We start from the raw sequence: 72,089 nt of genomic DNA, 5'->3' as shown, positions 1-72,089 counted from the left end.
CTGTATATATTAGTATATACTATGTATTATTTTTTTTGGGAATCATGTGAAAACTACGGAAAGTATTTGATTCTATGATCAATCGACGCGGAATCGTCAGTACTTGGTTATTGTATTTAATTTTTGAGGTCCGTTTAGTGTTCCCCTTATTTTTGCCCAGCGAAGCGGGCGAGTAACAGTATTAAATATAATTTGGTAAGTTATACTGGTTTATATAAAATCTTTTGTTATTTACTCTGAGATTTTTTTAAGTGTTTCTAGTATGTATTCAGGAGATCTGTATGTGTGGGTTAATTTTAAAAAGAGCACAAGTAACGTTTTCTTTTAAAAGTTTTACGAACGTAGGTTTCTTCTACGTTGGTAAAACTTTGACATCGCTAGACTTTATAAACATTCTAAAAAGGTAACATTTGTAGGGATTTTTAATGGTAAAAAGTATCATTATTCACGAATTCACTAGGGTATAAATTATATTTATATCATATAATTTTCTTTATTAATAAATACTATATATTATATATTCTACTATTACTATAGTTCTGGGTCCGTATTAAAATTTGGCACTGGAAATGAATTTAATGTTTTTTAAATCAAGCAAATCCTTAATTTCCTCAAAAAGTAGAGACAGGCTTATTACACCCAGATCATTAGAAAAGAATAAGCTATTATAAAAAAATGTTCTTTATTTATATTTAGATGAAGTTCTTTGTAGTGAATCTTGTCACATTAAAAAAAAAACCACCCATAGATGTGATATCAGTCGAGAGTGTACTGACAATTCTTTGTAGCAAAAAAAAACATCATCCAAAGACGTTATATCAGACGAGAGTATATAGTTTTTAAAATATATTAGAAAATGCAGAAACGAAAACCCACGAGCTAATTTTTAAATAAACAATCACATTCGAAAAATATGCCCGAACGGCAACAAATGGAAATGTATCATTTCTAATCGACCATCGACTTTAACTGTCAGAATGAAATACTTACTACGATCGCGAACGTTTTCAATAATCCTCTTTACATTCCCGAATTAAGGAATCCAATTAGTGTAGTTTAAGAAACGCTAATAATATTTACAGTTTTATTTAGAGTACCAGATCAGTGTATGAGATATCAACGAGGTGTTACTTGATTTATTTTTAACATAACTTAAAGGATCGAACACATCTGCGCGATTTCGATATCTTTGTAATTATGGACGCGCAGGTGACGCTGTAGCTTTACAGAGGAATCCAAGAGATTGCTTCCACTTCGCTCGGTCGCGCGGGTGTTTTCAATCCTTAAGAATTCCGCGCAAAGATACCCTTAATGCTTCGAATTAATATGATAAATATTTAATTCATTGTACTTGTTTATGTTCAAAGTTTTCGGAATCAAGACAAGATATTAGACGATAAGAAATATTTATTTAGAGATCGTAGTTTTGAGTGTAAAATAGAATAGTAATACCTTCTATACATATAATAAAATTGGAGTGTCGGTTTATTATATTAAAATAACTATACATACGGTACATTGACTAAAAAAATATTTTTTACAATTTTTGTCCGTCTGTCTGTTTGTTCTGGCTAATCTCTGGAACGGCTTGACCGATTTTGACGGGACTTTCACTGATGTAATAACTTAGAATTTTATTTTAGAATTATATGTAAAATAATAATAAAGTCACGCTGTAATGTCAAAATACCGTCCAGTACTGCGAGCAGCTCTCGTGCATGCGACCAGCCGTCACGTCGGGTGCCTCTCACGTTGGTGAGCTGACTTAATATCACAAAATCTATCTAATACAGAAAAGGAAGGATATCTTTCTTGTTAAATTCAAACGCGCACGAAGTCACGGGAAAGTTTAATATAGAACGAGCCCGGCGCGTCTGTCAGTCTGTCTGAACGCGATGAACTCAAAAACTATCGATCGGAAATTTATATGGTTTTCATCAGCGGTCACAATGATTGACGTGATGTTTACTTGTATAATTAATTATGGTTTTGAGTAAACTAGCTTTGTATGCTGATGATCGTTGAAAATGTTGCAAAAAATGCTGACTACATACTTACTGGCCTTAAGGTTATATGTATAAGAAATAGGTAGCAGTTCTTTGTGTTTGCGTCAAAGAAATGAAAATACCAATGTAAACTCAACGTACGTATTACATGTTGCGTTTTATTACCAAAATAACATTTATTTTTTAATTTAAATTAAATGTCACTTCTACGACATTCCTAGCTCTGTGGCGTCACAATTTGCATCGGCTGATTTTAATATTAATTGTTGGAACCTTTTTATGCAGAGCGTTTTACTTATAAAAGATTTTACGAAAGATTAACTTCAATGCTAAATTCATTGTATTTTTTTATGGTAATACTTTTTTTCGCTAGATATACGAGCACTGAGGCAAAAGATCGTTTTAAACTGAGATATGTTAAACAGATAGATAAAATCGTTTATTTTATTCAATTGAAGCGTTATTGTACTCCCTCGTTGGTATTGTGGTTAGCTTAAAATGCAGATCCGGAGGGTCTGGGTTCAAATCCCGTGTCGAGATAAAATTAACTCTTACTAATAAATATTGTAGCGGTTGTGTGGTTGCGTAATGCTTTGTCTTCTTCTTGTATATGTTAATTTACTGATGACAGAGAGAGAGACTGGTTGTGTAGTTCTTTACTCGCTATAAAAAGTGTAATGCTAGCGTTGTAACACTATGAAATATTTATAGTAACAGTACAGTGACAGCCTGTAAAGTTCCCACTGCTGGGCTAAGGCCTCTTTCATATTGAGGAGAAGGTAAGGAAGGCTCATTCCAACACGCTGCTCCAATGCGGATTGGTGGATATACGTGTTTTCCTTCACAGACGAGTACGAGATGAATAAACACAAATTAAGCACATGAACATTTAGTGGTGTTTGCCTGGGTTGAAACCCGCAATAATCGGTTAAGATGCACGCGTTTTAGCCACTGGGCCATCTCGGCACTTGTATGTTTTATTTATATTTGACCAATGGCCTAGTTGTAAGTGGTCACCACCGCCCATAAACAATGGCGCTGTAAGAAATATTAAACATTCCTTACATCGCCAATGCGCCACCAACCTTAGGAACTAAGATGTTATGTCCCTTGTGCCTGTAGTTACACTGGTACAATGATACTGAGTACTGTTGTTTGGCGGTGGTGGTACCCACCCAGACGGGCTTGCACAAAGCACCAAGTAAACTGACTAACTTACTTCCCCCGTAAATTGTAATTAGTATTTGAATGGGTGGTATCTACCACGCGTTTGCACAAAGCCCTATCAAATATAAACCTCGCTTCGTCTTCGTTCTCCCAGTCGTTAGAAATCTTAAATTTTAACCGATGATCGCTTGTTCAAGCCCCGGAACACCACTGAATTTTCTTGTGGTTAAATTAGGCTTTAATTAGGTAATCTCGCAAGTAAGTTCTAAGCCCTTAAGCCCAGTAGTAGGTCATTTAGAGACTTAATTTAATTTGTTTACGTTGAAACTGTGCAGTTTTTGTTAGAAATCTTGACGAAATTATCAACAAACGTGCAAGTGACGCGTGAGTTGTATCAAATAATCGTTTATAAAATATTTTGTAAGCAATAAGCAGAAAGTTTGTCTGGAATTCGTTAATTTTATATAGAAATATAATAACTTGTAATAGCGAAACTAAATCAAATCATTTCTAAAACTAAGTGCTCATATAAATACGGAACGATGAATGAGAAACGCCGGCGTGGCGGCGCGTGCGCAAAGAAACAGATGTCCCGGGTTCGATGCCCGGTTTTGGCAGCGTGTACGCGTCTTTATCGAGGGCCCCGACGTTATACACAGTATGTTTTAAAATCTATTTTAATTCATTTTTAATATTTGTAATTATTAAATAAATCTTACTAGGATTTATTAGGATTTAATAATTACAAATAGTTTATTATTAAATATTATTATAAATGTAGTTTTTTTAATTATGCTATTTAAATGTTAATATGTAACACATATATATATATAATATGTGGTACTATAATGATAACCTTAAAATATATTTAAAAACGATGTTCATTGTAGAAAAGTCTTTCCTTATAATAATTCGTCTTGTATTAACTTTAAAGTTCTTAAAATCTTGTAACTAATAAATCAACAAGGTACATGATATTACGAACTTACATAAGCTGAAACAATAACTTATTTAAAAAAAAAAATTATTAACTTAAAAGTCTTTGTTTAAAAAAAAAACTTAGCATTACCTATCCGTGTAAACGTTTATAAACAAAAAAAATATGGCCGAACATAAAAAAGTCGCCGTCAGATGGCATCGAAATCATTAGTTATTAAAAGAATTTAAATAAATAAATATAGATTAAAATAAAAAAAAATAAGACATAGATATTCCTTAATTAAACAAATATAATATTTTGTGTTTGTGCGTGCGATTCACACAAAGAAGTAGCACAAAGAACGAAGATAGTCACGCCATTTATCGTCACGGCATACGAATCGTTCAACCCCCAAAACGCTGTTTAACGTACAAAAGATGATATCCAAAATATATACGGACAAAATGATAACCAACTCCTTTATTAAAGTCAGTTAAAAATAAAGAAAAAGAAGTGAATAAATAATCGTTAATTAAATTAAATATAAAATTGTATAGTTTTGAATCACGCTGTATAACGAAGTTTTATTTTTACCTTGTCCATAAAATTGGTTCTTTTGTTCTTTGATGTAAGACCGTTTAAACGCCACATGGCCCACGCGTGGCTAAAATAACATATGGTCAAGCGTGAGTCGTATTTCAAGAAGATTCCGGTACAAGGCCATTACGACTAACTGACAAGTTTCTGGTAATTTATTTATATGCGATATACAACTAATATTTTAATTTGCTAATCCGTCATTGGTGTTTCTAGATCACACAGTCAAGATATATATATATATATTTATTAAAATTGAGATCTAAACATATATAATAAAATGGAGTGTCTGTTTGCAATATAAAAATAACCGCTTTTTACTACATATGTAATATATATACACGATACATATAACAAAATAACATTTTTTCAATTTTTGTTTGTCTGTCGGTTTGTTCCGACTAATCTCTGGAATGGCTAGACACTGATATTGACGGGACTTTCACTGGCAGACAGCAGATCTCATAAGGAGTACCTTATATAATAACAATAACTTATTTGTTAAATTCGAACGCAGACGAAGTCGCGGGCACTGCTAGTTATAATAATAAAATTTAAATATATAAGAATATATTTCTGACCTATTTTTAAAAGAATAAATACAAGAAATAATTTAAAAATAATCTTTATTCAAATATTAAGGAGCACTTTCGAGACGACAATTTGCAATTCTATTCCGTCTGTTAAATAGGGATGTCTGTATTAAACGTCCAACCGATAATTTTATATTTAAAACAATGATATAAGTACGTAGTAATAAGATTATTTGTATAATCTTAATAAATGGATTCTAAGTGAAAACTTTTTGTTTATAATTAATCTCGTGCTCGGCGGTGAAGGAAAACATCGTGAGGAAACCTGCATGTGTCTAATTTCAACGAAATTCAGCCACATGTGTATTCCGCCAACCCGCATTGGAGCAGCGTGGTGGAATATGCTTCAAACCTTCTCCTCAAAGGGAGAGGAGGCCTTTAGCCCAGCAGTGGGACAATTACGGGCTGCTAACGTAAAAAAAAAAAATGTAAAAGTGAAAACTTAAAGAATTAATGAAAATTTTACGTCAAGCCATTGAAGCGAATTTGAAGAAATTTTATATGAGCTTGATCTTCATGGAATCTTTTATATCTAACACCAGACGACTAACAAATAAAACGCGAGCGAAACCGCGGTCAGCAACTATTATGAAATATTTTACTGTATTTGTGTGCTTTAAGATATTTTAAATTCCAATCAACTTTGAATGTGAAGTGTCTCAAACAAACATATTGATCAACTAGACATTTGAGGGGAGGGCGAGGAGTTAGATAGACTCACTATCCAATACTCTGTACTCCTGAGGACGTGTAAATTTCATGATGATTAATTGAGTAACATGTAAAAGCGTAACAAACAGACTTACTTTCGCATCTATGCTATGAGATATGCTGTCGCAGAACCCTGCTAACTTTTATATGGAATTACACTCTTTGTTACTTCTTGGACCACGACGGTCTTCTAGAAAACGATATGGAGTTTATTAAGTATTAGTAGACTAAGTTTTAGGTCTGACTCGATATATTTGGCTACTAGTGATGCATGTACTAGTGATGTACATGAACATCTAAATATCAAATGATCATAAAATTGACCCCCCTTTTTATTATATAGATGCCACACGAGCAGGGGGCTCACTTGATGAAAACTGACAATCACAGCCCATGGACATCCGCAACAACGGGGGCCTAGCAGATCTGTTCCCGGTTAAAAATGTGTACGCTGTGTATCGGTTACCCGTGAAAACTGGTTCTAATTCCACTTGGATTTTCGGACATAAAACCTCGGATTTTGACGCGATGTCCGAAGGATATTGAATTAAAACTATGACTTAAGGTGATACAAGCTCCGACCTTTGCCTATACTTATAGAAGAAAAAAAAAGAATTGACAGCCCTAATGCGACTGACCCTGTCCATACACGAGTAGATTAAGAACTTGAAATAGAGAAGAAATGAAAAATATTTCAATAATATTTGAATGTTTTAAAAAGTTTTAACTATCTAAAGAGAAAAAGTAAAGTAATATCTTCTAAACTTGTTACTGCTGGGACAAGGTCTCCATTTGAGACGAAGCTTTGGAGTTTATTCCACCACGCTTATCCAATGTGGGTTGGTGTATGCACCATTTTCTTCACCGCAATCGACAACGATGTAAAATATAAAATAAATTAGGCATGTACCTAACAAATAGAATAATTCTGTGGTGTGTTCTCGGAATTGAACCTGCACTCTTCACTTCAGATTCCCGTATTCTAGGCACTACGCCGCTACGGCTTTTAAAGGTATATGAACGATACATTAAATCCTTCATTATCAAAATGAGTAAAAGCTGGAATTTTAATAGCGAAATTCCCACGTCCATTTTAAGCTTTCCGAGATCTTTAATATGTTGCAGAGAATTAAACTTTATTTTTAAATGTTTCAATACTATTTTTTCTAGTATTTTTTATATATATGTGACATACTAAATTAATAATTTAAAATTTTACAGAAATGTCTTAAATGATATGTAATGAAAAAAGAACTAAATGAAATAAAGCGATGGTGACTTATAAATTATAAAAAAAATACCTTATAAATTATAAATTGTACCTTTTATGTGGCACTGTTTATTATGGTTATGAAGTTATGGTTTATTTTCTCCTTTTAATTGTTTTTTAAATGGCTAATTCTTTACCCATAATAATATTATATAATATGCAGCTGAAGCGCCACTATGCTTCGTGCAAGTCCGTTTGGGTAAACTTATTGTGTTCCGGTAAGTGAGAATCTAGTTCCCAAAGTTGGTAGCACATATTTCTTATGGCGCCAATCTCTGTGCAGTGGCACTTAGCATTTTAATAACCGATTTGAACGTCCAGATATTTGTTTGCTTGTTTGTTTGTCTGTCTGTCTGTCTGTCTGTCTGTCTGTCTGTCTGTCTGTCTGTCTGTCTGTCTGTCTGTCTGTCTGTCTGTCTGTCTGTCTGTCTGTCTGTCTGTCTGTCCGTCCGTCCGTCCGTCCGTCCGTCCGTCCGTCCGTCCGTCCGTCCGTCCGTCCGTCCGTCCGTCCGTCCGTCCGTCCGTCCGTCTGTTGTTTGTTTGTTTGTTTGTTTGAACTCGGTTATCTCAGGTTCTACGAGGGGGATTTGTAAGTTATAGTTAAACAAAACCTACTATTGTAAAATAAATTACGCAGACTTAAGACGAACGAGCGTAAGATTTTCAGTTATTTTGTTGATCGATATAATCGTTATATAATAAATTGGGGTTACTTACAAAGTGATATTTTTATAAATTGAAATAAAAATGTTCCTTTACAGTTTTTGTTACCTTAATTGATCTAAGAAAATATTTTTAGTGCCTTAAATAAGTTCCTCAATCTTGCTATAAGATATGTAACCTCTGTATATCCTCACGATGGATTTTCGTCACCCCGGCCAGACCCAAGGAAACAAGTTTCACAGAACATATTGCACTATGAATTCTCATGATAAACGACACTACCGGAAATTTTGGCAATGGAAGAATTTAAGCCAGGTCTGTTTAACGTGCTTTCCGAGGCACGTGGTACACAGGCAACGTCTCATCTTCGAGGTGCTCTTGAGAATAACTGAACAAAAAACTTCAATAACTTCTTTTTTTCGATCTGAAATTTGAATCTAGCATCTCGGATGCTGAATATTTGTTATATTTTATATCACTGATGAATGTAATTATTATATGTATGAAATATATATTTATTCAATACGATCGTTTTCGTCTTCAATTCGAAATGGTTTCAAATATAAATTGAATCAACGCTTTCCTAAAAATACTTTTAAATTAACCTTGAAATGAAACAAAATTGATACAAATATCTTCCAATAATAATTTTAAATATTCACAGAAACCTCTAAATATATAACTGACGCGCTTCTGATAAAACGATCAGACGGACAGGCGAATATTTTAAATTGATTTCAAGTGAATCATATTGTGTTTACATCAGCTATGATTTTGGTATGCGGAGAATAGGGTAGCAATGTTTAACGTGAAATTTCAGTATTATTCCTTTTTTTTTAAATGCTAATAAAGCTATTAAAGCTATAAATACTTTTTTTTAATGTATTTCATTTGATGAATAATTTGTTTTAATTTTAAAATTTATTTTATTTTTTGTGATACATTTATTTAGACGATAGCTATTATTATTATTAGCTGTAAGAAATATTAACCATTCCTTACATCACCTATGTGCCACCAACCTTGGGAACTAAGATGTTATGTCACTTGTGCCTGTGATTACACTGGCTCACTCACCCTCCTAACCGGAACATAACAAGACAGAGTACTGTTATTTGGAGGTAGAATATCTAATGAGTGGGTGGTACCTACCCAGACCGCCTTGCACAAAGCCCTACCACCAAGTACTATGTAAGTAGTTATTTAAATAACTTTACATATATAAATCAAACAAACAATTTAAATATATTTAAATTAATTAGGCTCTTAAAAATACTTTTAATTTGTTATTTAAGATTATTGGAACGTAGGGCTACCATTAATTCGGAATGTAGATTATATCTAAGAGTGGTAATACTTGGTGGTAGATCTTTGTACAAGCCCGTCTGGGTAGGTACCATCCACTCATATATATTCTACCGCCAAGCAGCAATAATTATATTATTGTTATGTTCCAGCTAGAAGGGTGAGAGAGCCAGTGTAACTACTGGTATAAGTTACATAACATCTCAATTCCCAATGTTCCTTTATTTAACGCCACCAGTGTTAATGGCAGTGGTGACCACGTACCATCAGGTGGCCTATTTGTCCGTCCAATGCGGTCGTGCAAATGGGCCTGTAATATAAAAAAAATACGAACTAGATACACTTACAAAGTTCACTTCAAACAGTGATAGAAAAATTACGGTTAAAATTTGTTTGTCTTGACGATATTCCTCATCATCAAAACATTGTATGTAATAAATAAATAAATAAATAATCAGTAAATATTCCACAGCTGGGCAATGATCTCCACAAACAGCGGGTAGTACATACATATGTTTCAGAATTTCATCACAGGCAGGTTTCCTCACAATGTTTACCTTCATCAAACATGAGATAAATTATACTCAAACTAAACTTGTGCTTGTTTGGGCATGAACCCGCAATCTTTAGTTGAGATCTATGCGTTATAGCCATCGAACCATTTCCTCTATATTATATTACAGAATTGAATAACTGTATGGACTTTTAAAACTAGTCAGTTTATTTCATTTCAATTTGACAATTTAAATAAAAAAAAATAATACATTTTTTTCTTATCTTAAAACATTAGTCAGAATTATGGCTACAGTAGCGCAGATATAACTCACTTAAATTGCGATGTTAGGTTTAATAATACTTAGAGACGAGATAATGAACGTATTGAATTACTGTTGCGAGATAACGAAGAGACGGCTTCAGTTTTAAGTGTAATTTAATAAAACTTAACTCCCGAAAGGTTCAAATTCGAAACAGAATTTTGAATAAATAGCATTGGGTACTTTATTATAATTAAAAAAAAGATCGCTCAGTTGATAGAACACATGGATTTTAGATCCGGGAACGAATTGGGAGTTCGAATGGGGCCAATGTACTGAGTGTATTTTTTCTTTTTAATATGTGCTTGTAATTAACTTATTAGTGGTTAAGAACTTGCCAACCTGATAGTGTTATGAGGAAAATAGATAGATTACTGCTTATGTTCTATTATCTATCTTTGTGTAAAGTAGATGGAAGATTTATGGTAACTATACAATTCTGTCTTGAATTGTAATTTAAGAAGACTTGCGTCTCGAAGAATAAAGTCTCTCTTCTAATTCCATTCTATTTTATAAATTACGTGTTTTATTCAGAAGCGCAGAAAACATTTGTATCAGTAAAGAATTCAAAGTTTGTAATAAAATAATTATTAAATAACATAAATCAGTTTCGTTTGTTGGTTCTCCATAAATTTGAGTTTGTTTTTGTGAAAGATTTTTGACAATCAATCAGCGATCATATTGCTTTTATTATAAATAAGGATTACGACTGTGATGTTCCTCAACAGACAGACAAAATAACAAACGAAAATATAACTCAAAATACGTGAGAGGATTGTAACGTTATCAAAAATCAAAACTCACATTTTAAAACTAATTTTCACTTTCTGAAGCAGTTTGATCGCTTCACCAATTATCTGTAGTGTATCTCCAACGTAACACATTTTTTTTAATAGTCAAGCAAATGGGTCACCTGATGGTAAGTGGTTACCACCATGATATTCTAACCATTTATTACACCGCCAATGCAATTCAAATTTAGATACTAAGCTAAACTAAACAAGGGACATGACATGTCAGTACCTTTTGCGAATAAATGGTAAAAAAAATACGGCGCCAATGTGTAGTGGTGGTTACCATCAGTGGCATTTACAGATCCATCTAATACTGCTATAAAAAATAACTCATAGTAAAATTAATTAGTAATTTGGTCTCGTCCCTGCGCTATCTTAGAGAGTGTACCGTAACAAACAAATCAACATAAAACAAGACATTGTAAGTCGTTTTGGTTTTCACGTTTTTTTTTATTATAATCTCTAGACACCTTTTCGCAAAATTAATGATAATATCGAGCAAGAACAAAGGCTTGGTGAATTTTTCTTTTATTCATAACGTCCGTGCCAAATGTTTTCCTTACACATATTATGTAAATGTTTATGTGTAATGTATGTAAAGTGGGAGTTCTTTGACTCCTGGACATTTTGGGTTACCTATTTTTATTGCATACGATTTTTATATCGTCTGCAGTCATACTTACTTAATTTGTTTTTTATTTTTAGGTCTGGACTACACCAATTGTTTTGAGTGTACGACAATGCTTTTATATTTAGGCGGACCGGCAAATGGGCCACCTGATGTTTAGTGGTCACTATCGCCCGTACACATTGACGTTGTTAGAAATATTAACCATCCCTTACTTCGCCTATGCGCCACCAACCGATACACAACAATAACAAGTATTGTTGCTTGGTGGCCGAATATCTGATGAGTGGGTGGTACCTATCCAGACGGGTTTGCAAAAAGCCCTACCACCAAGTACGCTTTGTTAAAGCGTTATAGTGTTAGGCCACAAGGTGCACTTTTTTAAGGCCACCATTTCTTTTAGAATGCTGAATAAAATGATAATGGTTCTTTTCGGTAGAATCTAGGTCGCCTGCTTAGCACTGGTTAAGTATAAATGTGGCAGTACGTTTAATTAAGACCTTGAAACAGCCTACTCGAATTATGATAATTTTGATTGTTCTTTCACCAGCAATTAGTATATCCTTTGCGAAGAGTGGAATACTTTCCTAATTTCACGTATAGTAAATCTTTTTATTGGCTCGTGGGGTGAAACAGGATTATGTAGGATTTTTACTCACTATAACCTTTGCATTGGCTATGCTCGATATGGATCTATGAGAGTGCGCGATCGTTTTGACATATACGTTCGCGACCTCTTACGTGCTGATAAATCAATTCACTGGCAATTTTTTCTTTTCGTGTAAGTCAAACAATGCAACGACAGCACATAAAGGTCAATTCCTTATTTTAAATCATGTGTTACCAGAACATTACATTAACAGCTGGGCTAAGGCCTCCTCTCCTTTTGAGGAGAAGGTTTGAAGCATATTCCACCACGCTGCTCCAATGCGGGTTCGTAGAAAACACATGTGGCACAATTTCTTTGAAATTAGACACATGCAGGCTTCCTCACGATGTTTTCCTTCACCGCCGAACACCGAACATTAATAAATAAAGCATATTACTCAACACAATGTTATATATATGATAAAAAAGCGTGACTTTGTATTTTAAACGTTGGAAAAGAGTAACTACTGAGTTTCTTGTCGATTCTTCTTGGTAAAATATACTCTTCGAACCAATAATAAAATTTTGTAAAATGAATCAAAAGGGCTAGTAAAAGTCTACTTAAATAAAATTTATTTAGATTTTTGTCTAATTATAAAAAATAAAAATCAAAAATACTTTTATTCAAGTACTCTTTTAAGAGAACTTTTGTTTATCTTGATATGCAACTTAATACATCATGCTGAACAACGACCAAAATTATCGAACATCTTAAAATTCAACATAAAGATCGTATCGTGAAGATAAACCTCATCACGTAGAATCCTTAGCATAAAATTTCAAATACATTTATGGTCCAATAATCGTAGCTGGGGGAATGTGCTATTGACCGTGTTTCATAATACAATATTATATGTTTTCACAGAAAGAAATACGGGCAAATTAAGAAGACTATTGAAGAGTATTGATTTATGTCAATTTTCTATTATTCTCTATTTTGTTGGTTTGGTTTGGTTCCCTTTTGAAAGAAAAGCTGGGATTTTTTCTGGACATACTCCTAAGTTTACTTACTGGTAGGGCCTTGTGTAAGCTTCTCTGGGTAGGTACCACCCACTCATCAGATATTCTGCCGCCAAGCAGCAATACTTGGTATTTTTGTGTTTCGGTTTGAAGGGTGAGTGAGCCAGTTTAACTACAGGCATAAGGGACATAACATCTTAGTTCCTAAGGTTGGTGGCGCATTGGCGAAGTAAGGGATGGTTAATACTCGTATATTTAACAGCGCCAATGTCTATGGGCGGTGGTGACCACTTAACATCAGGTGGCTATTTTGTCGGCCTGCATTCATAAAAAAAATTGATGACAAACATTATTTTACATTATTTAAAATTTAAGATCAGTAAGGCTATCTTTTCTTATTTATAAATAAAAAATAATTGTTTGAACTGGTAATAAAAAATGCAGGCACAAAAAATTAAAAAAATAAATAAAAATTTACAAATTAAAGACAGAAACACCTAAGGCCTTAAGGACCCCATTTCTGTGGAAAAATATATTTTTTTTTATATATATTATAGAAAAAATACTATAGTCTTATTTTTTTTTAGAGATTTTCGATATATTGATAGATTTGGAAATAGTTTTTTGTGTTTGTATTTTTGTATTGTATTAGGATAAATATATTTTTTTAAATATGTAGGCGGACGAGCATGTGGGCAATCTGCTGGTATGGGGTCACCATCGCTTATAGACATTGTGGCCGTTGGAAATATTAACAATTGCTTACATTGCCCATGTACCAATTTCAGGAGCGAAAATGTTATCTACCTTGTATATGTAGTTACACTGGCTAACTCATCCTTCAACTTCACCAAAACACAATCATAGCTGCACAAAACACCACCAAGTAAAGTTGATATAATTTTTTTATATGCCCTATATTCTTGCTGATTTGTATGGGAAATCGAAATCTATGAATGCCAATGGAAATCTTTTATAAATTTATAGAAGTATTTTAAGACTGTTTTATCGTAGCTATAACCGTTAAACTAGCCTTGCTGTCGCATTTCAGATTTCCACTCCGTATAATTATATTATAGACAGTATAACTAGATTAAGTCCAATCGACGTTCCAAAATTTACAACATATTTCATATAACCTGCACCATTTTGAAAGTAATTTACGCTATACTGATTTACATATCACGAGAATTAACTTTTAACTCCGTTACTTGGTAGGGCTTTGAGCAAGCACCACCTACTGATAGGTACCACCCACTCATCAGATATTCTACCGCCAAACTGCAATACTGTGGTGTGGTGTAATAACTGTGGTGTTCCTGTTTGAAGGGTAAGTAAGCGAGTGTAATTATAGACGCAAGGGACTTAATATTCTCAACTTTGTGGTGACCACTAACCACCAGGTGGCCTACCTACCTACACGATAAAAAAGGTAACTGAATATCGTGATTAGGTCTTTAATAGTGTAAGTTTCAAATCTTTGGAAATACTTTTGGATTAAGTCTTTTTCATCTCCTGATATTATAACATTAGGACGTTGTACCTGTTAATGAGGGGTTGTTTTAAATATTTAATTTCTAATATAGCCATGAACATACGAAGTCCTTCTAACCGTAATTTCGTGGCAATAAAAATCAGACAAACTCGGGTCAAATAGGCAATTCAGACCCGAAATAAACATTTAAAGGGTTAAGGGTCTTTTAGCAAATAAAATATGCCAGCGATGCCAGACCATAACGCTTTGTTAAAATCTGATGTCCTAGAGACAATCTATTCAGAAGAAATCATTATTATCAGAATTCGAGAATATAATTTTTTTTTTTGGTTAATGATTAATGAAAACATAAATATTATTTATGTTATTATTTTATCATTAAAAATTTGATAGTCGTTCTACTTATTTAAAGGAGTTATTTTCGAAACAGGAAGATATTTATTTACTAACTTAACACTTAATTACACGAACCAGAAATAAAACTTACTTACATCTGTCTAAAGAAAACTAAATATGAAAGGATTGCTCATTCTTTTTTTTTCAGAGCTTTCAGAACACAGAATTAGAAAAAAGTAGACAAATAGATAAGGTAGAGGTACAATTTCAAAAATTCTAAATTTAAAAAAAATTGAGGATATATGTAAAATATACATATAATAGAGTTGATGACGCTGTATCGATTAAAAATATATATATATATATTTATATAAGATAAGAAAAAGACACTTAGCTGAAGATTTGAGAGAATTATTTGAGAATAAAAGCTTTATTTAATTCCGTGTTATTTGTACCGGAAGTTGACAAAACCGAATTAAAATGACGGCCCAAAATTTTTTTCAGAAAGTTCATAAAATTTATAAAATAAAAATAATCTCTTTTCTCGATGTCGTTATGGAGATATGTGAACTGCTATTCAACTCAGTTCGTCCACCATATTGGACACGCAAATGCCCTTGACAATATATATGATGCCGATGATAGAGGCATACACATTTTCATCGAAGTTCTACTCTGAACAGAAATAAAATTAATTAATTTCAACTTGTACTCGGCTGCTAATATCAAATCGTAATGGCATAATTTTTTCATTACAAATTATAAAATGTAAACAGAAGTAATTCGGCGATGATATTTCGACATAAAATTACCCTTAAAAAATAAATAGATGTACTGCGTATTCGACCTTATATAAATTTTTAACATGTCCATAGTTCACAAACGAATACAAAAGCTCATTATATTATAATAGAATAAAAAATGCATAAAAATCACAGTGCTGATGAATGAAATTAATTTATAAAACTGTTAGAATAAAATAAAAAAGAAACTAATGTAATATTAAATGTCAAAAATATTATTTAATATCTATTGTAACATAGACGCTGTTCGACATTTAATCAGAGCCCAAGGGTCCAATCAAAGCATTCAAAATGGCGTCGAAAATGTCAAAATATAAATGGTACGTCGCGACATTTCACTCGCAAATCCTTCCACGGTCGGGTGACCACCCTCGATGGTCCGCACTCAATTGTTTCGCATAATAGAGAAATTTCGTTAACGCTTGCAACCTTTTTGTTTTTTGGAATAAATGAGGTCGCTTTCCTTTGTGAGTAATACATTGTTTATTAAACAAGAAAAGGTGGAACTGGAAAGATTATGCTGATAGCGTCTTGTTTACGTAATTAAGTTTCGTTTCTTATAAATACCGTTTAAAAATCAAAACTTTGTTTTATTACAATTTGTTTTGACCAATTATTAAGCAAAGTAAACACATACATTAGTCACGTACAAGAAAGATGCACAAGAGGCGGCCTTATCGCTAAAACAGCGATCTCTTCCAGGCAACCTTAACGTAGAGGAAAGAAACAGAGATAAAAAGAGGTAGGGGTGTACATAGCAGAGAGGAACATAATATTTAAATACATTACAGTGATATAATAATATATTTAAAATAAAATAATGTACAGTACTCGATATATATACATGCGAACACATGTATGTATATGATTAGATATAATTTATATGTATATTAAATAAAATAAAATGCTCGCGAAATATACAGCATTAAAATGCAAGATATTATAGTTTCAAGATGGTTTTAACAGAAGCAAATGATTGTGCACGTCTACACGATTAAGGAGTGATGATGATGTTGATGGTGTCATCCTCCTGACCATTTGCGGCCACGACGGCTAATCTCAAGGGTAACCTTAGGGTAAGGATAACTAGTCAATTATGCGTGACGTATTACGGTGGACTAGTGTGTCTTCTAGAAACAGGGATGCTACTGAGAATATTTCGACGAAAAATCCCGGAATTAAAAAAAAAAACTTTTATCTGTCTAATCTGAATTTTTAACCCAGGATCTTGGGTTCTGCGGCCTTATATCTATTGAGTAGACCGACACAGATAAAATTATTAAACATGCAAAATAATTATTTAAATCATGAATTTTAAGTCTCATTAATTATAAAACAAAAATTAAAATTTATTGACACCTGACTAAAAAACATATACGTCAATCTTCTTCAATTCACATCAGAACACATCGTGAAATGTCAAAGGAGATGCGACATTGACTTTAATAATTATAAAGTTTTCTAACCGCGCTTCCAAAGCCACGAGATATCCGTGCCGTGTTTGGTTTGGGAGAATTAAAATAAAAATTTTACTTCATTTTCTTTTTTAAAAAATCATTTTTTTTTCGTTTTCCTGCTATCCGTGGGAGTGATTTCGTGAAAAGGGACGGAAGTGTGTAACGGGAAGCGAGTTATTTGATTTGACCAATGCACGTGTGGTTCTAGTGTTGGTCGACAAATAATACTAATCCAATTTCCACGAGGCTCATATATTAATATATTGTATTACCAAGTGGAATGGTGGCAGGAATGCTAGCATTTCTTCTTTCTTGCTAGAACCAGCTCTTCTTTCGGTGGAGGCAATAAGGGGAGATGTTATACTTTTGTTGAAGCTTCTTGCACTACTACTAAAAGGACCAAGTATTTCAACAGCAAAAGGCAATTAAAATAAAGCATTAGTTATATAATTATAGTATATCAGTGTACAGCTTTACAGGAAAAAGTTTGTAGCAGACATACAACTGGGAAACATTTGAGGTACAATACAAGACTGAACAATGAACATGCAGTAGTTACATTTTAACGAGGAAGGACTAAGTGTACGATTCCTCAGTGTATACATGGGAACACTTATGTTATATTAGATTAGGATTGCTGGTTCAACTCACTTAAAATGTTACACCTTTGCCAGATTACATTACATACATTAGCGGCCTCGCGCATCCGTAAATTTCCAAATGCTGGGCTAAGGCCTCCCTTTGAGGAGAAGGTTTTGGAGCATATTCCACCACGCTGCTCCAATGCGGGTTGGTGAAATACACATGTGGCAGAATTTCGTTGAAATTAGACACATGCAGGTTTCCTCATGAAGTTTTCCTGCACCGCCGAGCACGAGATGAATTATAAACACAAATTGCTTGCCAGGGTTTGAATTCGAAATCATCGGTGAGGATGCACGCGTTCTAAAAACTGGACCATCTCGGCTCTCACTCTCCTTTTACCAGATTATTAATTACAAATCTACCTATAGATATATTTAATATTCATATATCAATACAAAATTTTAACAATTGTTTTTTTTATAATTTTATTTCTACAAGCATCATTGATTTTTCATGGGCTTAATTTATGTTAATAACCCATCTTGTGTTCAACGGTTAAAATATTCGCAGAAAGCTTGCGTTTGTCGATTGAATTTCTACGATGTGCCATCGACAACCTGTACTGGAAAAGCGTTGTGGCTGAAGCTTCAATTATCCCACTAAATATACTGGGTTTCAGCAGTGGGACAGTTATGGGTATTTATAATATAATTAAATAAAATATAAGCTAGGAATAAAGCGATAAAAAAATTGCTATAAAATCGGAAATAAATCGTTAAACAGTGACAGTAAGTTTATTTTATGTCTCCTTCTAATATATGTCTCCCTTCATGATCTAGGACCAAGACTAGAAAAGACATACGTAGGAAAAACCTTTAATTATTAAAGGAAATTTTAAACTCATAACCACTGACCTAATATTGAAAATAGACAGTCAGTATATGAAATAAAATGTGGTCTTACCAATAAATTCAACTATAGATAAATATTCCATCGCTATGCTTGATGAAATTAATTCCAGATGTATTGCTGAGATAATAACATTTACTGGAAGGCTATTGTTAGAATCCCAGCATAATTCCGGTCGCATTTCTCATCCGCATGTATAAATACTCCAGGTATTAAATCTCGGCAGCGCGGTTGAATCTCTAAACAAACATTTAATGTATCGGCTGAGCTTTTCATGTGGCGATCTTTAATGGCGCATTTAAAGATTCGGTGTTCTGAACTTGGTATTTAATAGCTCTTGATTACGAATAAATATAAAAGTGCTCGCTGTGGTCATTACGTTTTTGATTTATTTACTCGTTTTTAATTCGTTTTTTTTTTCATTGTTATTCTATTTTTAAAGTATAAAATGACGAGAATTTTCACGCAAAGGTTCTTCTGTGCGTGTTTTAATTTCTCCTCTTCGATCTTCCTTTTTCGAATATAGCTGACATTCTTTGAATTCTTCATATGTGCTATGATTTGACTGTAGAATGATTGAATGAATGATAAAATGAATCCCTAATTCCCTTGGTCACGCCCAAACTTGAAAACGACTTTACCAATTTTATTCATCTTTTTTTAAAGTCTTTTTAATACTTTGTTTTTATGGACATAAAAATTAATTAAAATTGGAGATTTTCAGAAAACTTTAGATCCATTATGTCGTATTAGCAGTTTAAATGGATTACTGTAAGACAAATATTTATCAATAACTAAAAAAATATAATATAAAAGGAAACTTTTATGCTGCTAAAGAATGAACCATAATTTTCAAAACCATCAAGATACAAGAACGTAATTAAAAATGCCAAAAATATAATTTATTATTTGTTCTAACAAAGCCCAAAGGACCGAAGGACCGTTCATTAATATTCTAATTATGAATGAAATAATCACAAAAATAAATGAATTCGAAATATACTAGGGTCGAAATCGCAGAAAATGTCTATTTTAGAATACTTAGTCAGAAAACTATATAACATTAGGTTCGTTAAATACAAAATAACGGCCAGTGTAATATTTCGCGCCCTTTTCGTCATTAACCGCGGCCATCTTGCGTCGTCGTCGCCAACATGGCGGATTTATAGTCGATCGTAAAGTGCGCCAAAATTAACAAAAGGTTTGGCAGCTGACGGGTTTTAAATATAAAGTTATGATGAAAATTGTTCGATCGCTCGCGATGTTATCGAACCAAGTGCGGACATAAATAGAAGTGTGTAACAACAAACCTGCGTGTATATTAAATTTAAGCCGAAGCTCGTTCTAATTTGAATAGTTTCTATGAATTTTACTAATTATGCGACCAAAACTACTGAACTAAACCAGTTAATACTGGAACTTATTAATGTAAGATTACTTTGGGATTAATTTAAAGTGGTTTTAATATGTCATTGTGATATTCCGTATATATATCCATTTCTGTGCAAAGGATGTTCTTTTTTAATAGAATGACTGAGCTTATTTTACCATTTCTTATTGCGGGTAGTCGGATATAGAGTCGGAATATTTAATAATACAGCAACGGTCGCACTATAAATTTGAAAAATCTAAATTGATAGAATTTGACCAATTAATAAATGCATATTTCTGTACAAAAACCTTTACTAAACATTGCTTCCAATGGTGATAGCACTTGGTTAATTTTTTGCTGCTTGCATTATTGCCAATATGCAGTCATGATTTGGAGAGTAACTATTTTAATGTGTGTATAATTGAGTTAATAAATATTTTTGTAATATAGCTTTTTCCTATTAGAATACTATGTAGCAATGTAAGATCCATGTAGTATTCGCACCACGGATTCAAGTGACTATAAACGTAATGTCGTTTGCCGTTACGGTACACTGTGCGGTCTTATTTCAAGGCCCAAAAATTTTACATAAAAATAAATTAGATGATCAGTATTGAGTAAAGGTAAATAAATGAGTAGTTATCTACTAATGATGTAGCAAAGAATTCGATGGGATTCAGCATTCAATAGTTCAATGAACCTAAGCTGACATTTAAGCGCAAAATATCACATTTGCGTAAATGAATAATTTATTTGGAGTAACGTTTTCTCATAAACAATGTACTAGAGCCACTTCTTTTATACAGATGTTCAGATATATTTTACTATTGGGACAAAGTAAGGGTTTTTATTATTACTCCGTTCACACTGTATCAAGAATCCGGAAACGCATAAAATTCCCTTAACAACAATAATCTTGGAGCAATATATACCTACAATGTCATAAGTGTACATGCGAATTTCAGGACTCAGCAGCAGTTCAAATCCTCGTGCTATTTCAAAATTAAGTAAATTTATTATTTTGTATGTAAAACAGTATTGTTAGAAATAAATATTCAAAATACGTCCTTTAAAAAGTACGTCGTTTTAAAAGTACGTGGCATAAGGTTTTTCAAGTGAGTTATCAAAATTTAAAAGTCGAATTTTTTGTCTATGATAGATAAAGGTTTTACTTCTGTCTCGTGTAGTGGATAATATTTTAATTATTAAGTATTAATTGTCCGTTATTAACTTGTGTGTACCTTTAGAAAATAATTGTTTTTTTATTAAAAACAGTACTTTTATCAATCTGATAACGCGATAACAATATCCATGTAGAAAATACACATACATCCATACATACCCACTGTTGGTGAAGAATTTGTTAATTTATTTATTATACAAACACTGGGTAGGTACCACCCACTCATCAGATATTCTACCGCCAAACAGCAGTACTTACTATTGTTTTGTTCCGGTTTGAAGGGTGAGTGAGCCAGTGTAACTAGGCAGGCACAAGGGATGTAACATCTTAGTTCCCAAGATTGGTGGCGCATTGATGATGTAAGGAATGGTTAATATTTCTTACAACGCCATTGTCTATGGACAGTGGTGGCCACTTACCATCAGGTGGCCCATTTGCTCGCCCGCCTACCGATATCACAAAAAAAATACAAGTAAAATACTTTTTATCACATCCATGCAATGACTTTCATACATCATCCAAACGTAATTCAGGTAGCATGCTCAAAAATAAATCAATAGTTGATTTTTTAGCATTCTCGTTACTAGCATGCTTATTTAAAGAAATTTCCACACATGTGCAATTAGCAATTAATTAAATACTCACTTCCGTGCACAATTGAAAACGTGTGTCAGTACCTTTATACAAAGTATCTGTTTTCGTATCTTACGTTAATTTTATTAACACATTAACTATTCCATTGTACTGTATTCTTGTATGAGACAATCTTAATAAATCTTAAGCCTTTTAAATTACTTTGATCTCACGGTAACGTCTTCCTTTATAGTAGCATTTTTATTTGTCGTTAACTATGAAGTTTGAAGTGATATACATTAAATTTCCTTTTAAGCGAGCTTGTTTCATAAGGGAATAATAGATGTCGAATTTAACTAAAAAATCTTTGACATGTAACGTTTTTAAATTAAATGTTTCTGAGGACATAATAATAATAATAATATATCGAACGAGATTCTCGACCTGTCTTTGTAGTGGTGAAAAAAAAAATGTTTTTTTTTTTTTCTTTTAAAGATTCCTGTGTTACCCGACCGCAGGGCGACCTAACGGATTCAATTTAAACCTTACAGAGATCTACTAAAATATACACAAAAAATACCTCATATATAGGTGCAGCAGTTTAGAAGTTCAATGAACTGCGTACGATTTACAGCATATGTATACGAATGCTGCGTACTAGTTATATTTCTACATAGAATAAAATCGCTTCTCACCATCTGTGCACATAGATCTTTCAAACTATGAACGGATTTGAATGCGGTTTCCATAGATAAACAGAACAGAGAAACAGAGTGATTCAAGAGGAAAGTTTATATGTATTGTATATCAAGTAGAGAAAAGCCGAGAATTTCAACTTGCAATAAAATAAACAAGATTTTTCTTTTTATGTTTGGTTTATAGTGTAATGATCAAAATCATTCCCCACTTTTTAGTTCTCGTTTATAATATGCTGACATTTATTCTACAACACACACTTTACAGAGTGATATATATATGTAAACATATTTTCTTCTGACAGGCTCATTCAAGAACTCTTGATTCTTCAAATATCATAATAATTATAAATCTTCCACTAATTCCGAATGTTCTTCTAGTGAGAAGAAACATAGTTAGTCGTTTCCAGCGATCATAACATGTTATCATAAACAGCTAAATTTATACATCCTGTATGAAAATCAACAAATACCAGCTCCACGAATCTATCATTTTATATAGTCATTGAACAGGACAAAATGCCTTATTTATAAATATAGTTTCAAATTTAGTACACGGTTTAATTTTTTATTGACTTACGAAACAAATCAAGTTAAAATACTCTTTATTCTAGTAGGCTCGTAAAAGCACTTTTGAATCGTTATTTTGCAGTATTCCTCACCAATTTCATTACAGAGTCTATCTCAATAGAGTACAATTAAATGTATGTACGTCATATATTATATTATCTTAAATATAATCTTTTATTGAGCAATATGGCTTATTTATCAATGTTTTTTTGACAGTATGTCTATTAATAGGAATGACCACAAGCACACTTTTTGTTAAATTTATTTTTGTTGTATTTTTTTTAACTGATGGCAAATCACTATCGTCCATAGACAAAGGTGCTGTAAGTAATATTTACGATTCCTTATATCACCAATATAAGTCACTAATATTCGGAACTACGATGTTATGCCTGTGCCTGTAGTTACACTGGTTCACAACTCTTCAAACCGGAACTCAACAATACAAAGTATTTCTGTTTGGCGGTAGAATGTATAACAAACTGGTGGTACTTATCCAGATGACTTAGACAAAGGAATCAAGCAGATACTATTTAATTTAAATCGTAGTGTTACTAGTGTATATATAAAAATATTATTATAGATTTCTGGGTACAAACTGCGTATATATAAGTTATATAAAGTAAACACAACTTAAGGTACGTACTATTTACACCTCAACCTATCTAGAGCTGTCTAGAACTAGGCTAATGACATTTACTTGGACCATAAAACAATGGTGTGCCCTCGCCGTGACCCCGTGACCGGGTTGATGACCCTGCCCGACCCATTGTTAACTCGGGTCACCATAAATACGGGACTAATTAATATTATTGTAAAAAATGATAATTTTGTAAAAGTCAAAAGTTATTAAGGCTTTCTTATCTCTGAAATTAAATATGTGGCTTGATAATCTACCATTTCCATGTCAAACAACTCGTTTTGACGAAGCGTGGTAGAATAATCTCCAAACCTCTTAAAAGAGCAAGCCTTACCCCAGCAGTGAGGTATTTAGATTTACATTACTTTTTTTTAACATCAAGTACTTTAATAATGGTGGGTAGCCGGACTTGAGGGTATTAGTTGGATAAGAGTTTAAATGGATTCCGCAGTCACATATCCATCATCTGGTTAAGTTCAAAGTTTGTACAGTTCTCGTAGGTTTCGTAAAAGTTTTCTGCTATAGTATTTTATCAATTATTTAATTATTTAGGTAATACTATTTTTTTTTATTTTGAATAAATAATAATAATGGGACCGAATAAATTTCTGTAAAAATAGTAAATCATTTGATTTGTAATAATTATTAATAATTATTATTAGGGACACAAAAATTAAAAAACAATATATAAATGAAAGCCAAAGACCCGGACGACATGTCTATGGAGATAAAAAACAATAATAAAAAATAAATGTACAATACTGCGTTAACTGTTGTAAAGTTGTTATGTCACACGTGTTTTTTTAAAATAACACTGGTTTACCCATTAAGATAACGCAAGTATAAATTCATAAACGGCACGTAAATATTCTAGCTGAGATAGTTCAGTGGCTACTGTTTAAATATCTATCTACTTATTATTTGGTACCGATTCGAATGTTTTTATATTGCGTTAAGGTATGCACATTATCACCAATTACCGAGATGAGCCGAGATGGCCCAGTGGCTAGAACGCTGCATCTTAAGATGATTTCGGGTTCAAACCAAGGCAAGCACCACTGAATTTTCATGTGCTTAATTTGTGTTTCTAATTCATCTCGTGCTCGGCTGCGAAGGAAAACATCGCGAGGAACCTGCACGTGTCTTATTCCACCAATCCGCATTGGTGCAGCGTGGTGGAATATGCTCCAAACTTCTCCTCAAACGGACAGGAGGCCTTACACAGCAGTGGGAAATTTACAGGCTGTTAATGTAAAAGAAATTTAAAAATATAACCTGATTAAGGTGTGTGGGACTTTGTGCATGTTAATACTTATTTCAAAAGTCGGTGGCAAAATTTATGACGTAATGAATGGATAATTCTTACAGCGCCAAAGAATATGGGCGGTAGGCATCACATAACATCACTAAGTCCACTAAGTCCATTAGTCAGTATGACAATTTTAAATAAGATAAAATATGATCGCAATAGTTGTATCAAGTCGAACGCAAAAAACAATTTTGACAAAATGACAATAAAAATAAAAACGATCAATTTAATAGTAACATGCACAAAAGGAAAATATCCGACAAAATTCAAAACGATGTCCACCCTATCGAAGCCGGTGTAAAAACAAGCTCTATTAATTTAAAAGTTTATCGAATCCGGTCGTTTTTAGGTGAAATTAAAACAATGAATAGCATGGTCTCGCACCGGGAAAGTTTTGTTTACTTTTTAAATTGATAGCCTATTAGCACCGAGAAGATATTTCACACATTTATACAATCGAATGCAGATACGAGCACAACTACATAGAACTGCGTATGTACGTAGACTAGTATCGAAACACAAAGAACGATTGGGATTACATTTCCATTGATAGTAGGAAGTGAGTGAATGGGTCATGATGCAACGTGGACTGATCTGTCCTTGAACTGGCATTGGATCTAAGTCATGAATTGTAACATTTCAGTTTAAAATTAAACAGGTTCATTCAACTAAAAAGAACTATGGCAAAATGGTCTGGCATGGCGATCTGAAAATGTTATTTTCATGTGTTAATTGTATCACCCACTCATCAGATATTCTACCGCCAAACAATATAACCAAGATTAATCTTACCCTTGGTAAGCCTATGAATATATTCGTTAGGTTGGATATCAACTATACATCATTTTTCTCCTGCCAAACATCTTCTCATACATCAATAGCGTAAGCCAATTTTTGTCCCAGTGATTATGGGGCGATAGCAGCACATAAAAATTGGTAATGGTTTCTTGATTGCAATTTATTAAATTGTTATTATTTAACAAAGAATTAAGTTTAGAGAGCGGGAAAAAGTTACTGGCAACTTAGAGAGCGGCGCTATGGCGAACAGGCGTCGTCAGTTTACAATGAAATTAAATTAAAAAATCTGTGAAATATACAAGTCGTTTCGCGTGCGACGCATTAGTTAATTATAAATATTTCCAGAGTAATTTAGTATTAATCTTGAAATATTTATTTATTTTCGTAAATCGAGGCAAATTGTACATGCAGTTTGGGTGCGCGTTCTTCCTTTGCCAGTTACTAACTATTGAGTTTCTTGTCTACATCCTAAACCATCTTCATTTAATTTAGTACTCAAGCAAGATCACATTTTGATGATTTATATTTGATTTTAATCTATAATCAGATAGCGCCTTTGCTCGTCATTCCCAAAAAAAAAAAAAGAAAAACGATTGTTTTTTAAAGTTACTCGCGTTTTATTACACATTATTTCCATGACATTTATTTCAGATATAATAATGTTTTTTTATTACAATCTACTAGTATTCTACCATTGTACCCTTGATAATATTGTATATGAAATGAACTGTATTATTTTATATGTTATATATAATATTATATTCATGGAAATAGTATATTTTATGAATATGGTAACGCATTTGCCTATTCTTAGTAAAAAAAATATCGACTTGGAATATGTCCAGCTCCGAGAACTGGTCAAAGAGAATCAATGAATGCTTGAATATATTTCAACATTATTTAGGTCGGAATGTTTGTGATATTACCGCTGATAGTTTAGTACAGCGACATATAAAATTTACAGTATGTATTTTTTACAATTATATGCAAGCTTACACCAAGCACTGCACCAAGTAAGCCATTCGTTTATTATATGTGCTAAGTTACCTTTTTTATATAACTGATAGGCGGACCGGCAAATGGACCACCTCATGTTAAGTGGACGACGTATGTGTGTAATCACAGGCACAAGGGACATAACATCTTAGTTCCCAAGGTTGGTGGCGCATAGGTGATGTAAGGAATGGTTAATATTTCTTACAGCGCCTTTGTCTATGGGCGGTGGTGACCACTTACCATCAGGTGGCCCATATGCTCGTCCGCCAACCAATGCCATAAAAAAAAATAGACATTGGCGCTGTCAGAAATATTAACCAATCCTTACTTCGCCAATGCGTCACCAACCTTGGGAACTAAGATGTTATGTCCCTTGTGCCTGTAGTTACACTGACTCACTCAAACTTCAAACCGGAACACAACAATACCAAGTATTGCTTGTTGGCAGAATATTTGATGAGTGGGTGGTACCTACCTAGAGGGATTTGCACAAAGCCCTACCACCAAGTAAAACCAAACCATACCATCCAAATTGACTTAAATCAAGCCATACATATATGTATTTAACTAACATGACTGTATTTTTATATGTAGAAAAAGAGTAGCTACTGAGTTTCTTGCCGGTTCTTCTCGGTAGAATCTACATTCTGAACCGGTGGTAGCTTTACTTTAAATGGTTTGTTAAATGACGATTCAAAACTGCTTGTAAAAGCCTACTTGAATGAAGTATATTTTGATTTGACTTGATTCGTCCTCTAAGTACGAACGATAAGTATCGACAAGACTAGGTACTCTTATATACTATTCTTTGAAGTACGAATACGAGCTCCGCGCTTTTATATCATCAATACAATCTTGCCAAATAAAGTTCATACAAAGTTACGTCTTACATTTCTCAATAAAGTTCATATCGAAAAGTTGAAAATCCCAGAAATCCTTTAGTTTCCTTTATTTGGATCGTGCGTTGATAGTCAGTGAAGTTAAACGATTTTATAATAATCTTATATAGAAAATGATGACTTATTTGTAAGTATTTTAGCATTAGCAGCCCGTAAATGTCCCACTGCTGGGATAAAGGCCTCCTCTCCCTTTGAGGAGAAGGTTTTGGAGCATATTCCACCACGCTGCTCCAATGCGGGTTGGCGGAATACACATGTGGCAGAATTTCGTTGAAATTAGACACATGCATGTTTCCTCACGATGTTTTCCTTCACCGCCGAGCACGAGATGAATTATAAACACAAATTAAGCACATGAAATTTCAGTGGTGCCTGCCTGGGTTTGAACCCGAAATCATCGGTTAAGATGCACGCGTTCTAGCCACTGGGCCATCTCGGCTCTCATTTGTAAGTATATATTAGAGTAATTGTTACCCGCGGATTGGGTCGCGTTTTAGGGCTTCATCGTTAGATGTTAGGCATAAAAGGTATCCTATATAGTTCCTAGTGAATTTCGACAATTTCTGTTCAGTAGTTTGGCCGTAAAAGAGTAACAAACGTACAGATAGAGTTAGTTTCTCATTTATAATATTAATATAGATTATTTGAGCCGAGATGGCCCAGTGGTTAGAACGCGTGCATCTTAACCGATGATTTCGGGTTCAAACCCAGGCAATGACAACCCACTGAATTTTCATGTGCTTCATTTGTGTTTATAATTCATCACGGGTTAATGTAATGTGATGTAAGATTATTTAAGTTTCCTAATTGTAACGATCTTTGTACACTAGACAGAAACGAATACAATTTAAATAGCAAAGGTATTGTGTTACTAATTATTCTGCTGTGTACACAAAGCCCAAGAGTTCGATTTCTAGACAAGAAATCGTATAGAGCTTTTACTGATTCTTATAAAACCAAATAAAATTTCGTGCCAAGATCCCAAAACCTTGAAGATTTAATCAAACTAAGAATCGACCTTATTTCATAGGTAATAAGATGCAAATTTGAACTTACAGGAATAAATAAGGATGTCGTCCAGCGAATTTTGTAAGCATTATTGTATATATTATATTATACTTGGTGATAGGGCTTTGTGCAAGCCCGTCTGGTTACCTGCCACTCAATAGATATTCTACCTCCAAATAAAAGATTTCATCAATAAACAGAGTTCTTCGAGAGGAACAGTTTAAATGCATATTGTAGTAGAGAAAAGCCTAGAACTAAAATTTTCCTGGCCAAAAAAAACAGAATACTTTTTATGTTGTTGTTGTTTGATGCTTTTGATGGTAATTTCGCGACCTCCGTGGTCGAGTAGTGTGTACACCGGTTTTCATGGGTACGCTACTCCGAGGTCCCGGGTTCGATTTCGGCCGAGTCGATGTAGAAAAAGTTCATTAGTTTTCTATGTTGTCTTGGGTCTGGGTGTTTGTGGTACCGTCGTTACTTCTGATTTCCATAACACAAGTGCTTTAGCTACTTACATTGGGATCAGAGTAATGTATGTGATGTTGTCCAATATTTATTATACTTAATATAGATCTGACTTAGTGTTTTAATGACGTCGACATCTGCGGCCTTATATGTAGCCACCAAAGCCATTACGTAGTATAACGGTCTGTCTGTATATAAACTTAATAAATATGTATTAAGAATAGAAAAATAATAATATCTTATAGTTCATTGTTGATTTTCGATATGATCAAAATTTAAGTGTTGCACCTGTTAGTATATTTATAAGTTTTGCTTCGCATTCAGTGGATAGGTAGCATTAAATCCGCGAATCTTCGATGTCGTATTTATTTAATAGAAATCGATTTTTATTCCAAGCACTTAAGACTCAAATTTCTTTAACCTCAAATTCCTTTGGGTTATTGAAAAAGGTCTCGTGGAATGCAAAAGTCGACTTAGAACTCGCAATCAGTCTTTGGGCTTTAAAGGAATCTGACTCGAAATCTTGCGTCAAGGACTACTAGAATGTTTTTTTTTTTTAGTGTTGCTTCATTGATTCAAAATAGTAACAGCCAGTTATCAATATCGTATTTATTAATATATTAACAACTCATTTGTGTCTATTTGTTATTTGGAATGGATTTTAAAAATAATTTGACAACGATGATTTTAGTTTTTTTTTTTAATATGGCCCCTGAAGTTATACAATTCACGTGTTTGTATGCGTGTTACCTGTAAATATTTGCGTCACAAACGTTTAATCTTGAAACTTTGCATAGAAATGTTCCTTTTCACATATTTTTATTTAAAATACATTTCGTTTGTACCTCGTTAAAATCAACGCTTCATTAATTAAATCAAATATAATAACGGACTAAAAGCCCTATTCATTAAATTCCTAAAAAGTTTATTTACAGCAAATAATTACCAAAAAGTATCGTTTCATATTATCATTAAGCAAACTAAAGTCGCTGTAAAAACCTAAAGGAACATTGCGGTTTTTTTAAACCGTCTTGACGTCTTAAGCACACTCACCTTTGTCGTGTTCGAGATAAAAAAGTAAAAATCGTGACGTCCCTATCGCCAGTGTGTGATAGCCCTAAGAAGTATGATTCGTAATACAAAAATAAACTTTAACGTTACAAGCTTAGAGTTCACTTTCGGTTGAACAATAGTAATTGTACTGACTAGGATAGGAACTCACGATTTCATTCAACTCGCCTTTCCACTTTCCTAGTTAAATATAATTCATTGTAATACCCTGGTTTTTGACCTTAAAGGCCACGCAAATATATTCTTATATAATGTTAATTGAATAGTTTATTTTAAGTTTACAAAATGAAAAAAATATATATTAAAAAAAAGCAATGTAAACTTCGATTTAAAAAATAGCTAGCTTCCGTCCACGGTTTCGTTGGCGTTTTTAAGCGGTCCGGTAGGTAGCCTTTGTGACAAATTAGGATAAAGGGTATCTGATCAGGAGTTTTGTATGTTTGAGTAACAAACATACATACACGCTTATAATACGTATTAGTAAGATTAATAGACTTTTTGATAGACTTTTGTGGCCTGTCGTTTTCTTTGCGATATTCCTTGGGAATTCGGTAGCTGGTAGATTATGTCCCTGTCACCGTACAAATTACTGAGGCATTTACATACTCGGTTGATATAATCCCTAAGAAAACTTTTACAACAACCACAGTTAAAGAGCTAACTGTATTTAACTTTCTAGGATCGTACAAATGTGAGGCATTCGTATCCTAATTGACACTAAGGAAGGCAGTGATACATTCGCGCTTCATTAAAAATAAGAGTTTAGTCTGATGGGTGAGATCATTCTCCGAGCCATGAAGGCGTCGGTCACCGCAGTCCTTTTTGGGGGTGAGAATTCCACATTACCCGACTCTTCCCCAATATTTTTGGTACTTTTCTGAATATTTCTCTTACGTGATAAATCGCGGCTGCATCATGATAAACTCCATCTGCATAATTCTGACTAAAATACTTATATATATATAAATATAAATACTATCAAAATAAACTGTTCAAGTACCATACACTTAGGAATATTTATTATAGTGTTCATTGAAAGTAACGCATTTTTGGGAATGCAGATTAAATCTAAAATAAGAGTCTTTCGAATACTATTGGAAGTTATTTGAATAAATAATAAGAAAAATCAACCAATTCTAATATAGACGTAAAATTTGTTTGTTTGTACGTACGGAACTAATGATTCAAGTCTAAAAAAAATCACTAATAGAGAGTTACATTATTCTTGAGTGCCACAGAGTATACATTATATTTATATCATATAGGTTTTCTTTATTAATAAATCGCACCCGTGCGAAGTTGCCGCAGGTGGCTAGTATCATGTGATGAGAAATACTTTAGCGTGACAAACACCAAACGATACTGAATTCCACATTGAATTATAAGAAGGCGTTACAGAATTATTAATAACGAAATCATACCTACATTACATTTATTGGTGATTAATGACGACCTCCGTGGTCGAGTAGTGTGTACACCGGTTTTCATGGGTACGCCACTCCGAGGTCCCGGGTTCGATTCCCGGCCGAGCCGATGTAGAAAAAAAATTCATTAGTTTTCTACGTTGTCTTGGGTCTGGGTGTTTGTGGTACCGTCGTTACTTCTGATTTCCATAACACAAGTGCTTTAGCTACTTACATTGGGATCAGAGTAATGTATGTGATGTTGTCCAATATTTATTTATTTTATTTATTTATATTTATTGGTAGGGCTTAGTGCAAGACTGTCTGGGTAGGTACCAGCCACTCGTAATTTATTCTACCGTCAAACTACAATTGTTGTGCTACGGTTTGACGTTGCAGACGAGAGTAAATCAGTGTAACTATAGGCCCAAGGGACGTAACATCTTAGGGATAGTCGATATTTCTTAAAGTCTATGGACGGTCGAAACCAAAGTCAAAGTTACAAATCTTTACCCAATATAAACATTCTTATTGATTGTCAAGAAAAATAAATCTACTACTGGTTAGGAAAGAAATACTTCCTGAGAAGAACCGGCGTAAAACAGTCACTGGGACTTTATTTTTTACAATTATATTTTCCATATGTCTATTTGAAACAGCCTGAATTGCTGGTCTCTCTGTGTGGCGACCATTAACCATCATTAGGTGGCCCAGTCTGCCTGCCTATTGTCAAAAAAGAAACTAGCAAAAGAAGAAAAGCATTATACGCCCATAAAACCGCTATACATGAATTAGTAAGAAGGTTTGTTTTAATATTAACCTTTTTGAAATATAAACGTACGATAATAAGAACACGTCATATTTTTTTGTTCATTAATATCGATATGAATAGACCGGCGAGACTGTTTGAATTGTTTAAAAAAAGAATGTCTGTGAACTGGTAGTTTTTTCAAGCAGACTATATTTGTAGTTCCCTTCAAAGACCTAGCTCGAAAACACATGGCTATCACGGCCTTTAAATCTCACTCGCATCTATAAAGCATGACTTCCAAGAATCATGCTAATAGTTGCTTTAAAAACATACGAATAAGATTTAATTTTGTTCGTTACGTTATGGGAATCAGCTTTGTACGTTTCGACTTGTGTTCGAAGTAATTTGAGCTCTTTAGCCAGGTAATACAGTCCAATTTTAAATAATCATAACCTTGTCAATGGGCGAAAAATTTTGAATTCTAACGTTCTTGAAATATGGTTGTATGTTGTGTGTAAGATACTTGGTGTTTAGGTTGAACTAGAAGGGTGTTCTATGCGTAAATCAATCGATCGATACGCAAGCGATCAGCGCGCGCGCCTGCTGCCGATCAAAAGCTGTTATTTTTGGAACCATCTTAAGGCGAAGATCATTTACATCCTCATCCAAAAAAAATCAATTGCAATTTCATTTGCAAACAACCATTGTTTATTTGGTATTTTATTCGTAGCGTTTTTTTTTAATGTTAACATTTTTTTTTTGTCATATACAAAAATGTTATCGTCCTTAAGAGACCATGGAGGGATCTGATAATCTTATCAATCTAAAACCCTCGTATTTCATGTATTATTTAATTAGAAGTATTTTTTTATTATTATTATTAATTTTTTTTATTTTGGCTTTTAATTATGCCAAGAGGGCACAGATTATTTCGCCAATGTCACGTGCGAATTTTTTTATTATAAAACATAATAGCTTTTTAATCAAAATTAAGTAGGTATACAGAACTTGATTTGACTTGCTCGTAGGGCTTTGTGCAACCCCGCCCGAGTAAATACCACTCACGCATCAGATAATCTGTCGCCAAACAGTAAAGGGTGAGTGAGCCAGTGTAACTGCAGACGCAAGGGACATAACATCTTGTTCTCTGGGTAGGTGGTGGAATAAAGTAAGAAATGAATAATGTTTCTTATGTCGCCAATGTCTATGGGCGGTAGAGACTATTCAGCATCAGGTTACCCATTTGCCCTAATTACTACTTAGTCATATTTTTTTTGGATGTAGTTGCTTAGCATCTGAAATTGAGTCGATACTCTGTTTATGAAATTTCAATAACACAACCTTATAAATGGAGAAAAGATTACTCGGTTAAGATGTTTAATTTGTATTTATATTTTTTTCCCGTTTTCACTGAACGATGTTGGGGAAAAGTCTGCGACATTTGTGCCATCTATGAGGTGAAACTTAACATCGAGGTCAAAAAACTTATGAACCTTGTAATTTCTGGATATAGCGAACAAGTGTGTGTGTGAGTAAACAACACACACGCTCTGTATTCTCTTACAAAGTCCGATAGGATGGCAGTTAGACTAAATTGGAGGTATATCAGTCGCAGGACGAGTTTTACACACCTTTCGAAGCCCAAAGTGTTACCAATTTTGGAACGAAGTTCCTTATCGCGCGTTGTGAAAGGGGGCTAGACGGAAAAAATTCTCACAAAAGTTGTAACGACACTTTTTGCTATTGTGCAAGCTATTGTGCGGCGTGCGCATGTTTCTCTGTCTGTCTCTCTCTCTCTCTCTCTCTCTCTCTCTCTTATAGAAAGAAAGCCAGATATTTTCATTTCTATTTCGCATTGAACAGAGTGGTGTCGCGACGATTATTTTTGTTGAGTGTATACAGGTTTTTTGTACATAATAAAGGAACATCGTTCCATTCGGGTGTCTTGCCGGGTGATTGCTTTTAAGAGTATTCTAATACATATACTCTATCCAACAATATCGTCATTCATCAAAGCAGTTTTGTCTCAAATAATAAGGTGTGTGTGACTTCCCCTTAACCTTACGTGTAGCTCAGGGTGGCTGACCACTTTACGTTATAGAAAACGGCTGGAATATTACGAAAATAGCGCAAAAAATATTTCCGTGCCCCTTAAATCTCGCAGTAAAGTATATTACGGGTTTATATGTGTACGGGTTACTTGTATATGATTACATCATATTGCGGCATAAAACCATCTAGTGTATAAAAAATACAAAAAACTGGACTAATTTGATTACTTATCTAAGGTTTACTAATCAACAAATACTTACTAAAACTATTTTACTAACTGAAAAATTTGTTTTATACTATAAATTAAAAAAAGAATAGCGGGATGACTCAATAAATTGGCGGGAATTAGGTAGGCGGTACAATAATTGATTTGGCGTAGTATAATTTTTTGTCTCAAATATCTTAACTGCAATACACTAATAATTTGTTTATTTGTTTGTTTTTTCTTTTTCTCGTTATGTTTTACATATATATTCGTATTTATTGTATATAGTGTGTATATTACATTATATAATTGTATTTTATATATATTGATAGTATAATTTATTTATTGATAAATAATTTGTGTATTCTATATTTAAATTTATTTATTAGTTTTAGTAATAGATTCATGTTATTTTATTCATTATTACAGCACCACGCACCTGATATTCTATGACCTATCGTACACCGTTGGTCGCCTGGAAGAGATCGCTATGTAGCGTTAATATCGCCAAAATTGTACGCCTCTTTTATTAAGGCTGGATCTATGTTGCATTTATTTATTTTCTCTGTGTGGTCTAGAATAGAGTATAAAGTAAAGTAAATAATTAATCACTACAAAGGTAGGTTACTTAATTTAAACTGGAAGGTTGATAAAAATAAGTCATTTTGAAAAATAAATTGTTTACATTGTCGTAACCTCGTGTCCGACACTCGGTTAATCCGACGACTAGCATCGTCCATAAATATATTTGTATCGCAAAAGTTAATATTAAATATATAAACTTAGATATAGCTCTATTTTTTTTTTAGATTTTGTTGGTACAAGACTATCATGCAAAGCTTGGTAAAATAGTTACTAGTCCAAACATTACTCTTGTAGTTTAGTTATAAAGACAAATCAAGTTATATCAATCTCGCTGCCCAAATCAGTCTCAGTCAGCCTATTCAGTGGTAATAGATCTCAAGCCGCATACTTTTTCGAATGCGTGTTTAAATATATCGGAATATCTGGTTCACGTCAACTAGTCTAGACGCTGATGATCTTGTCCTCCTGACCAATATCTTCGATGGCTAATCTCAATATTAACTAACTAAATACGCAAAATATGTTGAACAGCAAAAGTGTGTGTGTATGTGTGTAAATACAGTGGGACTCTTCTTTCTCTCTCAGACAAAGTCTGATGAGATGGTAATCTAAAATGACGGGTCGGGTCTGTTTAGGCTCCATCCAATCCAATGTTTTCTTCGTGATAACTTACTTGGTGGTTGGGCTTTGTGCAATCCCGTCTGGGTGGGTACAACCCACTCATCAAACATTCTACCGCCAAACAGCAGTACGCAGTACTGTTGTGTTCTGATTTCAAGGGTAAGTGTGCCAGTAACTACAGGCATGGGACATTACATCTTGGGAACTCCCAAGGTAGATGTCGCATTGGCGACCCAAAGAATGGTTAATATTTTTTACAGCGCCATTGTCTATTGGTGGTGCTGACCACTGTATGCTCGTCCGCCAACCTATATAATAAAAAAACAAGATACATGAAGAAGAAGAACAGAAAAGTACTTTATATTGAGTCAGTCTAGAATTTAAACCCATGAGCAGCCTTACAAGCTATCCTCCAAAGAATCTAGACGCCGTCTAATTATATGAAACCATGAACTATTTCGAATTGAATTTAAATAAATTTGTTCCCGTGTTTTATTGAATTGCATCGCCATGTTATCAAGAGGTTATCAGAACATGTCGTGGTGCTATTTCACGAGCCCTTACGTTCTTGGGGTCAATTGCATTTTAATTGATTCCTATCTTTAGAACTCTTAATGCGACCATTGAAACACGAACCAGTTAATCTAGAACCTTTATATAAAGCGGCGTTTGTCTGTAATACTTGTCCATACTGAGGATGCACCAGAGGAGGTGACTTGCTGACCACTGACCTTCACTACTCGTCAAGATAATTTAGATTTAAGAGTATCACCAATTTTGATGGTATACATAATTTACATCGGAAAACATACATACGTGAACACATACTAAGACAATTATACGAATTTAAGGTTCAAATAAAAATTTACTTGATGGCTTTCAGTCCTGTGTTGAATAAGAGTAATTACTGAGTTACTCGCCGGTTTCTTGTTTGGTTCCACATTCCGGTAGTAGCTTTACGTTTACTTGTAAAAGACTGCTTGAATGAAGTATATTTTGATTTTGTTTTTTTGTTAATTTAGAAATATTAATACCAAAAGTTATATAGAGATTATTCTAAATCACGCCCTTAATATGTCATAAAAATGCTTCAAGAAATTTACACGTTGCACGTTTCGTTTAACGTTATTTGTTGCGTGGCCTTTTATTGTTGGCGGCACGTGTTGCTTCTCGTTAGCTTTGCATACAGAGCCTATAAATTGTTTACGTAACTATAGCCGATTATGTGTTTCATTTGAGAAAACTAGTTACTACTAAGTTCCTCCTTTTATAAGAATATAATAGTTAAACGAGATTTTTTTTAAATTACAATAATCATTTACTTGCTGGAAGAACTTCGTTCATTCTCATGGGCATCACCCATTCAACACATCATCTAAACAGCATCACTTAGAATTTCTGTGTTTCGGTTTGACATGTGAGAGTGTAATTACGAACAAAAGGTCATAAGAGACATAACTTCTTAGTTTCCAAGGTTAGTTGTGCTTTGGCTTTGTATGGAAAGGATATATTTTTCAGCGTCCATATTGGTCGGTAGTGACCACTAAACAGTTTTCTTATCTATTTTATATTTAAAAACAATCAAAGTCACTATAGTGTTATGATGCTATTATAGAGAGTGATTTGCTTGTCACTTTCTGTCATTAGTAATTTGCAATACAAAAGAACAAGACAAAACATTGTGTAGCACACAACAGCTATACAACATTTATCAACAATTTTAAGGTTTTTTTTTAGTTAGCTTTGGCTAGTCATAGTTATGCTATTTTTATTACTGATTTTAATTACCTAATATACAGAAGTTTATGTATATTTATATATTTTTGTGACTCCATTTTTGAAAAATTCTCTTTATACGAATGTAGCAAAAACATACTAAGCTAATATTATAAATGCGAAAGTAACTCTGTCTGTCTGTCTGTTACGCTTGGACAGCTTTACGCCTAGATATAAAAAAAACCTAGAGCATGCGATCGACCCCCTCCCCCCCAAATAAGGGCCCAAAATCACGGGTAAAAACTATTTATAAAATTAATGCGATAAAACCAAGCGTGTAATTTCTGATATATTGCTAAAGTATATTTCTGTGGCTCAAACAGACATACCAAGTCAGCGTAGGTAGGTAGATGAGGAAAATTCCTTAAAACAATGTAGACACAACATAACCTTCACAGCTTGACCTTGGAAAAGTTATCGAAAGATATACTCTACATAGAATTTCCTCAACCATCGTTGACGAACCCCCCTAATGGTATTTCGTAAAGGAATATATTTGGTTTTAATGAAAACAGTACAAATGCAAGGGTCTGAATAAATTGGTCCCAATGTCTATCAAAATATAGTCTCCCCTATCCAAGAGCGGAGGGTGACGTCAGAATTTTATGCCGTTTCTGTTATAAGACCTTTTAGAAATATGCAGAAATACTTATGATATTTATATATATGTATTGGTTATATTTCTTTAAGGATGCTTTTGACAAACCGTAGAAAAATTTAACCTAGGGTTCATAACGAAAACTCTTCTAAATTTGCCATTGTGCCATTTGAAAGTTAAGAGATGAATATTTTTAATAATAGTGTATAATGTAATTATTGACGAAACATATTTAAATTACTAAGACGCAGCAAACTAGTGTTTCCACTGTTTACAACCTAAAAGTTTGTCATGTCAGTGACTTTTCGAAGTTACGTCCGATTTTTGTCATTATTAATATTTCTCTGTTTTTAACTTAATACTATTAAGATAGATATATGGTGCCACGAACTTTGTTTTAAATTTGCCGAAGAAGATATTTTTTATTGTAATTAGAATTTATGTATAACGGACCATTTAGTCGACGCATTTTCCTCTGGCCTGTTCCACAAATGCCGTTATTTCAGGCTGAACACTTAATGTTACTGAAATAAAATATAGCTGAAGTTCAGGATAAATTAACTTTTTGATGGCGAAAGAATTATTAAAATCAGTTGAGTAGTTTCTTTATTAAAAATAAGCTTTCCTCTTTTTCCTATTCCATAGGAAACATGTCTTCTTCCAGGATAACATGTCGTTTATTGGTTCCTGAACTACCACTATGCAAAGAATTATATTATCCCTGGGTCCACAGAATTTTCCGCAGATTTTTGGATCTTTAATCTTTAAGACTCAATGAGAGGAAGATCGCAATGGGTAGTCCATGTGGTATGGGTAGTCCATTCAATAATCATACACAAAAAATAAACTTGAATTAAATTGTAAATCGTGATGACAACACTTTTTATCGTCATTAATGTCACACAGAATGATACATATATATACATAGTTATAAATTTTTCATCTCACTTATTAATTAATATATAAAATTATCTGCGCAATTTAATTATAGAATTGAATGCCAGGGACGCGGAGTCAGAAGCGTTCATTCTTTAAGCTGAAATGTTCCATGATAATCAATTTTCACTAATTTCACGCTTATTTATTATAAATACCGCGTGGAATGATAATATAGATTGTTAATTAGTTATTTTTAAAAACTAAATTACTATTATCGAAATATTGATTTAGAAGGCGTTTTATTTTTAATTCTGATTATATTAACTAGTACTGTTCAGGCATTTAAAAGTTATGGAATAAAGAAACTCACAAATATACTTGAATATTGAAAACATTACCCTTCTTTAGACAGTTTAAAAGAAATTAACGCCATTGTCGTCTCAAATAACGTTGTAGATCGATTACTCGGATCTTAGACTGAGGTTACAGATTCAAATCCAACAAGCACCATTAAGTGGTTTCATGTGCTTATTATATTTGTGTTCACTGGCAAATTATGTTACATATTTGTTCAAATAAATTCTGCAATTTGACAACGTAATAATATTCATCATTCAAATCCGCAATGGAGCGTGGTACAGTAAGCACCAAAATTCAAAGAACCTAAAGCCAATTTTCAAAGTATTAGATTTTTTTTTTCTTTTTGTTTTAAATGATAATATTTATCAGGAATTTGATAACGGTATTAATCATTACCTTAATACCTCGCCAACGATAGATAAAGCAAAGAATTTCCTCCAGTATTTTCGTATCAAAGATAAATTTTCATCACAACTCAAAGGTTAAAAGGAAATCAACCACAAAAGTAATTCTTAGCGAAGAGGGTTGTCCTCGGGGAGTGTAACTGCAAAGAATTTAATCAGAACGAGAAATTGAATGTGCGAAAAAATGTTTTAGAACGTCTATCTTTTAGTAAAAATATTATAGATTTTAGTGATATTTTGTGGAATCTGTATCCTATTGCAGGAGATTTGAAGCATTTTTGGTTTAAGGATTCACGAGGTAAATTTTAAAAGACATTTGCCATTTTCCTCCCAGGGTCTCTTCACTTAAACTCGCAATCTTTGGTTAAACTGTGCGTATTCCAATCAGTTGACCAATTCTGCTCTTTTCTTGTTTTAAGTTATTGAAATTATTAACTGTCTCGTCTGTTTCGTAGTGTTAAGATGTTAAGCTTATTATTGGCTTAAATCCCAGGGTAGTGCTACTACAAGTTCTTTTCAGAAATTTTCAGCGACTGATCTTTTTTATTTGTTAATTACATTGCCTTATAGTAAGTGATCACTACTAATCCATAGACATTGATGCTGTAGATTAAATATAAGTATTATGTCCCTTTTTTGTAATTACACTGACTTACTCACATTTCAAACCAGAACATAACCTTACTCAGTAGTGCAGTTAGGCGTTAGAATATGTTATTATTGGGATTATCCTTTTCTTCAGACATCTTACTCAAAGCCGGAGGGCACTAAATAACCTGTACTAAGGAAATCTACAGATTTTAGTTTACATTATTATTATAGTCTCGGAAAGCACGCAAAGCGGTTGTACCTGTGCTCAATATCGACATCTGTCTCTCAGTCAGATCCTGATCGTATTTGATTGCCATATGATTAAACAGCGAGTGAGGGAAAACAGTATTTCCTAACACACTAATGCTATACTATATTACGTGAATTTGCTATCCTCATATCACCTTTTGATATTTCACGATTGTATTTTATGGTAAGCTTCGATTATATTCTTGTATCAGAAAAAAACTCTAATTCCTCTATATTTCTTAGAATAAAATTATCACTTGAAAAGCGAAAAGACTTTAAAGTCTAGAATACAAAAATATCGTTACAAATGATGAACGAAAAGAACACTTTGTTACAGCAAAATAAATAATACCTTCAAACATATTTAGTGACAACATTTATTTTGTACACAGCAAAGTTATAAACCACTGTTTCTAGACACTTCAGAACATCGAATTCTCACATATATTTGTTTGATAGACATGAATTTGTTTACGTCTGGAGTTCATTTTGTTCTGGATACGGTTTGGGGAAAGTCGTAAAGGTGACTACAGACGTAAGACAATCTGAGATTATTATCGTTGAATGATAGTAATATGGGTAATAATTAATGTAGTAGTATGTTTTACTACTTACTCTATTGTTATTATATAATACAGTTTCACTTCGAGTCATTTGTCGAGGATTTCACGATAAATAAATGCTACAGATGTTATAAGTGGCGCTGGTCATACCATACTTGTTATACGATGTAATTTTAAGCTACAAAATACTTTGAAAAGCATTTGATTCGTCCATAAAGCTTAACAGTCATAGTTGTTAGAATAATATGTTTATATATTTTATAATAATACTGTTTTATATCAATAACTATTTTTGTTCTTATTATGAATTATAAGTGTTAGTTTAAACAGTGGTAGAAACTTTGAACCATAATTTGAAAGCTAATTGTATATTTCCATAATAAATAAATACATTTGCTGTGAAATATCTTTATTGTTGTTATCACGTAAAGATATATATTCGGCCTTGATATATTCGGCCTTGATATATTCGGCCTTGATATATTCGGCCTTGATGGCTTACACTCACAGAATTTATTCTGTGAGTGTATATCGAATTCAACGTTTCAGTGAATAACGTTTGTATGAAAAGTTTTTGACATCCAAACATTTTTTATTCTTCCACCTTTGGTACGGCATGAACTTAATTAGTAATTTAAGTTTGATATTTAGTGTTCAAAAATAGAAGGTTTTGATGCGATTGTCTTGTGTCTGGAATCTGCCTTAAATACTGACGTAAACGCTCAGGAAATGTTACCATTGGGAGCGGTTTAGCACGAAATCCGACCAATTCGATACTTTTTCGTAAAAAACATTTATAGCTGTAAGGACTATTTTAGACATTCATCTTTGGGAATGGATTTTGATGGAAAAGGCTTGTTTAATTGCATTCTACTTCATTCAGAGAGTTGAACCAGATAAAGAGACGCTATCAATTACTGGTATCTATATAAAGTATCAAATAGACATCACAGAAATTGCATCTTGAACTTATCTAGCTAGCTACGATACGTTTTTTTTATGTGATAGGTGGCAAATGCGTAGGAAGTGTGAAGTGCAGATACGTTGCCGGCCTTTAGGGAGGAGTACGCTCTTTTCTTGAAGGTTCCCAAGTCGTATCGGTTCGGAAAAACCGCCATCGAAAGCTGGTTCCACAGAGTGGTTGGGCGGGGCAGAAAATGTATTTCTGGTGCAAAACTCATAACAGTTCATGTTATACGAAGCATGGGAAAGCAACACTTCCAAAGGCACAACCAATATTGATTGATTTTTCCTTTTCAATCTTTATCAATCTTTCAACCTTTTCAATCGTCATTTTACAACTAGTTCGGAAAATAAATTCTATCGAGAAGAAACGGCGACACTCTTTCCCACAATTTTAATTGCAGAATATATCTGAAAACTACAATTAAATTATTTTTATATTATGGCTAGAAATCAATGAATAGGTACTAAATCCACACATATTTATCTTAAATATAATCTTGTTTTGAATAATTTGCTTTATTTATTGATGTGAAATGAGTTTTAAATTTTTTAATATGTAATAATAACTGTGGAGATTTACTATAAAAGAAATACCGTGCCCAAGGAAGGATGTATTAACTTTGCGAAGTCGGAAGGTTTTATGAGCTTATCTTTCCTCCTCATGTCTAGTAATGGTTGTCACTGTTTCTATCAAAAAGATTTATATTATTTTGAATACAATTGTAAACATATTAAGCAACTTTAAGTATACCCGCTTTATTAAAAACATCCCTTAGGAAAACCCGAGCTCCAAGATAATAAGCTCCAAAATTAAAAAGAACAGTAAAACCAGATTACGAGGCTTTTATTTCACTGGATTCAATTAAGGTACTGTGTTAGTCTGTAAGCAACAAGTGTAGCAGTAACGGGAGTTGGCACCCATGTGTAATTGCGTATATGCTCACCTAGAGCCGTGGAACATACTTGTTGAACTCAAAACCAGTCAACTTCGAAATAGAATTGCATCGTTATAGAATGTTCTTTGCGAGCCCTTTTAAATTTATTTGGGTACATATTTTATAGATACGGTCGATTACTTTTCATTCATTTTCATTATTATCATTAGCAGCCTGTAAATTGCCCACTGCTGGGCTAAGGCCTCCTCTCCCTTTTGAGGAAAAGTTTTGCAGCATATTCCACCACGCTGCTCCAATGCGGGTTGCTGGAATACACATGTGGCAGAATTTCGATGAAATTAGACACATGCAGGTTTCCTCACGATGTTTTCCTTCACGAGATGAATTATATACACAAATTAAGCACATGAAAATTCAGTGGTGCCTGCCTGGGTTTGAACCCGAAATCATCGGTTAAGATGCATGTGTTCTAACTGTGTGTACTGGGCCATCTCGGCTCGTCGATTACTTGTTTATTTGAAAGTAATCAACAGCGTTACATTTAAACTTTGTACAATTGTAATTAGTATTCAAAAAAGTCAACTGAACTTAATTAATTATAACAAGACGACACTAAGTATGATAGTCCGTCGATACAGGGAATGAATATTATTGAAAAAGAAATTGACTCATTTAGTGAACTTATTCGCAAGTTACAATGTATTTGAACTATTGTGACGTATGCTTGTTGACTTCCAGGCAGGAGACATAACATACAGTGTTATTGGTAATATGTATGTTAGGAGGTGATAGGGGTGATTATTTGCGATAATTTTAATCCCCATATGCATAATGCAAAAGTGAACCATTTTTGAGTTATCACGTTTTTTAGATTTTTTCAAAATAAGTCAAAAATGCAACTTCAAAAATTTATTTTAGAAAAAGTATCAATTAAAATCTATTTTTTTCTTCTGATTTATAAAAACGAATAAACACTGGTTATTTGTCAATATTAAAACAATAATTATCGGTCCAAATTTATAAATGCGAGACGGAAAAATAATATTATTTCAATTTTTTTTTGTTTTTTTTTCCACAAAAATGCCTTTAAAACAAAAAATAATTGTTCGTGCTTCATGCGGCGAAGGTGTTTGTCGAAATGGTACTCTAACCCAGAGCCAATAAAATTCATTTGGTTTTTCTGTTGAAAAATTAAATCTATCGTGATAGTATGAATATATTACATTACTAGTGACTCACGCCGGCTTCGCAAGGATGCAGTTCTATGCCCTACAGCATACTACTACCACTACTACTACAGCACTTAGGAAAAACATTGCTTTTTACAAGTGAATTTTTTTTAGAATTGATTCTTTAGTTCCTGAGATTACCTCATACATATAAACAAACAAATTTTAGCTTTAGTTAGTTAGTTTAGTTTACCTCTATATTAGTAGTATATATTTAATGGTAGCGATAGAGTACATTATGACTTATAAGACGTTTAATATTATTAAAATATCAATTTAAAGTCTAACGTGGAATCGTTTCTCTCTAAGCAGGAAATTTGAAATCTGAAATATCAATGTCTTATATGACAGGATGTCTGTTTTTACGATCAAGATATAACTGAAATAGGTCACTATTTTTAGATTTCTTGATTATATGTATTTTTACATTTTTCTATCTATGTATCAAAATGTGGCCATTGGTCTCCCTTATACTCAGCCAATAAAATGTCGCAATTACTGGTTAACCAAAAGTTGTATAATAAAAAAAAAACAATAAATAAATTCGGCCCAGTATTGTTGTATTCCAGTTTGAAGGGTAAGTGAACTACAGGTATAAGAGGAAAGATATTTTAGTTCCCATGATTGGTGACGCTCTAGCGATATAAATATCTTACTGCGCTATGTCTTAGGGAAGTGATGGCCATATAAAGGTGGTCCAAGTCCGCCAACCAATGATAAAAAATATTGTTTAAATAGTGGAGTGTGTCCGGAACGAAGTTGAAAGGTCGCTTATGAAATTTGAAAAAGGAATCAATTTATATGAGGTTGGATAATGTAACAGCGTTTTGGCTTTTCCTCAATCGGAGGAGGCAATAATGCTGTATAGACTTGTTTTATTAGCTATTAAGCGTAGACAATTATGTATGATGTACAAAGAGTGTGTATGTCCCAACGAGGGTGGCATGATCATATTTGATCACACCCTCTATAATAAAGTAAGATTAAAAAAAAATATTGATAAAATACGTATATTGCTACCTGTGCAGTATAAAGTAACCCACACACGAAGCAACGATCGCACACACAACGATGTATATTACGCTTGAACAGGCGTGAAATTTAAGAATGTTACGCGTCCAAATAAAATTTCGATTCTAATTTGCCGGTTTATAAGAATCATAAAAAAACGATAATTCTATTGACACAAACGAGGATGTCGACATTTTCAGCAACAGCGTATGCAATATTATAAGGATTATATGCCATTGCTACCCTTATTTACCAAGTTTAGTAAATGATATTCAATTTTTTTAACTTTTTCTTAGCATTTTGATGTTTAGTTTTTTTCTTATATTGTAATAGGAATGATTTTTTATGCTAAAACAATTCTTACGTTGCGTGATTCTTTAAGTTATCGCCTAACCCAAGAAACGATGGATGGATTGTATGAAAGACGATATGGTTAGAAAGAATGTTACTTGTGAGATGACGTCTGACAGAGAAGTATGGAAGAAGAAGACATGTTGCGCCGAGTAAAATTGGGATAAGGTCAGGAGGATGTCTATAGATACACTGGCTCACTCACCATTCAAATCAGAACAACAATACTAAGTATTACTGTTTGGCGGTAGAATGTATGGTGATTGTTTTTTTTATTTTATGTAATAGGTGGTAAACGAGCAGGAGACTCATCTGATGGAAAGTGACTATCACTGCCCATTAAAATCTGCAACACATTCTTGCGAGTTCTCTTACGGCCTTAAACCACCTGATCAACGAATAACCCCCTGAGTATTCACATGTATCTGTGGGTACTTTGGTCGTGATCTAATAAATATATAAACATATATAGTATAAGCGCTAACAATACACAAGCGATAAGATACTGCCACGGAATATGATGGTCCCCAATGCGCGCCAATATTTGCGCGTCTGTGTCAATGTAATCTAACGGTATTATCCGATCAAATTTGGGCAAGAACAACTGAAATTATGTTTACATGGACGTAATTTATCCCGTCGACTGATGAAGGATAACATCTGCGGGATACCACGTTGGATGTGGAGCTGTATAGTCACCAGTCGGCAATGTAGACACGTGGTGAAATGAGTTCCAGATATTCTTCTTTATTTATTCATTTCATTTAGTATATATATATTTACATAAGAATTATTAACATTAAGTCTTTAAATATATACGAATATGGATTAAAAATTGTAACTGTATAAATCTTGACCGCGTGCATAGTGGCAGGAATGCTAGCAGCATTTCCCCGTTGAATCGCAATTCCGATCCTCTGGGCTAAAAACGAACCAACCCTCCTGGCACCAGTGGAGGCAAATTACTGAAGCTTTTTCCTACTACTCCAAAGAATACTTCTTCATTTCATGGTATTTACTCTTATTTTATTACGCTATAAATTTATCGGTAATAAAGGAACTGTCGTTATTGTTAGTTTGTATCCATTCAATCGTTTTTATCCGAGATATTGTGATGAGAATTTAATACAATACGGACGGTTATATCGGTGTCTACCCTTATCATGGATCAACTTGTCACTGGATCGTTACTTGACAGAATACTCCTTGTTTCGATTATATACAAAAGCACATGGTACCATTCTTAACTGACTTTAAACAAGTTCATTTTTTTTGGCTATTTTGCCTTTGAATGTGGTATAACTTCTGTTTAGTATGTGAGGTTTTATGAGTAATTGAAGTTGCTTTTATAACAAAGTATTGTAAAGCCTGTAAATGACCCATCGCTAGGGTCCTCTCCCTTTGAGGAGAAGGTATGAAGCCAATTCCATAACGTGGTAGAATTTCATTGTAACTAGACACTTACGATTTCTGGTTTCTGGGATTTCTGATACGAGAGATGAATTATAAACACTAATTAAGAAAATATAAATTTAGTAGTGATGGTTTGGGTTTGAATTCGCAATCTTCGGTTAAGGTCCCCACGTTTAAGCTGATTTAAGTTGTTTGGCAAACATGGAAGAATTTCATCACATCACGACAATTTTTCTTCACTACGTATCCGTACAAGAAGTTATGAGAAAAATCATAAGTAATTAAAAACCAAATAATGCTTGCAAATTAGAACCCAAAATCTCCGTCTAAGATATTCATTCTACATGTTCTATTCACTGAGAAAATGTTAAAGTAGCCTTTGAATAGACTCAGTCTACCTTCCTCTTTATAAGTCACAATTGATTGAATTGACCTTGTCCTCCTCGTAATTAGACAGGTCACTTAGATCTGGTCAGCTGTGAGCATTCTTCGTTGATGAATAGATGTTCTACTAGATTTATCCACGGTTACTACAAGTACAACATTGTGTTCCTTGATTTACATGCAGAATATAGCTATTTAATTGATTTTTGGAGCGAAGGTCTTTTACGCAGCTTTTAGTAGACTGGACTAGGAGAAATCGTCACGCTAGGAAAAAGCGTTATCTCCTCCAGGCGACCTTTTCTAATCTCTCTCTCTCTGTCTCTTTTTATTATATACGGTTTCCTATACCATAATTTGAACTATTTTTGTTTTTTTTTTTAATGCAACACGGGATTATATGTAACAATATTTATTTTACTTGTCATTTAATAATTATTCTCAAACGTTAATTTATTTTAGTGTCTATTATTTAATATATAATCTCTAACGAAATTAACTTAATTCCAACCGGATATCCCGCAACACATTTTTTTTTAAATAGGTAGGAAGGATAAATTCCCGATGGTATGTCACCATAGCCAATAGACGTTGGCCTTTTTTTTTTTTCTAGCTGGAAAAACGCGTTATGCGCTCCCCCACGTGATGGAAATTGGGGGGGTGTGTGGGACTCTCCGTCTTTCGGCGGGCGCCACGGGATCGCTTGCGCATGCTACCGTGACGCCCTGACGGTCGGCCCGCAGGCCTCCAACACCTAGAGGAGGTTCTCGGGGTACTGAGACCCCCCAGTCCCTGCGACGCCTATTGAGGCGGGGGGAGAAGGTGCGCGTAGCGCTTTTTTCTTCTCACCGGTCGTCTTCGGCGGAGCGGGTCTGCAGCGGCATCCTCTTCCCGCTCCCGCTCCGCGGCTTCCTTCTGCGACATCACGTTTTCGCAGAAGGAGCGCATCTCCGACCAGCACGTCTCGTCACGTCAGCACTCGGTAGCGAGTATTTCGTTGACGATGCTCGGCAGCGAGAGGTCTCCGCCCATAGTCGCCGCAAGGATGTGCCTCTGGGGCCCCCACGCAGCACACTCACTCAGGGTGTGCTACGCCGTGTCGACTGGCGCACCACACTCATGGCGGGAGGGTGACATCTCCCGCCGCGCTACCCGTACCGTGTAGGTACTTACCGAAACATCCGTGCCTGGTAAGTACCTGTGTCATCCTGAAGGTGAGTGTGCCCTTCTTCCTCTCGACCCAGCGACTCAAGTGGGGACGGATCGCCTTCACTGTCGCCAGGCCCACCGTGGATGACCCCAGGTCCTCCTCCCATCGGACGATCAGTGCTCGCTGGGCTAGAGCCCTGATCCGCTCGACTTCCGTCGATCCTGGACGGTCGCTGCGGTTCCTCGCCTCGACCCGGAACCGGTACACTTCCGCGAACGTTAAGCAATCCCGAAGTGTAGTAAATGATGAAAGAATGTCGTGCTGATAAATTCGCCCACACCAATCTCAAGGGAGACCAGCCAACTACGCGGGACGTGTTATAGTGCACATGTGTGCCCAAACACAGGTGCACTATATATTACCTCACTCTTATATTGTGATGGGAAAGCACATCCGACACGACCGGAAAGAGTTCAGGAGCAGCACCTTTATGTTTTCTTTTTATGTTTATAAAATAATAAAATAAAAATAAAAAGCCTTTTATTTCTTGCACATTTACAGAGTTTAAAGAATTGTAAAGTTAATTTTTATGCTATATAAGAAAAATGTGATGTGATAAAATATAAATCTTAAATTAAACTTTAATAAATAAATTTTAATGCAAGAACCCCTCCTCAGGCGAAGGTGAAGGCCTCCTCTAAAGAATTCCATTCTTCTCTATCTTTAGCTATTTGTGGCCAGAAGGGACCAGCAATTTTTGTTATTTCGTCTGCCCATCTAGTATAAGGTCTGCCTTTGAGACGCTTTCCGTATGGACCCTGCCACATTGTTATCCTGCTAGTCCATCTTTCGTCCTCTAGCCTTGCTACGTGTCCCGCCCACTTCCATTTTAGTTTCTTAGCGTAGCTTAAGGCATCCTTTGCCTTGGTGACCTTTCTGATTTTGGTATGGCGGACTTTTTGTATTTTTTTAATATTAAGCATGCTTCGTTCTATTCCACGTTGGCAGGTAATAATTTGCCTTTTAACTTTAGAAGTATACTTCCAAGTTTGGCACGCGTAGGTGAGGCATGGTAGGAGACACGACGTCATAACCTTTGTTTTGATATGAATAGGCATGTTGCTTTTAAATATTTCGTTTATTTTTATGTTTACGGACAAGCAAATGGGTCACCTAATGGTAAGTGGTCACCACTATCCATTGAGAATAGAGCTGTAAGAGATATTAACCATTATTTACATCGCCAATGCGCCACCAACCCTGGGAACTAAGATGTTTATGCCTTTGTGCCTGTAGTTACACTGGTTAACTTACCCTTCAAACCGAAACACAACTGTAGTGTTTGTATCTATGCAATAGATATTATACATTGTCTCATGTACACGAGGGAGGGGGTTGCTGACAGTCAGGGAGTCGGGTGCTAGTCACCGGACTGATTGGATGTGCGCCTGCGCCCTTTTGTAGTAGTGAGCCAGTGAATTAGTGAACACTATAACAACAATACTGAGTATTGCTGTTTGGCGGTAGAATATCTGATGAGTGGGTGATGCCTACCCGAACGGGCTGGCACAAAGTCGTACCACCAAGTAAATATGTGATTAAATGATTTCCGAGGCACGGGTGTGAACACACTAACTTCTAACTTTCAGACTTCGGGGTGCTATTGAACATTTTGATGATAGATAAACCCAATAACCTTTTATCAACCCGAGTTGGGGTTTGAACCTAGAAACTCGAGATCTGCAGCCTTATATCTAGCCGCTAGACCAACGAGATATATGCGAACCGAGTATTGTGCAGTTGGAATCTTTACACCAAAACTTAGAAACGCCTATTCACAGTTATTCGTTTCGACGATACCCGAACCATATTGTTCATGAAACATAAACAATGGGAGAGAATTCCACGCCTTGGCTATGACAGAAAGTCAATAAAATATATTAAAACAACAAAAGATCTCTTTAACTATACCCATCTCTGTAAATATTATATGTAAAAGATTTGGAATTACAGTAGTTTATTAGTATTTGGATTTGGATGTCTGTAATAAAATGGTACCCTGAGTTTTTCTTTAGTAATACTAAATAGTATCTCGAATGTCCCGTGTCTTACAGATCACTTTAAACCGTTGGTGTCCGCGTCTGATTTCGGATTATTGCAAAATGGAGGACAAACAGTGTATCTATGATATATATATATTGGCTTTTATACAGGATAAAATGTATTTAACTAACAAAACTTTGTATTTTGAATGTTGGAAAAGAGTAACTACTCAGTTTCTTGCCGGTCCTTACTTACTTGATATATCTCTCTAAAATGACGATTCAAAAGTGCTCGTGAAAGGCCAGGTGAATAAAGAACATTTTGATTTTATACTCGTACACATCAAATTGCTCAAAAATATATTCTACGACAGCTAGTCTTTGAAACTGACCTCGAAATTTCAATCAACAGAGCTGTTAGAAGCTGTAAGAACTCAAAGTCACCGCAGGATACGATCGTGAAATGTTAGATATGATACGCAACATTGACCAAAATATAACAAAGGTAACACAGAAAATCGATTAAAAAAAATCACGTTTGAGATACAGGTGGGTGTTACATGTTAGAAATAACATTATGTGATATAAATTTGTAGTTATAGCCCCTATATATATATATATATATATATATATATATATATATATATATATATATATATATATATATATATATATATATATATATATATATATATATATATAATTTTCAGATTCTCCACTCTCACGACGAGCAACGGATATTGTTTTGAAATTGTGCTTTTAGCGTCCATTTGACAAAATCACCTCAAAGCAGTCAAATTTAAAATAAATAGTTTTGGGATAGATAGCCCATTTATTGAGAAATGTTAACTTTTTAACCACACGTTGCTGTCCATGGGGGTGGAGTTGCTATTATATATATATATTTATATATACTAAATTAATGATTGATTTATTGAATTATTTTAATATTTATAAATCTTCTGTACATCTTCATGTCACTGACTTCCTCCTAAACGGTTGGATCGATTTTGATTGAATGTTTTGTGTGTGACCTTGTATGGTTTAGATTAAATCCAGTCTTTAGTGCTGCGATTCCCTATCGCAGCTCTAAATACAGTAAATACTATTCTCATTTCACCCGGACGGACTCGCGTTCGGCAGCTAGTTACTCGAAAATATATTTTTATCAATTTTAGCACTGAGCTGAAGTTGCCAAGTTTGACGATTAAATCGATAAATGTTTTGAAAGTACTAATAATTCATGCGAATTAATTTACAAAGGAAAATATACCTTAAATCTCGATCTTTATATTTGAGATATGTGCGATCGTGCATAGACGGCGGAGGACATGTCTATAATTTTATCTTCTGACATATATCTATATTGGATGGCATTTCTAGAAAAACATATTCTTTGCTCCTTTATTTGCTGGAGTTTTTTCTTTACATTAACCAAAAACAGGATATCTGTCTAAAAGTAAATTCGATAGTATTAACAGTCATTTGATGACTCGAACTTCAGGAAGGCAGGAAGGTAACATTTCCTGCGGCTGATGGATGAGTTATCGCTATCCACTGATCGACCTATTGTATTGTTAATGTATCTTAATGCGTTGTCATATATTTTTATAAGTAGGAACCATTTGTTATGATAATTTAAACATATTTGTAATCTTATCTTTATATATGATCAAACAATACAATTAGATGACATAGTATGATGTTAGATATCATGAAACGATTCCCGGCTTTTTCAAATACAATATGTATTGAATTGCTGGAAAGAAAACATACCGAGTATCATTCGGTGTAACTTTTAAGGGTACGTTTTCAGATTTATGTAAATTGAGAAGAATGATACTTGTACCGAATCTTATGTGCACAATTTCTGAGCTAAATTGAAACGGCTAGAATACCTTTAAAGTTATTTTAGAGATTATGTTGCAGCACTTTTACCACTATGGTTTAATCCATTTATTCGTTTTATTTTGTTATATCGAAATATATATTAGTTTATTTGGTAGTGATGTACATGCAAACGCGTCTGGGTAGGTACTGAAACATCAGTTATTCAACCGCCTATTACTTGTAGCTATACTAAATATTGTTCAGTTCTGATTTCACGCTGAGTATCATTCGCTGATCGTTCTCAGATTTGGTGTTTTGTTCCAAAATTGTAGTTGTTAATTGACTGTCAATAAGTAAGCTAGTGTATGTACACACTAGTTATAATGTATTAGTTCCTAAGGTTTTCACTTAGTATCAGGTGGCCTTTTCGCCTGTCCGCCTAACTTTACAATAAAGAAATAGATGCTTCTTATCTATCTATATGAACAGTTGTGTAATATTGTTCGTTTGTAAGCGCATCAAACGAGAATTGCTGGATCGTTTTGGTTATATTTTAACTCAAGAGCGAATTAAAACAATATAAATTGTACCAGTATGAAGCGAATTCATTTGTTTTATAAAGTGTTTTCGCAGAAAATTTTCCCCCCAAAAAAATGTGCCAAAAAGAGACCTATTTTACGCGCAATTGATTTTTTAGTGAGAATTCTTATCGTATATGTTTCGGGGTCAAGTCTGTTCTTATGTTGAGTGATGACCCCAGTAACGATCGGCTCATCTCTTTCAAGCCCGTGGATATCATTATACCGTCTCTCTCTCACCCGTTGTACGGAACCCACTTGAGTGAATGAAGGCAATTGCGGTTTTTTTACGATTTCACTCGACTTTGTGCGTTCATTTGCTTGCATTCAGTGGAAAGGAGTTTTTTATTTAAATTCTTATAATTTTCGGGTTTAGACGAATTAAGTTTTTATATCTGTTAATGTTGAAACAGAATTATCAAAATAAAATAGCAATTTTGAGCTCTATGCTCTGATAAATAGGGTTTATTATTAAAAAGCTTTTTTTATAAATTAGTACTTTGAACCGGATTTTGTATTCGGTTTGGTTGCTTCACTAAAAATGTCCCACGCGCTCCATCTCCATTGCCATTTGTTTTATAATCTGAGAAATACATTAGCAGCCATTAAATTTCCCGCTGCTGGGCTAAAGGCCTCCTCTCCCTTGAGAAGGTTTGGAGTATATTCCACCACGCTGCTCCAATGCGGGTTGGTGGTAACATACGTTACTAAAATTGTTCTTAATTATTTATCTATGTATCAAATCCATATACACTACTAACATAGTCATAGTACACAAGCGTAACATTAAAATTCTATGTAATATAGGTATTATTACAATTAAGGACATCAAAGTGTGATTGTACAAAATAAAACACGGGGACAAAAATAATACATTATTTACAAAAACATATTTAATATTAGTAGGTAATCGTGATTTAAACACTGATTATACGCTTTGTCATATAAGTTTAGATTTATTGTACAGCTTCGCTTCTAAGGGTCGTAACTCGTAACGAAAAGTTATTATAGCATTTCTCAATAAACGAGCTATTCAAAGCAAAATATTTTTTCAAAGAGGACTAGTAAGTTCTCAGATTACCCCATTAAATCAAACAAATTCTTTAATTTTATCATATTAATATTGCTGCCGTAAATCGAAGCGTGAATATAGTCTCTGACCTTCTTCAATAAATGGGCTATTCAACGCAAAAACCTTTCTTGCAATGACTACATCGACATTTAGAGTGTTTATACAAATAAACTTCATTTATTAGTATATTATTATTAGAAACGTACTATGATGCTTGTTTAGTACATTTCTAGGAATAATGTATGTTTGAATAAGTAATTTTAACCTGTAGTTCTGCGAAATAGCTGACTAAAAGAATCGTGACTATGTTTGGCGGGGCGCCAATATGTAACTTTTAAGGGTACATTTTCAGATTTATGTAAATTGAGAAGAATGATATTTGTACCGAATCTTATGTGCACAATTTCTGAGTTAAATTGAAACGACTAGAATACCTTTACTATTTTTTATCGTTTATGACAAAGATATATGTTAAGTTAGTTTAGATATTTTGTAGCAGCAGTAGTACCACGTTGGTTTAATCGGTTTATTCGTTTTATTTCGTTACTAGTGATCCGTCCCGGCTTCGCACGGGTGCAATGCTAATACTAAATATACATAATGTCTTACCACGATGACAGCTTTTTTGTCATTAGACAATACACACCGCTATGTCCCTTCGTTTTAAATCTGTAATATCTTCGAAAATATTCATTTAAATTACATCCTGTAAAGGGCCATATTGATCTATATTAAATGCACAATGTATTTAAGGCACTTATTAGATAAGGATTAATGTTGTATTGCCTAAAATCGCTTCAAATATAAGCCATTATTTCTCGTTATAAAAAATAGTCGTCGTTATTAAAACTGGTTATTATGAGTTATCCCTAAGAGATAGTCATATACCACTACGGACTTTTTTGAAGGCCTTAAGGTGTACAATACAGTGGTACATTATTTTGATCTATCTCGTAAGCTTCAGCCAGAGTTTGTAATGTAAGCGCAAAAAATATATTTAGGGCGAGTGCGTTAAAAACAAGGAGGGTCATCTCTGTCAAAATTTCAAAGGCATTTGACCGGGTTTGGCACGCTAGTATTATTCGCAAGTTTCCTTAAAATCGGCTAGCATTGGTCCTTTGTATCTGTATATCTGATTTTCTGGGCGTCTTTTCTCCTTCGGTTTAGTTATCAGCGGCTCCGATTCTTACCTGACGATCGCCAAAGCTTGAGTTCCTCAGGGTTCCATTTTGGTACCGCATTATTTTTATGCGTATTAAAATAAATTTATCTTTAATAGACAAAAGACAAGCATCTTTTTGCCGCTAAAGCTGTTTCTCAGTTCAGATCATTCCATATCTAAACAATTTTCGGTATATATGATATTAATTAGTTGATTATATTACAACCATTATCAGCTAATGGCAATCCAAAAAGTCTTGGCCAATGTCTCTTCCAAGGTGCGTCAAATCCCAGAAACGGACGCAACGACGATTACAATAAAGATACATAAAGGTTAATTTATAATTAAATATTTTAATTATAAATTAACCTTTATGTAAGTTGTAATTATTTATTAAATATTTTAATAATTGTTTATTTTATACATCGTGTAGTAGTAGTGTAGTAAGGCGGTGTCGGCTTTCATAGGAAATTGTAAGAGGGAGATAGCAATAGCAGACAGAGATTGATGGTATCTGATGCACTTAGAGTATATGTTGTTCATATTGCTTATCCCTTTTTGTACACACAGACTACAAATACAAACAGAACATAATAATGAAACAAAGTCATAATCGATCGTCAATTCGCAAGGTTTTAGTTTTTTATTATTTTTTTATTTTTTCGGTCATCTGGTGATAAGTGATCACCACTGCATGTAGACATTGACGCTATATGTAATTTTGATGATTCCTAACATCGCCAATGCACCAACTATGGGTCTGAAAGAGCACACACACTAATATGCTGGCCAGTTAGCCAAAGTTTACCAAAGACCGACGTTAGAATTATCTTCTCATTGAAGCGTTTAAAAAGGCGCGACAAGGTTCAAATTATAATGTCGATTTTGAGTGAAACATTACGGATGCAACAATTCTCTTTCGACACATTTTCGGAATGCCGTTTGAGTTTATTTTTAATTAAATAATATGATATAAAACATTTGAAATAATTATCACAACTATGTATTGAAAATAAATAAAAAATTTTACTTGGTTGGATTTTGTGCAGGTTCGCTTGAGTAGCTACCAATACAATAAGTGTTATGGTTATGGTCTTCCGGTTTGAAAGGTGGCCAAGTCAGCTAGTCCTCTGCAAGCACCTTTCGTCATTGTTTTATCGATTTGCTTCAATTTAAAGTTACCCCTGGTACTTATAGTTATTAATTAGCAAAGTTAAAAGTATTTACGTAATCTTATTATAGGAACAACTTGACTGAGGAACGATGAATCGATTCTACGCACAAGGAAAAAGTTATGATACAAAAATTATTTTTACTTTTCGTTTTTATCAAACTATTGTCGCTGTTTCTATCAAAACATTTATATTTGTTTGGATAAACATGATCGTCGTTGTAAATATACTGTGATTCTTCAATTACCAATAACTCTATGTTCAATGATGATAACTTATCAGGTGATAACTTATCATTCTTACAACTATCATTGTAAAGGTGTGAGAAATATCAAAATTTATATTCAAAAGAAATCGCCAACAGTATTGTTTCCATATAAAGTCAATGATCTACGTGAACTCTACCAGCTGCTGTTGTAATTTTCCACCTTATTTCTTCTACAGGCACATGGGTGTCATCTTAGTCCCCATAGTTGGATGCACCTGTCAGGAAGAAATAGTATTTCTAGCGAATTAGTGGCGAAGAGATGTAGCGCCATTTTTTCATCTACCGTCCTATTTATCGGCTGTTATGCAATGGATTTTATATAAAAAAACACAATTTTAATTACAATCCAAAATGACAAATCGCTCTTATTCCAACGTACTAGGTAGGGTATGATTTAATTTAGGGAACAATGGATGACTGTCTGTTAGTTCATTAGGCGCAATCAAAACACGAAAACAACTTTGACGGAATCGTGAAAATCACCGGACTCTTGATTGGTGTGGACTTTTTGGGGTGACTATGATTTCTGTTTGTTATTTACACACAGAAAAAAATACTACAATTTACTTCAAAAATTATAATATTATAAAACAAAATTAAAAACATATTAGCCGAACATTACTTATTACGTATATACGCTATTTTTTTCACAATACATACGTGATACGATTTGAATACAGAATAAAGTAAAAGCAGATACAGTACAGTACGATAGGTGGTCTTATTGCTAAGACAGCGAAATCTTCCCAAGCTAAGCTAAAGAAAGATAAATAACAGTAGGGTTAGGAGTAGAAGGCATTATGTACGATGATTTCAGGCATTGAAAATCTCATCGGGAGATTTTAAGTAGACTCTCATTAGGTGCGATCCGACGCGACATGAAGGAAGTTTGGGTGCAGAAGCAACGGCTTTGATTGCATTCCGAGGAATGGGATTCTACGCAGTTTCAAACTTCAGGATAGTCGGCATAATATTTGTTAACGGAAACATTCAATATTTTTTGTTGAATAAATTCGATTTGGACCCAAGAGTTCAGGATTTGCTGCCCTATATAATAGATAGTATAATTATAGTATTCTAAAAATATTTCAAAGGGAAGTATTTTTTTGTTTAAACAATTATCTATTCAGCCAATAAAGATTTTTGTCAAAATATTTTGGTGATGAATTCTCCGATCCGACTCGGAAATATATTATGAATATATTTCGAAACTACTTTTATAAATAAATTAAATTTAATATTCAAATAAAATAACCATATCAAGAAAACAAAATAGGATTTTTTTTATTATTAAATCATAAATATTCATAAGTTATGAATCAAAGTAATACTTAAACAATCTTATAATTTTTTTAATTATACCGAAGCGTGCTAAAATCCTCTTTGATTAATGGATACTAATTAGAAAGTAACGCCCTCTGTAGGCGTGCATGTAATTACTTTTGTTTTTATAACGGTCTGGGTAAATTATTGTGTCTACAGTTTAATGCGTATATACTTACTTTACTTTATACTTTATGTACAAAACCACGAATAATGCAAAACATGGATACTGCCCAAATAAAATAGCATACAATTTTGGAGACCTAGTCTCTGCTGATTTTTTGAATATGTACCTACATTCTGCTGTGTGTACTGTGCGTACACACCCTTGTGCATCGCCTGCGTAGTCCGTAGTTAGTTTATCTTTGAAATATCTAATAAGCCATGGATGCCGAAGTTCGTTCAGAATTATATTATTATATAGTCTAAAATTTTTATCCAATGTTTTTAAAAATCCTGGTCACAATATCGAGTAATTTCGTGCAGAAATCGCTTAGAGAAAAGTAATTTAATCCTGAACGCGTGACATTGTACAGGGGTACTAAAAACAATAGACATGAATTATTGTCAAATACTATTTGTCAAAACCGTCATTTTGTAAATGTCATATGTTCTTTTGTTAAATGATTTATGAGTTATTTACTATATTTTGAGTTTTTTAGCGTGTGTTATCTGTATCTATACGTTGTAATTGCGTGTATGTATGCGCGTGCGTGCGTGTGTGCGTGCATGCGTGTATGTATGTATGTTAATATTAGAAATAGAAGATGAATATTTTTGATTTCCTGACTGCCAATTTGACTTTATGGTAATTGATTACCATTGCATGTAGACATTGGTACTATAAGATATATTTATGATTCCTCATGTCACCAATGTTTCAGTAACCTTGGGAATTAAAATACATGTCTCTAGAGCCTGTAGTTACAGTCGCCCTTCAAATCAGTCCACAATAATAACTAAGCATTACAGTTTGGCGGTAGAATGTGTGGTGATTGTTCGACCTGGACGAGCCATAGCCTCACCACTTAGTACAATATGTCATACATACTACCAAAACAATATATTTTTCATTTGTTTTAATGTCTAATTGAAACGTGTATGTCAATAAAATACAGTTCATCAATCATTCGACTTGATTTCAATCAAGAAGGGACAAAACAAATATGGTATTAGCTAACGATAAACAAAATAAAATCAACGCTAGTCATTTGTTTTGTTTTTTTACAAACATGTCACCTAACAAATCAGTGCAGTATAAGTTGTCAGCAGACAAATGTCTGTCAAGCAGACTTTTTGACGGCACTTCCTATCAGCCAATCAGAGGCGAGGAATGATCTGTCAACGTGCGTTATGAAGAGAGAAGGCAGTGTGTCCACTAAAAGTAATTAAATTAATCTTTCGTCGTTGGTTGGAAGTTATTTCTTTGAAACGTTAATAATGTAACGTGTACGACGGTTTAAGACAAAACCATAGTACTTAATTTTTAAATAAAATGTCGTATTTATTATGTTTTAGTAACGCACGTTATTAAATTGGAGTAAAATTAGCAAAATGTATAAAAATATACATTTAAATTTGTTTCCAAACATCTTTTAGGTTACAAGTCTAGTTTAAATTTATCGGAATTCGAAGATTTCGCCGATGTTTTTTAGCATAGAGACAATTCATTTTTTAATTAATATTATAGTGATATTAAGTCATATTAATATTAAGTAATATTAATATTAAGTAATATTAATAGTGTCGGGCAGACATTGCGATTAGATAAAAACAACTTTGAGGATGAGTTGATTAGCTAGACAGCTAGGTTGGGCAGCATTTGGGAAGTTACGACGAATCTTCACATCGTCGATCCCACAGTGCCTTAAGACGAAAGTCTTCAACCAGTGCGTCCTACCCGTCATAACATACGGAGCCGAAACGTGGACACTCACGACAAAGCTGGTCCACCGGGTTAAAGTCGCTCAGCGTGCTATGGAAAGGGAGTATGCTCGGAGTATCTCTGAGGGATCGCATCAGAAACGAGGTGATCCGTCAGAGAACCAAAGTCATCGACATAGCCCACCGGATTAGTAAGCTGAAGTGTGCCGGCCATATTTGTCGTAGAACCGATAACCGTTGGGGAAAACGTGTTCTAAAGTGGAGACCGCGTCTCGGCAAACGTAGTGTAGGCCGTCCTCAGGCACGGTGGAGTGACGATTTGCGCAAGACGGCAGGAGTTGGATGCGAGTTGCCGAAGAAAGACCACAGTGGCGTGTATTTGGAGAGGCCTATGTTCAGCAGAGGACGAATGCGGGCTGATGATGATGGTAATAATTAATCGCAATTTTCATATTCGATCGCAGCTATTTAATTACTCCATCGTTAAAGTCCGTTCACGTAAAGCCATTGGTCCTGCGCGATGTTTAACTCATAGTTTGTAGTCGTGAAAAAAAAGAGGACGACCTTAGAAGATATGGATGGGGTGTGTGATGAGGGTTGTGAGAGAGTTGGCTGTGAATGAATAGAGGAGAATGGAAGGAAAGACACGCTGCGTTCCCAAACAATTTGGGAGAAGGGTAGAGAATAGAAGAAGACGTGCAAAGGAAGCACAGAACAATTAAGAAGAAGTACTGTAGCTTATTCAACCAAGCTGCTATAGCAAGTCTTGGTGTGTGCATCAACTACTATCAATACTCAAGCAGTTGTCCTCCACGAAATTTATTAAAAAACATTGACTCATTTGCATATAAATGAAAATTAAAAACAATATACTGTACATATCAAGCATTCGTGGAATGGTGGCAAGAATGCCAGCCGCCTTTCCTCGTGGAAAGCAATTCCGAAGTTCTAAATGAAAAATAAACTACCCTTCCACTAGTAGTATTCTATTCTTTTTAATTTTAGGTATATTTAAAATGAGAGTAAAATAATTTTACGAGTTTTGTAATATTTTAAGTTTATTTTATAATGTCTTTTAGATGGCTTTCGAATTGAAAATGATGTATTTCCCGGTATTAAATATAGATTAAATAATAAATAAATAAATAATAAAAAAACTTAATTGAAAAAACACAATGCTTACATAATAGATTAACATATGACACTATTAACCTTCTTAAACTTAACTTAAACTATTACAATGTTTTTCATTGGTTGAGCTGCATTATGGTTTTAGCAATTTTAAAATTTTGACTATCTTTGGACCCCACACTAGGAGACCTGTATCGTGGGTGTGGAGTTTGAATTTGTTTAAAATATTTCTGTTTTTTTAATAAAATCTATCTATATAGTTGATCAACAAAAAAATTAAAATAAAATCTTGTTCACAATTATGTCATTCGTGGTTTTCAATACACAATTGTCTTAACGCTTCATAGCATATCTATGGAAGGCGAGGCTAAAGTGTAACTCTAGTTAAGCAACAATCAACCTTCGAACCATTTATGTAGAGTCGATTCTACATTACGATATATAACATGTGTAAAAATAAGCGTGTCTTAAAGTAGTTTAATTACCGTTAATGACTAACGTCTACTTTTTTCTTTTGCTCCTGTCAACGTGGGAATGATAGATCGAGTATAACTTTGTAGTGACGTATTTTTGGACATAACCTATAACATTACATTGATTTTTTTTTATATTTATTTTTGGGTGATACTTCTGTTCAAAGTTGGTTATTTATAGATAAGCAAAAATAAACATGTTTTTTATTTTAAGGTGCGAAATCTCTAACTGATTATTTATTATTAAACAATGTTATGTTAAATCAAATTAAAATATAATTGTTTCAAGCAGGTTCTTCTGAACACCTTTTAAATTGTTGTTTTACAAGATTAATTTAACTTTGTATTTACCAACGGATATAGATTTCGATTAGAGCGGATATTCTAGAATGTTATCGGATAACGGAGATCACAGAAAAAGAGACCCAGGTTCATTTATTGTAAACTCACTCTCAACACATGTCTCAACCAATGGGACGGCGAGTCCGCCACAAACGGAAAGAGTTCAGGCACATTACTTTACCTATTTTCAAACCACAGTAGTGTGAAAATAGGTGTAATAACACCCTGCAAATGTTCTAATGCTGAGCTAAGGCCTCCTCTCCCTATGACGAACATGTTCGAAGATTTATTCCAGTCGGCTTCAATGTCGACTGGAATAAATCATAAATCTCTCCAGATTTTCGGAAAATAGTGATATTCGAGGCACTTATTGAGGAGAGCCAAGAAAAATGCAGGGTCACAGTTAACAGCACTGGTGCAGATATCCGCTGTAAAGCCGTCAGCTCCCGGGGCCTTCTTAGGGTTAAACGATTACATGGCCACACTCAACTGTTTGGGTAAATGGCGGATCATAGGTATCATTATGACCCAACAAATTTACTTTTTCTGCTTGTAATCGTGTTTGAGCGTGGTCTATGTCATCATCATCCCTCCTGTCTTCAGGGTAAAGGCACTAGTAGCTCTGCTGAACCTTTTCCGTCCAGCGTGATTCCATTTAGTTGTAGAGGTGTGTCCTCTTCATTTCAATTCCCTCCCAGACTTCCTCCCTATCCTGCTTCCCACAGAAATCCATCTAGCTCTCAGTTTGGCTTTCTTCACTGCTAATTCGTATTTATCTTTCTGTTCTAGGTATAGCTTCACCACCAACGCTCGTCGCTGCAGTTAGACTGGCTAACTAAGGTGAGTCAAACCGAAAAACAAGAATATATAGTAGTGCTGTTGACGGTAGAATATCTGATGAGTGGTTAATACAATCTGTGGAAATTCTCATATACTCGTAATACACGGATAATGAATTATTTACTTTAAAACACACAGTTTTTATAACGAAAGAAAAACAGAGATGAAACAATTTTTGTATGTTGTGGCATAACGAAGTTATAAATGTTTCTGTTATGAATACGTTCCTATGTTCAACATCATTTATACAACTGTAATTTTTTAAGAATAAAAATTGTTGTTCAAGAAAACCAACTGCTGAAAATGTATTTGTCTCTATTATACTCGAAAAATATACTATCAAGATTTTTGAAATAAAGAATCGCTACACAAAAAGGACAGTTCTATTTTCACCTGACATACCCGCATGATACAACACCATCGATAAACAATCAAACAAATTACGTCACAACTTTAACAGACCATAAAACCTCACCCTCTACAAATTAATTAATTCCACTCGCCCTTGACAAACACCAAATAACTAGAACCTCCTTACAATGTTATATGTACCTATTCGTTTCAAAAATTCACCGAACAGAAATCAACTCTAATATTCTTATCACAAAGTCGAAAGTCTTAAAACAATATTTATATAATGTTTTTTTGCGAATCGTATTTTGATCTTTAACATTTGAGTGATACAGTTCAAAGTCGATTACGTTAAAATTATACCTGCATAGACGAATTCGTGAATGATTTAGTACAATAGAAAATCTAATAAAACGTTTTGATATATCTCAGGAAAATTGGTTGGTTTGAACTCGCTGTACACTCGATAGAAAATGGCACTTGGAAATACAAACTTGTATCAGATATGAATTTATTCACGTATTGGAACTGACTGTACAAATCTTGGCCTCGTGAAATTGTTAGAAGAGTGTTAGAATTAGTCCAATAAATTAGATTTTTATTCAGAGATATTGACCATGTTGGATCTTAATGGCGCTTATAAGGGGAAGACATATTATAGCATATCTGATTGAATCCAATTAAGAATAATTCATCATCAACATCATTTTTAGGTCGCCTGGAAATTCAAACATATAGGGACATACCTATTATATAAAGTCAATATATTTCATATAAGCAAAACTACATCAGAGATCGTCAGCACGTCTGTGGAAAAAATCCACATCTAAAATTCCACATCCAAGATTATTGATATACCCCATAATTTCTCCAAACTTTAAGCAGTTACCAATTCACAAATAGCCAGTTTCGACAGGTGACCTTGATACCACACGACAACAAGCTTCGTTCAAGTATGGAGTAAAAGAGAGACAGAATCTCCTCGTCATCTTCCCTCTCAATCTTGTAAATTGACACGCTAATATTGGTCCGGGATCATACTATTTATCCTCGAAATAAACAAAACCACATCTATATATAATATATTAAATAAACAGAGTACGGTTTCGAGTCGGTTTATGTTAGAAATAGCTTTATGTAAACTAACATAATATATAAAATGTTTATTTATTTAATGAACACATTTTTCTTCGACATTAATTTTTCAAGTTATATTTAGTGTCATTAAAAACTAAAACTATATCAGTTGATGTACTGCCTCAGTAGACTATCTGAGTTCGTCTCTAGAGACAGAAGTTTTAGAGCAATTCTACTCCTATTAAGTATAAATCGATTTTGTATAAATTACCTCGTAGGACTTATTTTGGTTTAGGACTTGGGTAGGTTTTATGCTTTTCTAACGGGGCTGAGTCTCTTCGAAGGTAATCTTCAACCAAACAGCAAATAAGAGAGAGAGGGATTATCATAATATGCACAAGGAATATCACATGGTTACCACACATAGATGCCAAGGTTGTTAGGGAATGGAAGATGCGAGGAGTAGTTTTTACGTCAGACATTGCGAAAGATAATGTCACATGTTCACTTAATATAGTTTGAAAATGACGATTCAAAAACGCTTGTTAAAGCCTACTCGCAAGTATATTTTGATTTTGCTGAATGTGACCAGCAGCTGGTCTATTTTTCTGATTGTGTTATTAATGATAAAGACTGTAATACAGTTAACTGCCTGCTATACTGAAATATTGTAATTATAAGCGTTTACCTAAATACTGATCAACTAGGCACTAGCCTTACCGTATTCATATTTTTAGGAAGATATTTCTCTAGTTATCCAGTGTCGAAATGTTACAAGTACAACTCACCCATCGCTTATTAGACCACCGACCATCAACTCACTCTGTATTAATATTCCAGGCTGATTGGTTGGTGATCAAACTCAAACTCAAACTCAAACTCAAATTCCTTTATTCAATATAGAAGTATTACACTTTCTTATTGATTGTCAAGTTAAACACTACCACCGGTTCGGAAAAGAAAACACCCTGACCTGAGAAGAACCGGCGAAAGAAACTCAGCGGGACTTTTTTTTTTTTTTTTACGTCAATATAATTATATACATAATTATATATGAGTAGAAACAGCCAGGAGGCGATCGTTTCATTCCCAAGGTGTGCTATCAAACATAAACTCACTAATTGTATAGTAACCTTTCGCACACAAGCGTTCCTTAACAATTTTTTTAAATTTCGCAACAGAAGCATTTTGAACGCTTTCTGGGATCCTGTTGTAGAAGCGTATACATTGCCCCACAAAAGAGTTACTGACTCTATGCAGTCGAGTAACAGGAGTAACAAGATTGTGTTTGTTCCTTGTACCAACGTTATGAGAATCACATTTTCTCATAAAAACATTAATATTTTTCCGTACATACAAAACATTACAGAATATATATTGAGAAGCAACAGTCAATATCTTAATTTCTTTAAATTTATACCTCAAGATCAGGTGTAATGGCGAGCAAGGGATAAAACCCTTGAAGCATTACATATTACATGTTAGAGCCCATACATGGTACAAATTAATTATTTTGAAAAATCGTATCACGAAACTGCGACGACAAAGATTAGACAACTTCTATCTTCAGCCCCCTCATCCTGTTCTGTAGATTTAGTACGACGGGTGACCTTCCCCTGATTCGAAAGCTGGGACCCCTGTCAGTTTGCGATGTAAAACTGAGTTCCCCAGACGCATCCGTCTGTGTTTTGATTACTGTTTGAAGAACGGATAGATTTGAATCTTGCTTTTATAATTGTATATTTTATTCCGCAATACATATAATTATTGCTGTTTAGAAAAATACAGACCAAAACAAACTTTATTCAAGAATGTCTTATAAGGACTCGTGTACCTTGGTGAGTGTTACTTGGTGGTAGGGCTTTGTGCAAGCCCGTCTGGGTAGGTACCACCCAATCATCAGATATTCTACCGCCAAATAACAGTACACTGTATTGTTGTCTTCCGGTTAGAAGGGTGAGTGAGCCAGTGTAATCACAGGCACAAGGGACATAACATCTTAGTTCCCAAGGTTGGTGGCGCATAGGTGATGTAAGGAATGGTTAATATTTCTTACAGCGCCTATGTCTATGGGCGGTGGTGACCACTTACCATCAGGTGGCCCATATGCTCGTCCGCCAACAAATGCCATAAAAAAAAACCATCACATACAATCTTATTTCAGTAGTTTTTTTATTATTTCTATTATTAAATCGTAAAGGTGTGTTAAATAAAATTAATGAAATTGTTTTAATTATGTCCTGCATAAAATTCAACGAAAATTAATTTATATTTTGTCATCTACGTAATCAATCTTTTAATTATTTATTGAATTTATGAGAACATGAGATATCAAATCAAATCGTACCAAATTATTTTGTTCAATATATAAATATTACACCTACTTACTTATTGCAAATGAAACATCGGTTCGGAAAAGAAATTACTCTGAACTGAAAAGAATCGACAAAAATTTACTAATTTAAGAAAACCGCTCGTTTTCTTAAATAAACTTTGAGAATTTAATTCGGAAAAACTAATTACATTTACACATTAGCAGCCTGTAAATTTTCCAAAGATGGGCTAAGGCCTCCTTTTCCTTTGTGGAGAAGGTTTGGAGCATATTCCATCACGCTGCTCCAATGCGGGTTGGTAGAAAAACATATAATATTATTGTGTGACACTTATCCACATATTATTATTATTGAAAAACTAATGAAAATAAATATCATTGGATAAATCTTTTGCCCAGCGCTGGGTTTTTTACGAGATTCTAATAAATATTTAAATTGTTTATCTGATAAAATATACTTATTATTTAAACAAAAACTATTAAGAGTTTGCTATTCAAAATACAATACACGCTAATGATATTCGTTTCTAATTTAAAATTTATAACAAACCTAATATACTATTAAGAAAACCATGCATGTCTGAGCGAAGTCTACTTGTGTAGTTTCTGATTGCCTCCGCGAAGGAGGCTGAGACTTATGATGTTGAGCTTTTGACTACGTAACCGTTTTTAATTTTGAATTAGGTTTTTTTTTTTTTGTAAGGTTTGCTTCATAACTGTGTATATGCTGTATTTTTTTCTTAGCGTAATTTTTTTTTATGTCATAAGTAGGCAACGGATATAACATCTTACTTCTCAAAGTTGGAAACGCATTGGCGAGGTAATGCGTGGTAAATATTTCTTACAGCACCGATGTCTGGGCGGTGGTGACCATTATCAGGTAGTCCATTTTCTCGACCAACAACTTATAATAATATGTAGATAAGTATGTTACACAATAATATTATATTTTTTTGTACTATTTCTAGGAAGGCCTGCACTTTAATGTTTGAATTTATTTTTGATTATGAATTCAAACAGTCTTTAACCAGCTTCGGTACAAAGTTTCGTTAAAATCAGTCCAGCGAATGTCTAAGTTTACGAAATGTCAATGAATATATTTAGTTTAAAACAGTAATTATCGAGTTTCGAATTGTTCGTGCTCGTTAAACTAAATTCTGATGTCGATTCTTTAGTTTGAACTGTCGTGACTTTATGACTATTTAAATAACTACTGCAAACAGTAATGTCTAACTTTTAATTTAATTATTTTCATAAAAAATATTATGTTTTATTGTGATAACATTGCTTTTTTTTATTTCTGTCTGCACGGATTTTTTTGACTGTGAATAGTGTGAATATACTTTAAAATTTCGAGAGGTTCTTTTTGTTTCGTTTTCGTTTTGAAAAATACTAAATCAATCAACGTCTGCCGACGGTTTTGCTTGTAATTATGTACAATATACATTGTTATTTTATGAGTTTACGTTTTAATTAAAATTAATCATTATTTTAATTAATTATTTATATTCCTAAGTAACATTATTGTACCATATGTCTTGTGTGTTATTACAATATTCACTAAATATCAATGAATTTGACCGTTTAATAATACATCGACATTTATGCGGGTTTGAACCCGCAATCATCGGTTAAGATGCACGCGTTCTAACCACTGGGCGATCTCGGCTCTCATATTGTTAGTTATTTGTAAAACAAGGAATATATATATTCAAATACTCGATACGCACGCGCCCTAGCGACGCCAGTACGCGCCTCATCGGCTTTGGCACTCCTTTATATCGCTTCGATAGGATGCATTCACACTAGACACTAAAGTAATCAATCTACCAATACTTACAAATATAACTGTGATAATAGTTTTAGTTTTGTTAGTAAATATTTTTATCCTATTTCAAGACAGTGTTGTTGTTTATAACTCAATACAAGGTTACTTATATTATAAAAAAAAGTATAAATCTATACATATAATAATATTGCAGAGTCTGTTTGTAACATTAAAATAACCCATTTTTACTAAATGCATGCGTATATATACACGGTATATATACCAAAATATTTTTTTTTACAATTTTTGTCTGTCTGTCTGATTGTTCCGGCTAATCTCTGGAACGGCTGAACCGATTTTGACGGGACTTTCACTGGCAGAGAGCGGATGTAATAAGGAGTAACTAAGGCTTTTATTTTAGAATTACATATATAGAATAAAAATAAAATCACGCTACAATATTCAAATAACTTAAATTCAATCAACGCACACAAAGTCGCGGGTACAGCCAGTTGTCATATAAATTGAATGGTTTACAGTTGACTAGTTGACGTACTTCGCTCGCATTGTAAGGGATAGTCGTTAGGTGTTAGGCATAAAAATATGTCCTTCCTTGAAGTTCAAGCTTGCTTCGTAACAATTTTCATCAAATTCGGTTTAGTAGATTGTTCGTTAAAGCGCTAACTTCCGCATTTATAATATAAGTAAAGATGTATACAATAAGATTTAAAGAGTAACTACAATAATAAAATTCCGCAGATATTTTCAACTTTGCCGTTTCATAAATTTAAACATTTGAAAAAATACATCGGTAAAAAAAGCATATTATTCGATAGAAGATAAAATATATATAGATGATAAAAAAGCGTGGAGTTAATGCTTGTTGACTTCCAGGCAGGATATATAACATACATATATGTATAACTGTATTTAACTAACATGACTGTATTTTTAGATGTTGAAAAAGAGTAACTACTGAGTTTCTTGTCGATTCTTCTCGGTAGACTCTACATTCCGAACCGGTGGTAGCTTCACTTAATATAGTTTGTTAAAGGACGATTCAAAAGTGCTTGTAAAATCCTACTTGAATAAAGTATATTTTGATTTTGATTTTATCCTTGAAATCGGAATACTAAATACTAAAAGTATTATCCAGAGAAACCCAGACGGTTTGGCATAAAGCCCTACCAATAATTAAAATATTATTTGATGTGTGGCAGTGTATTTCAAAATAATGACCTTTTTATTATTATTATTAACGAACTTTAAGGGTTCAACTAGTCTTGTACAGAATGTCTTCTTTAGATATGTAATATGTCTATAGTTGTACATTAATTCATTTGTAAATGTCAAATAATAAAGATTTTACTATAGAAACGAATGCTTTTCCCCTCGAAGGATGTATTGACTTTGTGAAGTTTGCACTTGAACTAAGTTCTGACATCTCTACGGCTACGATGAAACTCGTCTGAATAAATTAAATGATATTATGTGTATGAGATATACGTCATTTGAGTTTGTTCTTGGTAAATTTTATTTTCTAAGCCGGTGGTAGTTTTATATACAATTTAATCATGTTGATGATGGTGATGACCGATTTCGGTCTACTCAGGATTTATTGTGTGTGCGCAAACACAGGGAGCGATCTCTAATCTCTCTCTCTCCCTCACTCTCATAATTTGATGGGACGACCGGAAGGAGACCAGTTGCAGACCAACGGATTTACATGATTTCCGAGTCAAGAGAGTCTATCCATATCAACAGAGCCGTTCTTGAGTTTTACGACGAAATAATTTGATAAGTTTTTATGGAGCCGATCCAGAACCCAGAGTTTCGGAATCTGTGTAGCCTTAAATGTAGACTAACGATGCAGTCAATTTAATTATAATCCTCAGAGGAAAGGAAGAAATTCTTAAGAGCCAAAATTGTACCTTTGGAAAATGAGATTTAAAGTAAAAATCTTACACTAAATTTCCCAAGATGTGACGATGCACCAAGCACGAAATAAACATAATTGTCTCTAATTTATTTTAAATTTATTATTTTTTGTAATAATTTCACAGATTCCTTTGATATTTGTAATAATGTAATATCAGAACTGTTATTGGTTAAGTTTTATTTATGTTTTTTATCCAAAAATCTCATTGCCCAGCAAAAGAGTCTGACTCTATGCAGTCCAGTATCAGGACTAATAAGTTTGTGTTTGTTCCTTGTACCCTGTTATAGATATCATATTTTTTCACAAAATCATTAATACATAATATTATAAGAATATATTTAAACTATGCAACGGGTTTTAAGTGAGAAAGCGAATCAAGAGGTTTATCTATAGTAAATGCATATTAGAGTTGAGAAAAACGGACAATTTGAACTTGACTTGTAGGAATAGAAAATTTTCCTTTTTATGTTTTGTCTTCAATCTAAAATTTGTATATTGATCTAATAATGAAAACTCTGTGCGTTGCGTTTTCTGTTATATGTTTTATGTAAATTGGTTGAATAGTTTTATTAGTTGGGCAATACAGAAAGACGTTTCCCCAATTATGATTATAGATAGGTATACTCTATTCCAACCATAACAGCAATAAAGCCAAATCAACAACATTTGACATCAAATTGACGCGATTTCATTGGTCGAGAGCTTGATTAGTCTATGATATTCACTATGGATTTGCCAAAAAATGGCGTTTTGAACGTCGACGAAACTGATATCGGAATTTTTGAAGTAAACATTAAAATGGAAATAAGTGGTTAATTGTTGTATTGTAAATAAATATATATTAAACATAAACTCTTAGTAGTGCACAATATAGCTGAGTTATTAGCGAATCGCATGAAATACTTAAATCTAAGGTTTGTTTAACTTTATTCCTACTCCCATCGGAATAGGCTATAAGTAAGGATAGCTAGGTAGCAACGAGGAGACAATGTAAATTATTTCACGAATGATGTTCTTCTGACGTCATAGTCGCTACATCGGACTGTCTGTCGCTCAGCGCGCCTACTTCCGCCGCTCCCTCTACTCCGATAATAGGGCGCGTCTATATCGATTATAAAATTAAATAAAAACATTATAAAAATAACTATATTACTCTATATATCGCTTAATGACCATTTAGTGCAGCGGCAACTAATTTATCTTGATGGTAACATTGCATTCAATTAAACACTCAAATATGACTATTAAAAAGTGCTTATATACTAGTATGGCCGACATGACCCAGTGGCTAGAACGCGTGCATCTTAACCGATGATTTCGGGTTCAAACCCAGAAATTTCATGTGCTTAATTTGTGTTTATAATTAATCTCGTGCTCGGCGAAACCTGCATGTGTCTAATTTCAACGAAATTCTGCCACATGTGTATTCCGCCAACCCGCATTGGAGCAGCGTGGTGGAATATGCTCCAAACCTTCTCCTCAAAGGGAGAGGAGGCCTTTATCCCATCAGTGGGACATTTACGGGCTGCTAATATACTAGTATGTTAATACTATTGAAATGATTCTTTAATGTTCAAGGAATGAAGTCAAAGTATGAAATAAAAAGATACCAAATTTTTTTTTTATGACAGAGTTAAGCGGATAAGCAAATATGCCACCTGATGGTAAGTGGTCACCACCGCCCATAAAGATGGCCTTGTTAAAAATATTAATAATCATTCATTACATCGCCTATGCGCCACCAACCTTGGGAGCTATGAGGTTTTGATCTTCGTATATTGAGCATTGCTGTTTGGCGGTAGAATATCGGATGCTTGAATACCTACCCAGG

Source organism: Vanessa atalanta, chromosome 25 (assembly GCF_905147765.1).
Source record: "Vanessa atalanta chromosome 25, ilVanAtal1.2, whole genome shotgun sequence".
NCBI lineage: Eukaryota > Metazoa > Arthropoda > Insecta > Lepidoptera > Nymphalidae > Vanessa > Vanessa atalanta.
Note: the sequence above shows the minus strand (reverse complement) of the source record.